The following is a 68,982-nucleotide window of genomic DNA, read 5'->3' on the forward strand; positions in this document are numbered from 1 at the left end:
GATGACATTCATATGACATTCAGAACAACCTTTACTGTTAGAGGTCAGGGGAGTGGTCACCCACCCTTGGCAGGAGGAGATGGGTGGTGGTGTCGAGGCGGGGCAGAGGAGGGGTGTGAAATGGGGGGCTTCTGAGGTGCTGTTAATATTCTCTCTTTGATGCAAATCCTGGGGGTCTTCCATTTGTGAAATTCCATTGAGCTGTACACGTGTGTGCACTTTTCATGTGCATATAATGTGTTAATAAAAACTTGTAAGAAATCAGTGCTGTTCAGGCCTCAACTCAGATGAATTCATAAGGATGTCTGGGGTAGAGGGGCGCCTGGGTGGCCCAGTTGGTTAAGAGTCTGACTCTTGATTTCAGCTCAGGTCATGATCTCAGGGTCATGAGATCGAGCCCCACGTCAGGCTCCATGCTGGGTGCAGAGTCTGCTTAAGATTCTCTCTCTCCCTCTGCCTCTGTTCCTCCCCCCTCACTCTCTCTCTCTCCTTTCTAAATAATAATAATAATAATAACAATAAAGAATCTATGGGGTAGGGACACCTGGGTGGCTCAGTCCTTAAGCATCTGCCTTCGGCTCAGGTCACGATCCTGGGGTCCTGGGATCGAGCCCCACATCGGGCTCCCTGCTCAGCAGGAAGCCTGCTTCTCCCTCTCCCACTCCCCCTGCTTGACTTCCCTCTCTCACTGTCTTCCCTGTCAAATAAACAAATAAAATCTTAAAAAAAAAAAAAAAAAGAATCTCTGGGGTAGAGTCAGCCCAGCCTGTTTGTTCTGGAGGGAGCTGCCTATGATGTCAATAGACAGGCCAACCTGTCTTTGGCCTGGGCTTTGTGGACTTAACTGCAACGTCAAGCCTCCCAACTGGGATGAGTAAGGACCAGGGGAAAAGCAAACGTTCACCAATTGACTTTCATAACCTTGTGGGGTTCCTTGTTCTGCCCCAATATTTGGATTCCCTGTTGCGTGGGGGGAGGGGGCAGGGGGGTGGTGGGCAGAGCCGTGGCTGAAAGCACTGCTTTTTATGTTAGGCAGTTGTGGTTCAGATCTAAACAATCACTTATACATCGTGGGATGATGGACAAGTTCCCCAACCCCTTGAGCCTCAGTTTCCTCATCTGTGAAGCAGGGGTGATGACAGCACCTGCCAGGAAGGTTGTATGAATACAGCAGGATGATGCCATTTATTTTTTTTAATTTTATTTTATTTACATTCAAATTGCTAACATAGAGTGTGTCATTATTGTCAGCGGTAGAGGTCAGGGATTCAGTGGTTGCACGCAATACCCAGGGCTCATTCCATCCGTGCCCTCCTTAATGCCCGTCACCCAGTTACTCCAGCCCCCCCTCCAATGATGCCATTTATTCGTGGAAATGTGTCCGGCCAGCCCCTCCCCCTGCTGGCCACCCCCAGCGCACTTTCTGTTCCCTGTGACCCTTTACCCACAATTTAGGATCTGGATTTTCAAAAGCTGAGTGAAGACATAAGGCAACAGGATTTGGAGAGTGAGTTTCTCCAGCTCACTCCACTATGAGAGGTTTGTCTGGATTGGGAGGGAGAGGTAAGGCAGAAGGCCACTTGAGAGGGGACGCGGTGCCTGCCCATGGCCCACCCCTCCCAGGGCACATCTGGGGAGGGGGTCTGGACAGTTAGAGAGCAGAAGGACCTGTGCCCCACCCCTTGCTGGGAGCCCATGGAAGCATCAAGACCCCAGGGATGCACTCCACGGGACCCACTAGAAATTCCTCCTGCGGAGGACAACCCCCAAACAGTAAAGAGAACTGGATGGCCCCTCAATGCCCTTCCCTCGTCGCCCCCCCCTCACTGTGGCATAGGGGCCTGGGAGGGGCCGGGCATGAGCTAATTTTGAGGGGCCACCAACAATAGTAGCCTGGGGGGTGGGGCAGCCCCAGCTGGGGCGATACAGGTGCCAGAGCCGAGCAGCTGGGAGACAGCCTGGGACTGACGGTGTCCTCCAGTCCCCAGCACCAGATCAGACGTCCAGAACTTCAACCAGAACCCAGGGTACCCTGCGTTCACTGAGATTTAGAATGTTCACTGAGGGGGAATGTTCTAAGAGACTGTAAAGGCATCCTGCCTTTGACTCTGTAGGAAATCATGCTAGGGGGTCGTAAATCCAGTATCCTCCAAGGGGAATGGGCCTTTGAAATTGAATTTTTTTCCATTTAGAAGAATAGACGAAGTGACATTTCCAGCCCCCTCCCTCACTCCAGCAGGTGGGGATGTAAGTGTCTGGCAGCGTGCCAGGAGCATCCTGGATACTCAGTGCATGTGGCTGAGCATGTTGTCTCTGCCACTGCATGCTGACATTTTGTGCCATTCGATCTATTCCAGAAAACAGGGTCTTCCTTCCCTGGCCGTGTGCTGGCAGAAGGGTTCCCGCTGCTTTGTGCTGCTACTAAGGCCGGTGCACGCACTAGTTTGTTTGTTTGCTTGTTTGTTCCCCTGCCTTTTGCAACCCAGCCCCACCCCATGCATGACAGCCTGCTGGATCCCTGAACCTCCAAGGCAGGCTCTGCCTCTGGAGCATGCTCAGCGGTGTTTGCCAAGCCCGCTTACCCCAAACCCAAACACCCTTCCCTCCTGCTCTCTTCTCTCTGCTCCTGTTCATCTTCTGCCTCCCTGCCTTCCCTCCATCCACCCTTCTCCCTGCCCTCTTCCCAGCCTCCCTGCCTCCCCCACCTTCCCCTCTGCTCCCCCTTCTGTCCCCGAGCCCCTGCTGCTCTCTCCCTCTTGCTTGTCTGTCTTCCACGATCCCCTTTTCATCCCTGGATTATCTCAGGGTCCCTCTCCCCTTGCTTCTCTGTTTTCCCCAATTACTTCTCCTTTCTCCTCTCCTGTATGCCTTCTCCCCTCTCCTCCTGCACGGCTTCCTTTCCTTCTTCCTCTCCATCACCTTTTTGCAATTCCTTCCCTTCTCCTGTCCCCTAGTGTCTCCCCCCCCCGCCTCCGCTCTGTCTCCTAATCTCCCAGCTCGGGCTCCCCACCCTCTTTCCCTCTCTCTCTGTCTCTCACCCTCCCTATCTCTCTCCTCTCTCACTCCCTCCTGGGGAGTTCCAGAAACATACCCATATATGGCCTCCATGTCAAGGATCACAAATGACGACGTCACGTGAGGGCCAGTGCTCTGAGATGCTCTCTGCCGCGAGGTCCGTAATTGACGCACCGTGGATGGACGGAAGGCGGCAGGGCGGCCTCCTCCGGGCGATCTTCAAATAGGACATCTGAGAGGCACAACATCTTATAGTTTGGCTGGCCATCACTGGTCATGCGGTGGGCCCAAAATAAACTCCCTGCTTCAAAGGAAAGCGTTTCAGAACTGCCTGGCAGAGCGGCCAGGAGCTCAGGGCCAGGGCAGAAGGAAAACTCAGGGAGCATGTTCTGAATTAAGACACTCTCAAGAAAACCCTTTTTAGTACCCCTGAATTGTGTGCCCCTGTTTCAGAGCCTAACAGGTAATGCATGCTTTCGACTTTCTTACACAGACTTCGAGAAAGATTGTTTGGCTGGGACTTAACCACTGTGTTGCTTGTTGGTGACTTCTTATTGTCAAGACTCCTTGCCTGCGTCTCTCTCTCCTGTCTCTTGTGTAGAAAGCATGCCGGGGACTTTCACTTTGGACCTGGGGGCCAGAGAATCGGCCATATGCATGCACTTATGCATTCTCCTGAGGACGCTCGCTCAGAATATCACACTGCTGTGCACTTCTAAACATGGAAATGGAATGGGGTTATCAGTGGTGCTATTGTGGGTGCCGTGGACCTAGGGCAGTATCTGTGGGGGACAGATGGCTTTCAGAAAGGCTTTTAGGTCAGGTGGATAGATAGCTATGTTTATGCCTGTGGCCATCAATGTCCCATGGCACTTAGGGAGTGCCTCTGTGGGCACAGTTTCGTGGGGTGATAGAAGCCAGGTGCCGGGAGCTGTACCTGCAACTGTTTGGGCTCGGGGGGTTGGGGGATGTCCATTCTGCAAACAGAGACTGTGACACAATGTAAAGAATGAGATGTTCCATGAGATTTAACAGAGCGCCATGGGATTGCAGAGATGCAAGAGTACCTCGTGTCTGTGTGTGCGTGCGTGTGTGTGTGCATGTGCGTGCGTGTGCGTGTGTGTGTGTGTGTGTGTGTGTGTGTGTGTGACCATGAGGACATATCCAGGGACGAGAGAGCTTTTAAAAAAGCTGGGTGGATGTCACCAGGCAGAGGGGCAGGGAGAGGGACCTCCAGGCGGAGAGGCAGCTCCGGCAAAGGCCGACACTTCAGGGTGGGTCGGGGGTGTCAGTGGGAAATGCAGAGTGGCTACAGCAAAGGGTCATGAAGGGGAGAGGTGGGGACAAAACTGGCGGGGAGGGGAGGGAAGCCAGAGGGAGATGCAGCTCCCACCAGGCCAGGCAAGAGGATGGAATATTTTCCAAATGTTTTTAAGCAAAGGGGGTGCAGGTGGGATCTGATTTCAGGTAGCTCCTCAGTAGCCAGGGGAATGGCCTGGAATGAGGGGGAAGAGAGACGGCGCCAAGTAGGGAGGCCAGGTAAGTGACGGAGACACGGGGCAGGCCAGAGGCCAAGCCGCCCGCACAGGAAGGACAGCAAGGCTCTCCTCAAGGAAGGAAAACTCAAGGGGCGTGAGGCAGGGGTGGGGACAGCTCTGGGGCCCAGGCAGAGGCAGCTCGGGCCAGCCTAGCAGCCACAGTCCCTGCCCTCTGCAGCGGAGGCCTGGGGCAAGGGGGGGTGGGGTGGACGGGAGCGGGGCAGAACACAGGGATGAGGCAGATGCTCCCGTCCCTTCCAAAACAGTTGGATGGGTCCCGACAGCTGGTGGCGGGCCTGTTTACAGCTCAGCCTCCTCCGGGAGCTGGCATCGGCCCCCACCTGGTGCTGTTCTCGTTTGCATCATCCATTCTTGCACAAACAGACCGGCTGTGTGTGCCCGGGATCCTCCGCCCCCCGGTGACCTTACAATGAATAACACAGTGATTGATACCCGTGGGCGTTCATGGAGCACTGACTGTGAGCCAGGCACTGGCCCAGGGCTTCAGGTGATTTCTCTTCTTGACTCTTCTCAAGGGCATCCTGACTTAGAGGTGATGGTTACTCCCATTTGCTAGATGGGAAAACTGAGTTTCTGAGAGGTTCAGGGTCTTGCCTGGAGCCAGACAGCTAAGACGTGTTGGAGTCGGGGATCCCATCCCGGCCTGTTGGCCTCTGGTGTCCGCATTCGACGCCACGGCCTCCCTGGGGCCCAGCACAGCAGTAAACAGCCCCGTCCCTGGCACAGTCGGAGTGTAACAAAGTTCCCGTACATTGTGGACAGGCTAGATCCAAGAGTGTTTTCCCGAAGGAGGCACAAAAATATCTCTGGACCCGCCCAGTGTCCTCCCACTTCTGAGCCGCAGAGGGTCAGGCTGCCCAGAGGAGATGGTTGTCCCAGGACTGGTTTGTATCATTTTTATCCTTAGCACCATCTCTTGGACTAATGAATACCCAGGAATATCAAGGAAGCCTTAAGAGCTTTGCAGCGGAGGGAGAGGTTTCCGGGGGGGGCGGGGGGTGACGTCAAAGTGAACTGAGTCCCAGTTTGCTCGATTTTTTAAAGAAAGGGACACAAAGCAGAGGGGTAGACAAAGAGTGAGGAAACGCAGGCAAGCCGAGAGGAGGAGAAGATTGAAATAAAGGCAGGAGAGGAGGGAAAAAACAGAAGGGAAAAAGATTTTGGTGGGATCCCAATTTAAAGATGTCCAGCCAGCCCTGCAGCCGGGCCCAGGTGAGCGGAGCAGGGCTGGGAGGGCCCTCTTGTCCTCACGGCACCTTGCCACTGTGTGGCCTGGAGTTAGAACCTCCAGAACCTCCTGCTCCCCGGGGGCCGCGCTCTCCCGGCGCCCAGGACAGGGCTGGGCAAGGCTGCGCTTGGGCTGCAGAGGCTCAGAGCGGCACCAGAAGCCCTGCCCCTCTCACCCCTACCCCAGGCTTCCCGCACCGGTGCAGAGCCCCGCATTCATTGAGCCTTGGGCGGAAACTGGGTTGGGGTCTGGAATCCGGCACCTAGACCTATAGGTGGCCGAGCGCCGCTGAAGGGCCTGGCTGCCGCAGGAGAAGCACAGGGAGTTGGGCCAGGAGGGGTGTGGAGGGCCGGGCTGGGCAGGAGGTGAGAGAAGAGCCTTCCATTTGGGAGGCTGAGGCAAAGGCTTGCTGCCAGGGTCCCGGGACCGCTGGGAGCGCCTCACGCAGATTCAGGGCGGCAAGGAGCACTCGCCTCCCCTCAGATGGAGCCTCAGTCTCCCCTGACCCATCATCCACTGGGCAGAGTCCCACCTGGGTGACCGTGGCCACTCCCGGACCCTCTCCCGGGGGGCCTCAGCTTTCCCTCCATACAATGGGGAGAGTGCCTGTGTTGGGGGGTGGTTTGGCTTAAGTGTGCTGCCGGGAGCAGTTCCCCTCCGTAACTTCCAGCAATCCTGGCCCAACCTTGGAAGCTGAACGCGGGCCTGAGGAAAGCCAGGAGCTTGAAACCAGCAGCAAGGGCTCTGGGATTAGCAGAGTTGGGCGGGCCTTCTTAGAATCTTTAGAGTCTGAACAAAAGGCCCGAACTCCCAGCAGCTGTGAGGCCTGTCAGCACGGCCCCACAGCAAATACCCACCCTGGGGCTTTGACCTGAGCCCCTCCGGGGGGTGGGGAGGGGGCAAGCAAGGTGGCCTGGATTCCATCCCGCATCTCCCCAAGGCTGCTCACCTCTTATCCAGAGCAGAAACTTCCAGAGTGAGTGACCCCTGGCCACTGCCCTAAATACTCATTGTCAGAGGGTCCAAAGAAAAGAAGGGCAGGCAGGCCCGTTCTCAACCCATGTGCCAGTTACAACTCAGTCTTCCCGTCCGCACAATGGGAAGAGTCCTACCCCACCCACACCAGGTACTGAGAGGGTCAAAGGGTGCAGTGCATGAAAAAGACCAAGAGCACCAGCTGTTTTTATGATTGGGATTTTATTTATTTTTAAATTTTATTTACTTATTTGAGAGAGAGAGCACGAGTGGGGGGGAGGCAGAGGCAGAGGGAGAAGCAGACTCCCCGCTGAGCAGGGAGCCCGATGCGGGGCTCCATCCCAGGACCCTGGGATCATGACCTGAGCCGAAGGCAGATGCTCAACCAAGCCACCCAGGCGCCCCATGATGGGGATTTTAAAGCAGTAAGACCCAGGAAGGGGAGAGAACATTTTAATTGTTCACAGCCACGAGCCCTCAAGCTGGAAGAGTTTCCATAGATTTTCTGGGACCCCTCTGCAGCCTGGGGGAACGACAGATCAGAGAGAGAAGTTTTGACAGAAGGTATTGAGCACTGCAAGGAGTAGGGTCAAGGACCCTGGGGGCCGAGTCCCCACTTGCAGCTGGCTGTCAGGATCGCGTGGGGCCGAGGAGAGAGGGGAACTGTTTGAAGTTGGCAGATGGACGGAGTGCGTATTACATATATGCATATGTAAGGTAGATGTGCCTGTATCCCCAAATGCCCATATACACCAAGTCCTTCTGAATACACACCGTCTGTCTCCAGTGGGACTCCAGGCCTTTCCTCAAACCCACAGAACCACAGGCCTCTGCTGTTGTTTACACGGGGTGAAGATAAGGGTCAAGTCAGATGCGGCAGCTTCTAGTCTCTTTCTTGTCAGTTTTTCCCTGGTGTGCCTCGGTTTCTTCATCTGTAGAGTGGGACTAATAATACCACAGACTTATCTCGTGGCTCAAACTAACAACGCATGTGAGACCATAAATGAACCACAAGGGAAGGCAGTATGGTGTTCGGCAAATACCCGCTGTGATCTGTGGTGACAGATGGGTCTGACTACGGTGTGTCGTGTAAGAGCTAAACTGAAAAGTCCACGCTCCCCTCTCGCCCCTGAGAGTCACATGTGACCCTAACCGGAATACTTACGTGGCACCTACCACATGGCCGGCCCTCGTAAATGAACTAAGTGCTCACTAAATACCCACAACGGTCACTTGTAGGCGGCCCCCTCATTCATAAACTTGAGCCCGGGACTGAGAGGAGAGTGGAGGGGTTGTAACTCCTTCCACAGCCCGGAGGACAGCAGGTGGTGTGAGCAGGAAGGGAGGAGGCGGCAGGAGGGGCCCTGGGGAGCGGACGATGTGGAATTAGTGGGCAGAATCCATCCTGCACCCCGGCTGCTTTGGGGAATGCCTGGAGACCTCCCTCCCTCCCCGGCGCTGACCCCATTACTGGCCCCTGCACCCACTCAGCAGGGCTCTGCAGGGGTCCCAGGGGGCCCCCCAAGACAGCCCGGGGTGGGAGTAACCGGCTCCCCGTCGCCCAGCCAGTAGGGGGCAGAGCCAGGGTCGAACCCAGGCGGTGGGACACCGGCGGCTGCCCCACCTGCCAGGCACAGTAATCTTCTCGATAATAGCTGTGCTATTCATTCATTCATTCAGCCAACATTTCATACATACCTACTGTGTATCTGGCCTTGGGTTATGTCCTGGGGTCATGACACGAATGTGACACACACAGTCCTGCAATTTAGAAGTTTCTAGATTCAGTGGGAGGATAGGTCCAGAGCAGGCCGTTAGAGCAATGGGACGCAGCTCCGGATGCCTCCGACATCAGATCAGGGGGCTTCCTGGTGGAGGAGATGCTTGAACTGCATCTGGAAGAATGACTAGCCAGGCGACAGGCAAGAGGGACAGGAAGGTGGATGAGCAGGGCTCCATCTACAAACAGCCTGAGGACGGGAAGGAGACTGTCCAGGCTCACACTCCTCTCCCAGGTCCCCAGCTGAAGGGGAGCCTGGTGTGCCGGAGGATGGCTGTCGGTCCCCCTCCTTGTCCCTTGCCTTCCTGGCCATGCCCCTACCATCAGTTTTCCAGTAAGACATTCCAGGAGCCACTCTTCCCACTGTAACCCCCCAAACAGCCCCAGAGACCCCACCCCACGCACAGGAGCCCAGACCCCACTGCCATTTCCCAGACAGACCCTGGCTGTCAGCCAGCCGGGACTTGTGGGGAGGGAAAGAACTGGTGGTGGGGGGTGGGGAAGAAGCCACTCTTCCAATGCTAATCCTCAGCACAGCCCTGAAAGGGCCATGTTTCTATGCCCATTTCACAGATGTAGAAACGGAGGCCCAGCTTAGAGGAGCATTGACTACGGATGGACTGGGTACTGCTCTGAGTGCTTTGCATGTGCTAACTCAAGGAACGGTCACAGTCACTGTTGTCCCATTTTACAGATGCCTCCTGGGGGGAGGGTTCCCCTGGAGGCAATGTTTGGGGCACTGCAAAGGGGGTAAGGGAGGAGCCCCTGGAGGCCCCAGGGGTTCCAAGCAGGCCTTGGACTGGGGCTGTCCAGAAGACGTTCTGGAAGAGGAGGCACTTGCTCTGGGTCTTGAGGAGCGAGGAGGGATTCTGAGAGTTTAGAAAGGGAGGAGACGGGTCAGCACAGGACGAGCAAGAGCCCTGGGGTGGGAGCCGCAGGTGGGTTGGGGGAAAAGTGTGTCTTTGCCTTACCTGGAAGATCAGGTGTGCGGAGGTAGAGGCTGAAGGGAGAGTGAGAACTAGATTCGACGGGCCGGGAGGCCCGGGCCATGGGTGCAGGTAGAGGAAGGACTTGGTGAGGCCTGCGGTGTGGGACACGGAGGGGACGATGGGTGGGTGGGGCTGGGACACCACATGAAGGCCACCGCTGGGGTGGGCAGGAGGAAGTCCGCGCCTGAGCCCGCCAGAATGGGTGCAGAGAAGCAGACAGAGGGCAATGATTGATAACCAGGCAGACTGCGGCAGGGCACAGAATCTTCTGTCCCGGATGCCGTCGTGTTGCTAATCCACTGTCTTCACACCCACAGTCTCCTCTCGCTGTGCTTGGAAAGCCCAGATCTGCTTAATAATAACCTTGCCGCTGTTTTATAGAGCAAGACTTGCTGCTCTTAGGGCTGTTACCAGAGTTAGAAGAGTATCTATCAAGGGCTTAGCCTGGTGTCAGGTCGCGCCCCTTGCCCCACCCCCACACAACAGGAGTCCCATCTCTACTCCTGCTTTATGATTGATCCTTCTCCAAAGTGGTGGTTCCTGGGCACCCGAGGAGCTTTTCAAAGAGGGGTAATAGCTGGGCCACACTCCCAGAGATTCTGACTTAATTGGTCTGAGGCGGGGTCCAAGCACCAATACCCTTTAGAACCTATTTTATATACTTTTTAATTATTATTTTTCTTTTTAAAATTCTTCTTCTTCTTTTTATGTAGGCACCACACCCAATGTGGGGCTTGAACTCACAACCCGGAGATCAAGAGTCACTTGCTCTTCTGACAGAGTCAGCCAGGTGTCCCTACCTTTTAAGTAGATGTGTTATTGCAGGATAATGGGCTCACAGAGGAGTGTACAAATCATACTTGAACAGGTTCCTTACAAAGGGAGCCAACCAATCATGGAGCCACTTAGATCAGGTAATACAGCGTGACTGGCTTCCCAGAAGTCTCCCTCATGTCTCCTCCCAGTTAGTAACCACCAAAGGTCCACCATAGTTTAGTCTGCCTGAAACTTTACATAAATGGAATTATGTACATATATTCTTCATTATCTGACTTCTTTTGCTCACTACGGTTGTGTGAGCTTCATCCTGCGATGAGCAGTGGTACTTTATCTGTTTCACTGGTACACACTCTCGTGGTAGTATACCAAAACGCAGTAATCCATTCAAATGCTGGTAGACATTTGGGTAGTTTCCACTTGGTTTTATTATGAGTAGCGCTGCAATGAATATTTTTGAACTTGTCTTATGGTGAACACATGTACATGGTTCTCTTGGCCAGGGAGCTAGGAGTGGAATTTTGGGGTCACAGGTTGTGTTGGTTCAGCTTTAGCAAACACCGTCAATTTTCCAAAGTGGTTTTACCACCTGACACTCCTACCAGTGGTGGTGAGCGTTCCCGATGCCCCACATCCTCCCCAACACTTCTTAGTGCTCATCTTTTCCACTTGAGCCATTCTTTTTTTTTTTTTAGAGAGAGAGAGTGTGTGCAAGTGGGGCGGGGGAGGGGCAGAGGGAGAGGGTGAGAGAGAATCTCAGGCAGGGGCCACGCCCAGCCAGGAGCCCAATGTGGGGCTCAATTTCATGATCCCGAGATCATGAGTTGAGCCAAAATCAAGAGTCAGACACTTAACTGACTGAGCCACCCAGGTGCCCCCTCCACTTGAGCCATGCTGTTGGGTAGACAGTAGTACTGTATTAGGATCTTAATTTGAGTGTTCTCCCAAACGCTTAGAAAGTCAAGCATCCTTATGTTTGGTTATTGGCCACTTGGATATCCTCTTTGTGAAGTGCCTGGCCTAGCCTTTTGGGGGTCAATTAACTAGAGCCACAAGAATGCTGGGTAGCAGAGCACCCCAAATAAGCACTGATTCTCATGATCTGAGGCTGCAGGTCACCACAGAGGGGCTGACGTAGGCTTCAGGGTGCTGGGTCTGCTGGGTGGGGCTCCCCTGTGCAGGTTGGGCTCAGGCTGCCCCAGGTCGGTTCACTCTGGGGCCCAGCTAACGGGCGGTGCCTCCAGTGGGGAGCTCTTCTGGCGATGCAGAGGGGCAAGCCCCACACCCAAGCACCTGTTAAGGGGCTGCTTTATCGTGCCCCCAACATTCATTGGCCAGAGCAAGTCACATGGCCAAGCCCACTCTCAGTGGGAAAGGGAGGGGAGATACCCTGCCGCCAAGGAGAGGGGAGTGAATATTTGCCAAACAAACCAAATTATAGCACTGGTATTTTGGGTATTTTTTAAATGGCCTCATGTGGTTCTCATGTCCTGCTAGGGCTATGAACCATTGACCTACAGTCACACTGCATGTCAGCCAGTCAAAACAAAAAGCAGGCTTAGTTGAGGTTACTTCATTTCCTAAAATCAGTTGATTCAACCAAAGTTCATTTCTCCCTGAGGCACTTTTTTGTAAGGAAGGGAGTCCTTGGAATTCACATGGCAAGTTACTGTCATGATTGATTTTAACTAGATCATGCATACTGAAGCGGCAGGCCCATGTCTGATTTATCTCCAACATTCTCAGCCCTAGCACAGCACAGAGATGAGGCGAGATGCTAGCATAGGATGTTGTCGGATAACTGGAAGGAAGGAGTGTAAGCACTGTTGTGTAAGCCCCCTGAAGTCAGGGATATTTGTCCCTTGGTATCATTGTTGTGTCCCCAGTGCTTAGAGGAGTGCAGGACACAAAGTGGGCGCTCACTAAGTAATCTCTCGGTTAATGAAGCATGCATGCATGTGTAGACAAGCTGTCTGGAATGGAAAAATGAATGGTGGATGAGTGGATGGTAGGTTGGGTAGGTAGAGGTATGAATGGATGGATGGATGGATGAATGGGGGGGTGGATGGATAAATGGACAGGTAGGTGGGCAGATAGATCAGGAGATGGATAATGGTTGGATGGATGGATGATCAGGTCATTGGGTAAATGGACAGATGTGGATGGGTAAATGGGTGGATAGTAGACAAGTGGACACATGGGAGAATGAATAAATGGAGAGGAGGGTGAATGATTGGCTGGATAGTGAGAGAGTTGGGTAGATTGGTGAGTAGATGAGTGGATGGATAGATGTGTAGATGAATGGGTGGCTGGGTGGTTCAAATGACAACATGAGTGGATAAAAACTGATTGTGAGCTTGCCAGAGGAAAGCACAGCATTCCCTGTTGCTAAACATAACTCTCTTGCAAAACTGTTAGTGACCAGGATGGTTTTGGTCTCCTCACAGGGCTTTCTGATTTGCCACTTCCTCCTCCTCATGGAGTGTCTCTTCTCAGGGCCAAGGTGAGAGGCGAGAGAGGATGACCACGGAGATCAGTGCTCGGGGCAGACAGCGTGCCATTGGGCATGAGGAATACAGTCTGTATAGCAGCCTGAGTGAGGATGAGCTGGTCCAGATGGCCATCGAGCAGAGCCTGGCTGACAAGACTCGGGGCCCAACCACTGCTGAGGCCACTGCGTCCACACGTGTCAACCGCCAACCCGCCCATTTCTACCCATGGACCAGGTGAGCGAGGAGAGGCCAACTGGGGCCCCTGTAAGGTGCAGCTCGCAAACACTGTTAACCCAAGACCAAAGTCTCCTGGTCTGTAAGGTACATTTTTACACCTTAATGACTTACATTTCTTATCTAAACCCTTCCGAGCTTTGGTGGTGCCAAGCACCGCGGTAGGTGCTCTACCCACTTGACCTCGTTTAACTCTCTTGAGGACCTTCCAGGAGGCTCTGTGCTATATTCCCATTTTATAGACGAGGAAACTGAAGCTCAGGGGTAGTAACTAGTCAGCAGCTGCACAGCTGGTAGATGGTGTTGCAGAGACTGGAACGATCTGGTTGCCAAGGGCATGGCTTGGCTTTGTACCACTGGCTTTATGTTTGAATGCTGTGGAGCTGATGTTCCGAGTCCAAGCAGAGCTCCCAATCCTATCTATGCAGCCTCCCTGGGAAAACATGTCTGAGAAGCAAGTGACATCTGCCTGGCAAAGCCACCCTATCTCCTCGCTCTGGCTCCCCCATCTCAGCGTGACCTCATCATTCCGGTGGCAGGACCACCTAGGGCAGCCCCGTGTTGTGCCCATAGAAATAGGACGCGAGCCACACCTGCAGTAACATATGCAATTTTGAATATCCTAATAGCCATGCTAAAAAGTAAAGGCAAACAGGTGAAATTAATTTAGGTCTCAAATATTATCATTTCCACATGTCATAAACATCAAGTCTTTGGAATCCAGTGTGTATTCTGCACTCTCAGAACATCTCAATTCAGACTAGACGCATCTCAACAGCTCACTAGCCACATGTGGCCAGTGGCTACCGTCCTGGACAGTGCAGATCCAGAGGGTACCTTCTTTGTAGGAGGTGGGAGCCCAGAGAGGTAATTAAGCATTGGATCTTAAAATGCTTTTAGAAAGGAAATAGATACCTTTAAAAACGCTTTTGTTCATCACTGAGTCCAAGTCAAGTATGTATTTGGGGGTGGGTGGCTGAGGGAAGGGAGTTGCTGGATGATTGTGTTCTGTGGCCTTGGGACCTGGGCCTCAAATCTCATCATCTCCAGCCACCAGCTGACTTGCTATGTGGCCTTGGGCAAGTCCCTTAAGCTCTCTCAGCAACACACAGACCATCTCTAATGTCCAGTCCCAGCTGACAGTGATGCAGGTGGGTGGCTGTGCATCCCAGCCCTGTCCCCTGATGGTACCCACCGGGAGTTCCCCAAGTGACTTTAGCCCTTGCTGAGGCTGGACCTCCTCTGCCAGGCAGATGGGGCAAAAGCCTGGGATGCCCCACACCGAGCAGCCCCTCCTAAAGGGGAAGGCAGGTAGCCTCCTTGGGCGGCTGGAGGAAGTAGGAAGGCTCCAGGTTACTGAGTTGCCCCTGAGGGGGTCCCATTCTGGAACCCAGCCTGAGAAACAGAAGCGAGGATGCAGAGCCAAGGACTCTTCATGGCCAGTGCTCTGGGAGGCCCTGGTTCCTCTTCTGGCTGCCTCAGCCTCAGTCAGACCACAAGTTCCTCTTTCTCAGGAGGGGATCAGATAGAGAGGAAGAGCATCCCCCTCACCCTGGGGCATCTGCAGCCTTCTCCCCAGTGTGGGAGCCTCCCGGGGAATCCTGGGGACACTTACATTAGCACTGAGTTGAACTCATGAGGTCCGGGTCCTGACCTCTTCCTTCCTCTGATGGGTGAGGAAGCAGAGACCCAACATGGGACGCAAACTCTTACCAGCCTCCTGAGAAAAAAGCTCTCACAGAGAAGGAAAATGACTTACCCAGGGTCGTGCAGCCCTCACCTAAATTCCAGGCGCAAGTAATGTAGGGTACAGGGTTCAACGTGCATCTTCTCACTCTGGATGTGCGCTGAAACCTCCCCGATTCAGTTCTGCCCTTCCATCTCTGGAAGAAGATGGGTCCTGCTGAGGGAGCCGATCCCTCCTCCCCCAGATGCACACCGAGGGCTTCCCATATGCCCAGCACACAGCCACTCAGTTAATCCTTAAGCCATGCAGCGAGGCCATTTCTGTGCCCGTTTTATGCACGTGCACTCCACGGGGCCAGAAACAGAAGCAACGTCTGCCCCCAGCTCTGAAGTTCAGACACATAACCGGCTCTGCCCATACTGCAAAGGCCTCTTTCTGTTCCTCTTCCCTCTCCACGTGGAAGTGGGTTTGGGTCTCATTTCAGCCACCTCGTAGCCACAGAGATTCAGGGTCTCCAGCAACAAGAGACACCCTGGCTCGTGCTCACGTTCCCAGATGCGGCATTTCAGAAAGTACAGGACCCGATAGAGTTCTTTGTCCCTTTTACCCCCACATATCACAGTTTCCATCCAAAGGCCCCGGAGCAGGTTTAGGAACAGGACATCATACACATCCCAGGGGCTGTCTCGGATTTCATGTCACCTCCTCGGCAAATCCTGCCTGACCACCATCCCAGGTCAGGCAGGTCGCCCCCTTTCTCGCTCTCTTGGCGGGGCGGTTTCCTTCATCACCCCAACTTACAGTTTCTATGTCTTTGTTTTGGCGCCGAGAGCAGAGGCCTTACCCATCTTCCTTCCTGTGAAGGCTCCTGCCTACCAGACAGCGCCTGGCCCGCAGCAAACACCAAATAGCTCTCAGTGAGGGAATAATGCATGAATAAAGGAATGTGAATGAAGAGGCAGCAGAGAGGCAGAGGATAGAGGACTTGGAGGTTGGAGGCCTTCCTCTGTCACTTACTGCTGTGTGACCTCAGGCACGTTATTTAAACTTTCTGAGCCCTAACAGGCTTTTCCTTAAAATGGCAACAACAAAACCTTGCCTAGCCCAACCTGCAGGGTTCTTAGGCAAAGCAAGTAGAATGTGGGTGCCTCCCTCACACCCCACAGCTTCAATCGACCTCCCTCTACCTCCTCCCCGAGCACCCCGAGTGCCCACACCATGACTGCCTCTGTTTCGTGGACAAGCTTTCGTGTCACTCTAGGAAGGCATTATTTGGCCTCTTGAGAGTGTCCCCAATTATACTATATGACTTCTCTGGGGACAGGAAGCAGATATTTCTCACTTTTTTATCCCTAGTGCCTGGCAAAGAGCCTGGATCACTGTAGGTGCCCAAGAAATGTTTTTTAGGCAAATAAATGCATTTTGAAACCAATAAAATGCTCTACAAATATAATTTATTGTTATCTTATGACCAAAATGGTGGCTGTAGACATAAAGGTCAACTGAGCCTTGGGGGTCCTAGACATGAAAGCCAGATCAGCATCCCAGAGGAAATATAATGTGCCCTTCTAAAGCCATTATTTCCAACTTGCTTCTCTCCCACCACAATGTAAGAGATGAAGTCAGAAACATGCGTAGGGATCATCTGCCAAGCCTTGGCGCACTAAGAGAGAGCTGCCTGAAAGGCAGACCCAATTTTCCATCCCAGAGAGAAGGAGGGTTCATGCAGTCAGGAAATAGGGAGCCCAAGGTTACACTGATGGACCAGCCAGAGTGGGCCCAGGAAGCTGGGTCTTCCCAGTCTTTAAACTTCTGAATTTTTTTAAGGTTACATTTCTAAGAAGACAAAGGAGGAAAGCATGAAGTAAGGACTTGTTTGGGTTGATGTGTGCACAGCTGCAAATAATTCAAGTTGAGCCGCCCACACCTACCATGTTCTTGTGATGAGCAAGTTGCCTTCCTGGCACCTGGATGTGAATCAGGCCTCACCCCTACCCTCCCCAAGTTTGCTGTCTAATGAGGGTCCCAGATGTACATAATGACCCAACAGGAAGGCCTCAGCAAAGAGGCTTGCCTCAGTTTCAGAGGGACACAGAGCAGGTCGATTCACTTAGTTGAGCAGGTGGGCTTTGCAGGGTGAACAGGATTTCGCTAAGCAGGTTAGAAGAAGCAAACCTCTGAGCCTCAGTTTCCTCTTCTGCAAAAGGGAGCCAATTATGTCTCCTTCACAGAGTGGACCAGAGGATGAAAGGAAATGCTTTGTGCCATGTACCTCTGTCACTAGGCTGGGCACATGGCAAGCACCCAACAAATCCCAGCTATGGACAGGGAGCAGAAGTTGCTGCAGTCTGGAATTCACATTCTCCTCTACATGGGACTCCTCTCTGGCTGGCCCAGAAAGAGTGGTTTGGCCAGCAGGTAGGAGGCCGATTCCAGAGACCCGCGGGAATGGGGGTGGAGGCGGCTGGACCACGTGCGGCTCTTCCTCTCTTCACCTGGGAGGGCCGGGTGCTCCTTCTCCGGGCATCTGAGGTCCTGCCACGGCGCCACACAAAACCGAGTTTACCATTTGGGCTATTACCCCTTGGAAGGCTTTGTTTGTTTTGTTTCATTTGTTTAAATGTATCAAGTGCCTGTTGTGTGCCAGGTGCTGTACTTGAGTCCTGTATTGTTGTAGGCTTAGCATGAGGACCGGAGGAGGGGACAAATAGAGGGTGGCAGGCGAGGGGCAGACTCTTGTATTCCTTAGCTGTCTCCCCCTTTAAGAGGCCTGCTTGCCTCCGGTGTTCAGCCAGGTCCAGCCCAATTCTATGCCCTTCCTGAGGCTGGCGGCTCACTGAGAAGTTAGGGGGCTTTGTCTTCATAGCCCCTCTCCCCACTGGCACCGAGCTTGACCCGTGTCTGGAGTAGGGGCCAGCTGAACTCCAGGACAGGGCTGTTGGGAGCTGGGTGACAGCGATGCTCTCTCAACAGCCCCCACCCCGGACCTGCCCGCCCACATGAAGGACCGGGGCCCTACCTGGGCCTCTTCTAGGGCATGACCCGCGCCCACATCCTGCCAGGTTCCTCTCACCTCTGATGACTCAGCCGCGGTGGTTTTCTCTGCTGGGAATGCCCCTGCTCAGGGCCGAGGTGGAGTGGGGCCTTGCAGCCTGGACGGGATTAGGACTCGCTCCCCCTCCAGCATGAGGCTCCGCACTCGGGGCTCTAGGCACCTGCCCTACCTGCCCCTAAAGCCAAGTTAACACCCACTGCAGGGCTCCCAGGGGAGCTCTTGCTCTCTCCCCACCGCCTATCCTGCGGCCTATGGCTGTCTGTGTCCTTGTTTCCCACGCCATTGGCCTCTGGACATCTGAGATTTGCATCTCAGGCGCTAGCACAAGTCTTGGGACACCCCCGCTGCCCCCAGCAGGGACTGGGGAGTTCTCGTTGCACGGAACTCGGTCTGTCTGCTTCCTTCTCTGCAAAGCGAGAACAACACAGCCTCTGCCTGCCTCCAGCTGGTGGGGAGGCTGGAAGTGAGGCCGTGCCCTGCACGGTGGGGAGGGACGTGACCATCACCGCTGCTGTCACCCCCCCCACCCTTGCCGGCACCGTCTTGTTGTTGTTATTTGGTCATTAGAGACAGACCTGGTTTTAGGGTGGTGTGATGCGTTTTTATGGGAGCTTATCACCATGCTAGAAACATCCTAACAACAGTAAGTGACAGGAGGCCACACACGGGCCATGGCGCAGTGGCCAGGACCCCGGGATCCTGTGCGGCCTGAGAGCCAGGGCTTCGTCAAGACCACGGGGTGAGGGACTGTGAGCTGGGCCTGGCCCCAGGCTGCCTTCCACCACCTCCAGCACGCTCTCCGTTCCGGGGGGGGGGATGGAGAGGGGCCTTGGCGGGGCCAGGCTTTGCGCCCCCCTTCCCAGGATGTGGTCTCTTAGATCTGCCTGACACACAGTTCCCACGTGAGCTCATTTCGACAAAGGCTTCACAACTACCACAGCGGTGAGGAAAACCCCGTTCTGGTCCCCCCTGCGCCCCTTGCAAATGGGGAAACCAAGGCACAACATGGGGCAGGGGCTTGTTCTAAGTCGCAGGGCCTGTCAGAATGGAGGCCTTAAAGCGGGAGGGAGGATGAAGAGGCAGCAAGACCCCAGGCCTGTGGGGCAGGGGTGGCGTCAGGAGCTCTGCGGACGGACACGTAGGCCTCTGCTCGGCTCACTTCCCAGCTGCGGCTTCGTGTGAGCCCGGGGCCGTGACCCACCTCTCGGGGCCTCAGTTTCCCCATCTCTAAAGGGCGGGGATGTTGGCACCCACTCTAGAGGACTAATGAGTAAGCGCACGCAGGTGTCGTGCTCAGGCTAGTGATGCTCAGGAGGAGGTGGCTGGTCGCGAGGGGACGGAGAGGGGCACAGAGGAAGGCAAAGACAAGATGAAGGCGGTGAAGGGGGCCGGCCTGCGGCCCCCCCGCCCCCAGGTGGCTGAGGCAAAGGAGAGCGTGTTCTTTCCTTCTCTGCTCACTCACCCCTTCCCCCATGCCCTGGCCCTTGCCGAGGGTATCCACAAAATCGGTAAGTTCTGCTCCGTCTTGGAAGAGCATGGGGTCCTTGTCAGGGTCACAGTTCTGGCACCTCCAAACACCACCGGTAGCAGTGTCCTGCTCAATCCCATGGGGCACCCCTGCAGGGTGCAGGACACCAGGCCAGGCCTGCTGCGGTGTCCGTGGCACCAGGGCCTGAGCTGCCACGAGTGTGGTCGGCACGGGCCACATGCCCCATCCTCACAGTCACCCCCATCAGTCAGATATGTGGAGTGGCCACCACACCTCCTTTCACCCCTCCCATCCTCACCAGAGCCCAAGGGGGTGGGAAACTGAGGCTCAGAGAAGCAAAATAATGAGACAATTAACGGTGGACGCGTGCCGAGCAGCCCTGTGCCCGGACGCCAGCTGAGCTCACCGGCTCCAGCCTCCTCGGTCTTCCCACACCGGGCTCTACAGGGAAGGAACTAAAGCCTAGAAAAGTTCAACCTGTCTGATGTAACCACGGCCAGGATATGCCAGAGCCTGGATTTGAACCCGTGTCCGTCTGACTCCTGCCCTGGCCGTGACGGCCGTTTGCTCTAACTTCCCTACCGTTAGTTCCTGCCCCTGGGACGGCAGGACCCTCCAACGGGGACCTGGCCAGGAGGAGGTGCGAGTACAGACCTGGTCTGGCTTCCCCAGTTATGCTCCCCTGTCCCCCGCACCTCCAAGAACCTCTTGCCCATCCCCGTTGGGACCCAGCCTGGCCGGCCCAAGACTGAGCCCCTTTCATCCTGGGACCTGCTGCTGACCCCTTCTCACATCCTCCCGGGTGAAGAATGTCACCTTGCTTCCTATCTGCCTCCCGCGTAGCTGGCTGGGGAGGGGGCCTAGGGGTGGGGATGAGGTTAACCTCATTGTTGTCTTATATGGTCATTTAAATCTCCCAGGGCTTCCTCCAAGGGCCAAAAATAATCCAGAGACACAGCAGCTGTGTCCAGCACACAAGAGACGACCGGCCATCTGCTTTGGTTCATAGCCCTGTGTCTGTCCGTCAGTCTCTCCCCTCGCCAGCCCTCCATCCCTGATCCTGCCTCCGACCATGACCCGCTTCTCATATGCAGAGTATTTTTCCCTCTTTCACGCCTGCCCTGCACCCTCCAGGTCGACTGTGCCTCCAGAGAACCCGCCCGCCTCGGCCCCTAAGGGCCTGTTCCAAGGGGTCATGCAGAAATACAAGAACTCCCAGCTGGCGTAAGTGACCCCCGGCCCGGGCCCCGAGACTGCCCAAGTTCACCCTTCCAACTAGGGTTAGTGGGGAGTGGGGAGTGGGAAGCAGGCCCGCAAGCCCCAAGAAGGGGAGCATTCTGGAGGGACCTCCCAGGCACGCCCCTCCCAGGTGTGTCCCCCTGAGCCCCAGCTGCTCCTGCTGAGCTGGGCTTTGCGCTCACAGACTCATCTCCTCAAGGAACTGTCAGCCAGGCCTGTGCCTGTGATTTACACCTCCATGCCCCCAGAGTGGGCCCCGGGGGATGGCGCAGCCCCCTGGGAGAAGGCCCCAGGACCCCAGAGGCCCAGAGGAGCTCAGAGCTGAAGCTGATGAGTCGGCCACGCATTCTATTTACCTCAGTTTCCCCCATGCGTCACCGTGGGGATATCGGAGCATATCCACAACGCTCACACCCATGGGTTTTGTTTTGCCTCATTGCCTTTATTTGCTCCGTGCCAGGTGGTAAAATCCAGAATTAATCCGAGCTGCAGGAGGGGTTCTGTTTGCTTGGCCCCAGGGTGCCGGGCTAGCTGCATCCCCCTTCTCTGCTCCCCTGTATTAACCCCAGAAGCAGCCAAAAGCAAAAGAGGGGCCCCATCGCAGGAACCCCTATTTCCTCGCTCCAGTTATGTTGCAGAGAGGGGAGGAGGCAATTAGCCAGTGTTCTGCGTCTCTTCCCAGCCCTTTCAAACCCTGTCACCCCCACTTCCTTGGTGCTGTGGGTGGAATTCTGACAGTCTGGAAAAGGGGGACCCAGGCTCTGCTCTCAGCGCTGCTGCCCCTTCCTGTGTGGCTGCCTGGGAGTCGCTGTCCCTCTCTGAATCTCCCTTCTCTGTGAGACAAGGTTGGAGAGGACAGAGTGGCCTCTCGGGTCCCGTCCAGCTCCTTAGTCTCGGACGGTGTGACACCCCCAGCAGCTTCCCCCACCCTCGGGGCGGGGCTTGGGCTGAACTCACAGAGCTTCAGGGTCTGTTCACCAGAGCTGGACGAGACCCAAGGTGAGCGGCAGGTCCCAGGAGCGTTCTCACGCACTGGACACCCCCCCAGGCCACAAAAGCAGCCAGCCCTCCGCTCTTCCTCTTCAGCCAGGGCCCCACAGGAGACCTTCCGGGGGAGACGGGATACATACCCACTGGGGCTTCTCCTGACACCAGCAGGGGCTGCTCTGGCCGCTTGTAAGAAGACCCCCATCAAGGTGGTAGGGATGGTGTTGATGGGGACTTCAGGGATTATCTGGTCAGTTACCCATCATGCTCGCGGGTCTGTAACTTAACCAGCATCTGTGCTCTGAAGCTATTAATAACCAGAGAGGCTGAGAGTCAGGAGGAAGTGCCGCTCACCACGGAGGAAGCAGCTGGGAGGGTAAAGGGGCTGGCCCATAGACCCTCGGGGCCTAGCCCGGCCCCTGACGTGGGTGAGGGCCCTGGGAACAAGACCTGCCTCCAGTCTCACCTCCATCTGGAAAATGGGACCACTTATGCAGAACATTCCCCAGGAGTAGATCTAGGAATCACAGAGGTCCTGGTCCTCACTGATTCCAGGATGGAGGGAAGGGAGCTCAGTGCACGCATGCATGAATGAATGAATGAACAAAGTAGCAAAGAAGTTTTCATTTGCATTAGCCCTGAAATCTTTTTGATATTCAGAAGCTTTAAATTGTGAAGGCTTCAAATTTATTAATCCTTCAAGTATATAAGTCTTTCAGCAGCTAAACGTTCTGGGGGTGAAGATAAAGGGTGAGGAGCAAAGGAGGGGGGCGGTTTGGGAAGACCCCAGAGAGATGCTTGCTGGAAAGAGCGCCCCTCTGAGGGACTCTGGTCTCCGAGCTGCTTGAAGGGCATCCCTTTGGAGGTTGGCACTGCATGCCTGCGTCCTCGTCATAGACATGGTCTTGGTGTAACCTTAGATGCAGCCCTGCAAGCCGCAGGGACAGAGGGGTTCCCTAATTCTCTTTTGGCCACCAAGGAGCTCTGTCTAAAAGAGACCCCCGGTTTCCATCTGTGGAAGTGAACAAGCTTGCCATGTTTCAGCCCGTTTCTTATAGACTTTCCCTGCAGGGTACCCACTTGGAGCTAAGGGCATGGAAGTGCCCCAGATCTAGGAATGCTCACGGGGGGACCAAACCCTGGCAAGGCTTGATCAGAGCCCCCACAGTGACTTTTATAGGCCAGTATGTCCTCCAAATGCTCAAAGGAGGCAAACGCAAAGAATGTTTTGAGCAAGATATTTTATTTCATTTTTTAAAAGATTTTATTTATTTATTTGAGAGAGAGAAAGAGATTATGAGCAGGGGGAGGGGTAGAGGGAGAAGCAGGCTTCCCACGGAGCAGGGAGCCCAATGCGGGGCTCGATCCCAGGACCCTGAGATCATGACCTGAGCTGAAGGCAGGCACTTAAAGGACTGAGCCACCAGGTGCCCCTGAGCAAGATTTTTTTTTAAATTTTTTTAAAGATTTCATTTATTTATTTATTTGAGACAGAGAGAATGAGAGAGAGAGAGAGCACATGAGAGGGGGTAGGGTCAGAGGGAGAAGCAGACTCTCTGCCGAGCAGGGAGCCCGCTGCGGGACTCGATCCAGGGACTCCAGGATCATGACCTGAGCCGAAGGCAGTCGCTTAACCAACTGAGCCACCCAGGCGCCCCTGAGCAAGATATTTTAAAAATTCCCAAAGAAACAAGCAAAAAGCTCACAGGGGAGAGGCCATCATTTTGGGAATAGAAGGAAATAAAAGAAATGAAGGAGTGAAGTAATTGTTGGGGTTCCTAGGTTCTGAATTTTTCCGTCCCTCCCATTCCCCTTCCCTCCTTCCTTCCTCCCTCCGTCTCTCCCTTTTCCACTTTCTCTTTCTTTCCACAAATATTTATTGAGCACTTCTTATGGACCAGACACCGAGCTGGGCCTTGAGCGTGGAATCATGAGAGAAGAAAGAAAGAAAGACACTGTTCCTGTCTTCTTGGAATTCAGTCCAGCGGGGGACAGACAGGAGTCAAACAACCATTCAGAGACTTGTAAAGGCCAGCAGTCACATGAGGGCTTCTGACGAGAGCCAGGGAGAGGCCGACCTGGGCCCCCAGGCTGAGGTTGACAGGCCTGAGGAAGCTGTGATGGATAGATGATGGACGGATAAGCTGGAGGGGCCAAGGTCAGGGCCAAGGTCGGGGCCGAGTTCCAGGGCACACCCATATGGGTTAGGAAGGATTACTGTCCTTACTGAGGAGGCGGCTGGCTGCAGGGGGCCTGAGCACCTGTTCCAGACCAGCAGGGGCAAGAAGGACCGAGGGGTCCTACGGCTAGCCCTGCCCCCAGCCGCCGGTCGTCCTGCGTCTCTGGGAGACTGGCTGCCTGGCCCCACCTCTGCCCTGCTCTGGTCCTGAGGAGTGACCCGCCCCTTGCTGTCGCAGGCCTGTGGACCCCGTGCTGAAGGCCATCAAGGAAGGGGACGAAGAGGCCTTGAAGGCTATGATCAAGGCGGGGAAGAATCTCGCAGAGCCCAACAAGGAGGGCTGGCTGCCACTGCACGAGGCGGCCTATTACGGCCAGCTGAGCTGCCTGAAGGCGCTGCAGCAAGGTGAGGCGGCAGCTCTGGGAGCAGCCAGAAGCGGGAACCGGACCCAGGGCAGAGGCTCCTTCCTCCTGGAGCTTCGTGTTCTTTGCCCCACAAATCTTGGTGGGGGTGGTGGAGCACGGCAAGGTTATCACCCCCACGGCAGAGTTAAAATCACCAAGCTGGGAGAAGAAAGTGACTTGTCCCCACCCACCCGGCTGCCACCTCTCTAGGCCTCTCGGGGACAGGAGAGCCTAATTCCTAGAAAAGGAATGAGGGAGGGCTGACTTTTTGGGAGAGCCACTGCCAGCTTGCTCCAGAATGTTCCAGGGACTGATGTGGTGTGGAAAATACCACAGCTGCGCCTATGCCCTGCCAAGGCCATCCCCCACAGCTGTGGGAACCTGGGCAAACCCTCTCTGAGCCTCGGCTTCCCCCCAAGACAGATGTATATGGATAACACCTGCAGACAGGAGTGAGCTCTGCCCTGAGGCAGCATGAACCCCAGACAGCCCACCACCATGTGCTGGGGCAGAAACAGCTGTATGAGACAGAGCTTTTGGCTGTGGCTGGTGGGAATGTAAGGGAAGGACAGGGTCATTCAGAGAGGGAGGGGCTCAACCAAGGGAAGGTTTCCCGGAGGAGGCAGAATCTGAGCTGAGTTAATAAGACTGGGAAGCTGAAACAGCCCTGTGAAAGCAACTGAGACCAGGGCTGAGAGGATGGGTGGTAAATTTAGGTGGATGCCACACATGTCTGTCGTTGGAATTGGGTGGAAATTGGGGTTACCTTTGTGTTGGGGAGGAGGGGGTATCTTCCCCCTTCATGAACTTCCCGTCTGTTCTTCCCAGCATACCCAGGAGTCATCGACCAGCGCACCTTGCAGGAGGAAACGGCCCTTTACCTGGCGACGTGCAGGGGACACCTGGACTGCCTCCGATCTCTGCTCCAGGCTGGGGCTGAGCCTGACATCTCCAACAAGTCCCGAGAGACACCGCTCTACAAAGGTGAGCCCCCCAGGGTGGGCTTCTCTGGGGAAGGCTCCAGAGAGTAGGTGGGCAATTGGGAGCATTGACCCCAGCCAGGGGTCTCCTTTGAAGGGGCAGCCTCGTGCAGGTGTATAACTTGTATAATTGAGTCGTTCATTCATGCACCTACTCGGGCCATACATCCGAAGTCCTCCCATGGGCCAGGCACCCTGAGGAGCGCTGAGGGCCTTAGAAACAAAAAGATATGACCTGTGCCCATGCACTCTCCCGGCCCAGTGAGCATTGACACACAGACAACATAACAACCAGCTAATAGCAGCAGAGAGCTCAGCATGATGCACGTGGGAGCATGGGGGAGGACTCTAATGCTGGGGGTGAGCCCCCACAAAAGGGGGTGCTTGAGCTGAGCTGGAACAGGAGGGAGTTAGCAGCTGAACAAGCAGAGGGAACAGCAGAGGCAGAGGCAAAGAGGTATGAAAGAAAATGTGTACCTCTGGGATGTTTCAAAAACCTGGAAACTCCTAGCTCATTCAATACATCATCCAAGGACATTGGCATCTCTAGCAAGTGCCCAGAGTCAAAATCTGAATGATCATAATAGCTGGCATTTACTGAGTGTTTACTATGTGCCAGGCACTGTTCTTTAACTTAACCCTAATATCCATCTATGTATGAGACAGGCACTACACGGGAGGTATCCCCATTTTACGGATGAGGACCCAAGGCATAGAGACATGGAACGAGGCACCCAGGATTCCACATATTCCAACAAGGGGCAGACCTGGGCTTTAAACTCAGGGAGCTCTTTGTCAGCAACACACGCTGAACTATGACATTATGAAGCATTCAGATCATGCATACACGCTTAAGCAATCAGCCTTGGGACTTCCAAATATGATAGGACCTTTGCACCTTGAAACACTACAGAAATCCCTGATTTACCCATGTGCCTGGTATCCAGTACCTGGAACATTCCAGGGGAAGCAGGAACTGCGTATCTGGTAACTGGGTCCACTGCACACCCGAAGTGGAAGTGTCTCTCAGAAGCCACATCTACCTGGACACCAGAGCCATCACCTGGAGACGCAGTTGTCCCGGAGAGAGCTTCCGAACACTGGGCAATTCTCAGCCACAGCTTAGGCCCTTGGTGCTGCGTGCAATCCTCCCATGTGCCAAGCACTGTGCTAGAGCGTTCCACACACCGCCTCACCCGGTACTCCCACAGGGTCCTCTCAGGAAGGTTTCGTGATCTCTGGTTTACAAGGCTTTGAGGGTAGGGAGCTTTGCCTGGGGTCCCTTCTCGCACTCACCCCTGACCGACTCAAAGAAGTGGTTAATTTGGACGAGAGCCCAGCCCCCCTGGTGATAACCCCGGCCCAGGGCCAACAGTGCATTTAGGTTCTAGGAAGCAATGAGGCTTAACAGGCAGGTTTGAGGAGCTTGAGAAGACTTGATGAGCTGTACTCAGAAGACATATGTTACTTCAATTTAAGTGAGTCGCCTTCGAGGAAGGGTTTCGAGCGGGAGTATGACAGCACTCTTCCCCGTCTTCTGACCCTGTCAATGTGCAGGACTCCAGTAGGTAGCATTGAAGAGGGAAACGAGTTAGGGACACCCTGGAACCCCCCAAGGGAAGAGACCCTGGACCTGACTGCCTGAGCTTGAATCCCTGTTCTGTCACTATCTGTGTGACCTTGGGCAAGTCGCTTAACTTCTCTGTGCCTCATCTTCTTCCTCTGTGAAAAGGAATAATAACACGATATCCTTCGAGGGTGATTGGGAGAATTCTATTAGCTGGTTGTGTAAGGTGCTTGGAACAGAGCGCCTGGCCCATAATCAGTGCTATATACGTCAGCAAATCTTATTGCTATTAGGATTGCTATTATTTTAGGTGTATTTCCTGGGTAAAACACAGGGACTGGACCTCAGTACAGACCCAGTGGGTATTTGTCAAATGAACGGCTGATGGGAATGAATGGGTGAATGGACAAATAAGTGAGTGAAGTCTCGGCCGGCCAGGTCCTGCCCGGGCCCTGCTGACCCTCTGGCTTCTCCCTGGGCACAGCCTGTGAGCGCAAGAACGTGGAGGCAGTGCGGATCCTGGTGCAGCACAACGCGGACACCAACCACCGCTGTAACCGAGGCTGGACAGCACTGCATGAGTCTGTTTCTCGCAACGACCTGGAGGTCATGGAGATCCTGGTGAGCAGAGGCGCCAAGGTGGAATCCAAGAATGCCTACGGCATCACCCCCTTGTTCGTGGCGGCCCAGAGTGGGCAGCTGGAGGCCCTGAGGTTCCTGGCCAAGTACGGTGAGTGCTAAGGGCCCCTGGGTCACGCAGCACAGCTGGAAGGGGCACAGCTGGGTAGGACCTCAGACGTCCAAGGGGAGGCAAGTTTAGGTGTCACCTTGTAAATACGCTCCGATCGAGTGATAATACCTTCTCGGAGCACTGTGTTGAGAAGGATTCAGAGGCTGTCTCTGGGCTCCGTGGGAGACGTGTAGTGATCCACCAGTGATGCCTGCAATTAGACACAAACCTGGGGTGGGGGTGGGGAATGGCCCACGTGCCACCTGTTTGTCATCTCTAATCTAGCTCAACATCCTCATTTTACAAATGAGGAATCTGAAGCCCAGAAAGGGGAAGTGACTCACTGACAGTCACGTAGCGAATTAGTGGTGGAACGAGCCAGGCTCTTGGTCTCCTGACACCTCAACCACTTCTCTCTCTACCATGTCATACTTCAAGGCCACAAGGAACCTCAGACAACATTTAGGTCACCTTCTCGTGTTACAGGTGACGAAACCAGGGACCGGGATGGGAAAGTGATTTGTCCCAGTTCACACCACAAAGTAGTGGAAGAGGTGGGATTTGAACCCGGGTCTTGGCACTCTTTGCCTGGGGAAAAATCTTAGTCACTCAACAGGAGAAAATAAAATACCATTGCCTGCATTATGAACAGAATACACCCCGAGATATTTTTTTTGACTAAAGAGCATCGTTATTCTGTTCTTCCCCGAGAACACCTTTGATTTCTTTTCTCTCTCTCCATGGGGAGTGAGCCTCCCTCTCTAGCCACAGAGGGACCAGGAGTAAAGCCCGACAGACCCCCGGGCTGAGCTGAAGTGATTTGTTGAGGACTTGCTGTGTGCTAGACACTGTTGAACAGGAACACGGATCCAATGGGGTTTTCCCACAGCCGTATGAGGTGGGCAGCGTCCTCATCCCATTCAGCAGATGAGGAGACTGAGGCTCAGAGAGGTTAGATGATTGGTCACAATCAGAGCCTGGATTCCGGCCACATGCCCCTGACGCCAAACGCCTCTTGCGCTCCGCCACGCCACTGCGGGCCTCGAAAATTACCAGCGTGGGACTCTGCTTGGATAAACACCCGCTTCCCCAGCACATGCCTAAGCAGTTGGGAAAACAAATCCAGGGCATGTCCTTGCAGCTGGGGACAACTCTGGACTGACCAGCTTGAGAACAAAGGGGCCCAGGCAGTGTCCTGGGAGCCCAGGCAAGGAGGCTGGGCAGAGGGCAGGGTGCTCAGCTGGCAAGGGGAACAAGCCAACTCCAAACATCTGTCCAGCTCTCCTGCCGACGGTCTGAGTCAGGGTCTGCTCCCTTTGTGGGCTGAGTCCACTTTCAAGTCCAAATATTTTTCTGGTGAGAGCGGGCGGCTTTGCTCGCGGGGTCCAGGCTTCCAGGGAGCCTGACTTCAAGAGCCTGGACCTATTGGCCAACTTTCCCGCAGGGTGGAGAGTGAAGCCAGCCTCTGTGCCCAGGTCCCTCCATCCTGGAGGACTGGCCTTTGAGGAGCACCTTGTCTGTGCCAGGCACTGTGCTGGGAGATTGTCTTAGTCCGTCCGGGCTGCTATAAGAGAACACTGTGGACTGGGGGGCTTCCAGAACACAGATAGTTATTTCTCACAGTTCCAGAGGCTGGGAAGTCTAAGATCAAGGTGCCGGCAGATCTGTTGTCTGGTGAGAGCCTGTCTCTAGATCATAGACAGCCTGGGTCTCCTACTGGGTCTTCACATGGTGAAAGGGGCCACGCAGCTCCTGGGGATCCCTTTGGAAAGGGCACTAATCCCATTCAGGAGCATAACTGCACCCTCATAACCTTCGCACCGCCCAAAGGCCCCACCTCCTAACACCATCTCACGGGGGATTTGGTTTCAACATATGAATTTTGAGAGGACACAAACAACCAGCCCATAGCAGCCCATAGATATTTTATCTTATTTATGCCTCAAAGTAACCCTGATTAGTAGGTACTATTATTCCCAGTCAACAGATGGGAAAACTGAGGCCCCGAAGGCTGCCTTTGCAAGCCACAAAACAGAAATTTCCGCTGGTGCTTGTTGCTCACAAAAGCCTGTGCTCTTTCCACTAGACCAGAAGTCAGTTATCACAATTGAAAATTACCAGAAAGCCCGAGATAAGCAGAATGCCCAGGCAGAGCGCAGCTGTGGTTAACAGATGCTTGTGATTTCAGCCCCTACTGACACTGCACTGCTGTCTCAGCTCTATCTCCTTCCAGAATAAGGAGAGACTGGTGAAGAGACTGTACCTCTTTTTGCAGAGAAACCCATGGGTCTCTCCCTCACCAGCAAGAGATGAAGAAGATGTAGGGGATGAGGCTGATGAAGCCTGTCGCTGGCTCGATTCTTCTCCTCCCAGCATGCTCTCGTGCCCTCTGCAGAGGGGATCAGAAGCAATCCCTCCCTTACTCCTTGCCATGGAAGGCAGAGAAGAACAAATCCCAATTATTAAAGTTCTTGGGGCCTTTCCTTATTAGGGGGCTCTGCACGCTCCTCGAGCCAGGGGGCTTCCTCAGGACAGGGCCTGGGTCACTTTCACATGGAGCAAGGGTGAAGAGCATGGCCTCTGCCATCAGATCATCTGTCGGGGCTTCCACTGTCAGACCATCTGGGTTCAAGTTTGGGTCTGCACTTATGAGCCAGGTGGTCTGGGCCACGTGGTATAGGTGCTCTGTGCCTTGGTGTCCTTGTCTGCCACATGCCGGTGAGAGCTGTGACCGATGGCACAAGCTATGTTGTGGATTCAAAGAGAGGGCACCCGTCATGCAGGGTGCTTGGCACATAGTAAGTGCTCAGTAAACACCAGCATCATCGAGGCAGGCTTTTGCCTCTAAGAGGCCCCCTGGGTCTCACTGTTGCAGACAGGAGTTGCTGGTGAATGACCCCGTGTGTCACGGTGGCTGGCGCAGCGCATGACAGTGACCGCCCGCTCACTCCTCGATCTGTCTCTCCTTGGCCAGGTGCCGACATCAACACGCAGGCCAGTGACAACGCATCCGCCCTCTACGAGGCTTGCAAGAATGAGCACGAGGATGTGGTAGAGTTTCTGCTCTCGCAAGGTGCCGACGCCAACAAGGCCAACAAGGATGGCATGCTCCCGCTGCACATCGCCTCCAAGAAGGGCAACTACAGGTCAGCCCGGGCCCTGCCACCCGTGCTCCATGGCTCCCCGCTGCTGGAACGGGGCCTGCAAGTGTCCCGCCCGCGGGACTCGGGAGGCCCAGGAGGGGTCGGGGTGGAGGGCACCTTCCAGGTAGAGAGGAGGAGACTCTCCAGCAGTTGGCAAGCTAGAGCACGTTTCATTATCAACTTACTTCACCCTCCTGACTACTGTTAACAAGCCTTTTACCAAATCTCTGGAGGTAGATCCTATTATCTACATTTCTTCAAATGAGGAAGCTAAGACACAGAGTGGTTGAGTGACTTGCCCAACGTCACACATCTCGTAGATGGCAAGAGCTCAGCGGCTACAAATGTCCCATCTACAGGCACTGCACTCGGGGGGCCAGATATGAGTCTGGCCTCCTGCCTATTTCTGTTGGGGATGCAAAGATAACCTCTCAGGCAATTAGGAAGCAGGCAGAGGATGCATAGAGTAATACAAATAGTACCAACGATACAATAACATAAAGAGGGCCAAGGCTCATAGCTAGCCTTTCCTGAGCACTTACTATGTGCTGGGCACTTTGAGCAAAACAGGAGAAGCTTAAGTTCTCAGGGAGCGATCTGGTGGGCAGGACACACACACACATGCACACACACACACACGCACACACACACACATGATCGCATAACGTAATGAAAGAGCATGAAGGCTGAGCTCCATGGCAGTCCTGGAGGAGAGACACTAGCAGGGGCTGGAAGCTTAGGTGTGCTAGAGTTGGCTTGTACCAGCTCGCGGGAGCCAACTATTCACAAGGGCGGCCTGAAATTGGCCACAGTGAGAGTATTTACACCACGGAAATTGGTGAATGCATTTCAGGGCTCCCTTTGCCCCCCCGAGGAGCCAGCGGTTAAACATGCATCAGCACTACCGCTAGCTGGTGGGCTCAGGGAAGGCTCCCCCAGGAGGGCAGAATCCCGAACCCCAGCTGCTCTCGAAGGATGACAGGGCTCCGTGAAATCCACTCAACCCACGTTTTCCAAACTTTGACCGTTCACAGACCTCCTTCCTGATGGTAGGCATCTATAACTCTCACTGTGGAGTATATTTTCTTTTGAAGACATGTTTATTTAAAATGAACTTGTTTTCAAAAGGAAACATTCATCACACTATCTCGCTGAAATTGCCAATTTACAATTAATAAAGAAAACATTTCACATAAAATTCCATCAAGTGTACCCCAGATGACACACTTTGGGCAACACGGCCTGCCATCAGGCAGAGAGAAGAGAGAAGAACACAGATTGTGCACGTTGGGGGTGTTGGCTGTGTTTGCGAAGGCAGAGGGAAATGGGGATGAGAGTGACATCCCGGGGAGTGGAATGGAGACAAAGAGACAGACCCCCGAAGCCCCAGGCTCCGCACATATGGCCAACCAAAGATGCCCCCCACTCCCCACGGATATATGCACGGAGGAGACCCCTCCTTCCCTGAACCCCAGAGCAGGCTGCAAGGCACACGGACCTGGGTTTGCATTCCTGCTGAAGCCATTGGTCACGTTGCTTAACCCTTTTGAGCCTCAGTTTCCTTTTCTGTAAAATGGGGGACAGTTACACCTGCTTTACGGGGTTGTTGTTAGGACTAGTGAGGTGGATATACATGGCTACGGAATGGAAGTAAAGCACCCCACAGAATTCCAGGCACAGGTACCCCACAGGTCGGCGCTCACGCTCTCCTAGGTAGGAAGAGCACGTTCCATCATTTTTCAGTTCTGCCGGTAGAGGGAAGAAAGCACCAAGTCAGGCAGTGGTGAAGGGCAAGATGGATGCTTTATCTTTGGCCCCAGAAAGACCCAGCATCAGTCAACAAACATGGTTTATCTCAGGCGTGACCCTGAGGGAGAGATCCAAAGAATGAAGGAGACAGCCCTTGGAAGTCTCCAGGCCCACTGGATCCCCACACTTGCCTGTGCACAGCACCATCTCTCTGGGCTATTTGCTAAATGACACATCCCAGAACCACTACACCAGAACCTCCAGGAGGGAGGGGGCCTAAGCCTCTACCTTTGAAAAGCTCCCCGAGCCAACCAACCAGATACAGCCCATCCACACCCTTAGGGGAATCACTGATCTAATACAAGCCCTGATTTTGCAGAGGAAGCGGCTTGCCACAGAGTGGCATCCTTCCATCACACCCGGATGTCTCAAGTGGACCCCGACGTTGGCAGTCTGGCCCCAGCTGGAGGGGCAGCTGAAGGAGCACTGGGTGGGCCTAAGGATGACCAGGGAGCAAGGCTGGTCCCCTCTGGAACCACCTGTATGAACAGCTTGTGTTCCCCCAAATCTGCTTTGGATTCATGACTCTCAAAGCGATTTCCCTGGTCATTCCCCTTCCATTCCCAGGCCCCATTTCCCTCTGCTCCCCAAGACTGAGAGGGGCCAGGCCACTTTTGAGGGCTGCCCGACAAAGGATTGAAGCCGGGTTCCCAGCAGCTTCTGCCACCTGGCAGGGTCCACGGCCAGGCAAGCCCTGGGCCCTTCACTCCTCAGACATGTGGCATTAATGGCCCTCTCCACGCCAACCTCCCATAGGCTGCTTGGGAACTTGATGTGACATTCCATAGGCATTCCGCACTCAGCCACCTGCCAAAACACCCTGCCCGTCTATAGTGTGGAAAGTGGCACTCCGGGTTCACCAGATGGTGCCATCTCTACAGCACCTTTAACCAGAGGTTGTGACATTCGGGTATGGCTGAGAAAGGAGACCACAGGACACCGAAGTCACCTCCAAGGCACGCTTTACCTTGTACTTCATTTCCAGTTTAGCAAGGCACCTTATGAGATTAAAACTCAACACCACACATAGATTTATTGAGAAACGGTTTGTGTTGGACAAGACCAGATGCCCCACACATCCTTTAACCTGAATTTAGAGAAACACCAAGAAAGCCAAGTCTCAGCCTTGGCTACACGCTGGAAGCCCCCCAGGGCTCTAAAACCCCTGATGTCTGGGCCTCACTCATCCTCAGAGATTCTGATGTAAGCAGTCTGGGCTGGGGCTGGGGCTTCAGGGTTTCTAAAACCTGCCCAGATGATTTCACCCACAGCCCGACAGAGAACCAGGATCTTAGAGTCTATTTTGTGGCTGGCATATAACAGAGGCTGGCCTTTTGGGACCCGCTTCTGATGCCCTTGTTTTTAACTATTCTTTCTCTTTTACTTCTTATTTATATTACCTTTGCAAGCCACTTAACACTTTTTTGGGGAGGCCTCCCTGAAACAGCCTTGAGCTGGGTCTGTTCTGGTCTCGGGGCTTGGGCTGGTGGGTGTGGCCCTTCACTGGGGAAGGGAGAGAGGGGAGCAGGGAACCCGGCCTCCCAGACACCAAAGGTTCGACTGGGCAGTGGGCACCTTTGTTCTTCTTCATGAGGTACATGTTGAGCCCAGTGGGCCCAGGACCTGCCAGTGGAAGAAGTAGGGAGGCCCCAGCCCTTCTCGTGGGGTGCCCCCCTTCTCCAGCCCTGAGTCCCACAACATGGGCTGGGGGAAAGAAGTGATGATTTGTGGCAGGACGGCCAACACGGCCACTCCCTGGGGCCAGTGGGGTGGGGCAGCACGGAAAGGTCTTGCCCTGGGCCCTCTGGACACCTACATCCTGCCCTGGCTTTGTCATCCACCTCCAATCCGACCTCACTCTCTTCCCCACCCCATGCCCGGGCCTCAGTTTCACCCCCTGTAAAATGGGAGTCCTGCACGGGCTGCTCTGCAGACCCTGTCCTGCAGGGCACATTTACTTTCAGATTGGCAGAGTCTACAGAGGGGCACAAATGAGATAATTTTCCTGCGTTAGCAAGAGGATGCTTCTGGGACCATAGGCAGCGTCATCATGTTCCCATATTCCTGCCACTTTCCCCTGGTTGGGCAGGGGATCGCTGGAGGCCATCTGTGACCTGCCTGGGCTACCAGCCCCATCTGGCCAGCGGCCCCAGGACAGTCTCTGTCGCTGTTCTTTCCCGGGCTCAGGCCTGCCACGGCTGTTAGGGAGCATTTGTTGGCGATGGCTGTGGTCCAGGGTGAGGCCCCGGCCCTGCCTTTGACCAGCACCTCTACAGAGTGAGGTCAGGCCTCCTGTGCCGGCACAAATAGAAATTAGGAGGCAATTAGCCCCCCTGGGTGTGTGAATTTCCTTTTGAGGTTTTAGAGGCAGATTTTAGGCAAACAGAGCGTCACTAACAATAATAAGACTTTCCACTGAGATCCTAGCAGGAGGTCACTGGCATAAGATTTCCAGGAAGCCGCGAAGCCAGCATGCCAGAGAGGCGTGGGAACAGGCCTGGTGGCACCTGCTTGCCCCACCACAGCCACCTCCTTGGAGCCCACATGGGGGCGAGAGGTCACCTGTCAGCAAGGACTGGAAGGATTAGGGTCTGGAATCATGTCAGTGGTAGGAGCTTGTTCTTTCTTGTGGGAGGGGGCTAGGGGAAGAGAGCAAAGACAAGGGGTCAAGAGCCCCTGGAATTGAGCCCCTAGAATTGCTAAGTACCTTTGATGAGTTGCTGTCTCTCTCTGAGTCATGTCTGTTAAAAGGAAGGCCACAAAGCTGCTTTGGCTAACCCCACAGGGCTGCAGTGAAGGTAAAATGGGGCAGGCAAGTCAAAGCATCGTGATGCAAAACCCTGACTGCTACAAAGATGTAGGGCAGTGATTGAGAGTGTGGCTTGGGGAATCAGACTGCCGAGGTTCAAATCCTGGCCCCATCACTTACTGGCGGTGTGTCCTCGTGCAAGTCACATACCGTCTCTGGGCTTCATGTTTTCTCATCTGTAAACGAGGACAGTATAAGTCCTACCTCATAGGGTTACTGGGAGTTTATAATAGATCAATGTAGATTAAGTACCAAGAGCAGGGCCTGATGCAGCAAAAGCGAACAGAACCAGGGTTCCCAGGAATCTCCAGCCTCAGCAATGGCTGATCAACCCTCTCCAGGCCACAGGCAAGGCGGGGAGCCTGGGGGAGGCTCGAGTCAGCCTTCAGGGAAAGAGGCATTGAGACTCACAGGAGAGGGGAGGGGACTTCGTGGTCACCAAGGGCTGACTGGGGCCTAGAGCAGGAGTGGTTGGGACCAGATACATTCGTCCCCTCCTATCCCCCCCAGACTTGACAGCTCCACAGAGATGTAGGACGGCTCAGTCCTGGAGTAGGAGCAGGGTACATTCCTTGGTTTGCCTCTCCCAACATGTGGCCTGGACAAGTGCCTCCACCTCTCTGAGCCTTGATCTTTCTCATCTGCAAAATGGGAATGATGAGACATACTTGATGGGCTGTTGAAAAGATTAAACCAAAATGTGTTTGTAAATTCTTTAGAGGTCTCCTGGCACATAGTGAGTCCTCAGCTATGACTGTTGCTGCCCCCTGCCCACCCCTACCCCACCTAGGCAGGGCGGGTGCCAAACTTCTAGCTCCAAACATCACCATGGGCATTAGGTGCCTCCTGCATTAGGCTTGCGGGCCTTCCGGTCAATTCCCTCAGATCACTGAGCTGGGAATGGGGAACACTCCTTAGCCTGAAATGAGTCTTGAAACCACAGTTCCGACGGGCTGAGGTTTGCAAGAACTAGGACTTTGGAGGCCACGGGTTCTGAGTCTGAAGCCCCGCTCCACCCCTTACTGGCTATGTGACTTTGGAAAGGTGGTTGAAGCTCTCTGAGCCTCAGTTTTCCTGATCTGTAAAGTGGGGGAGAGCAGCGACCCATCCTCCCCAAGGCGGTCCTGGTGAGGACGGCTGGCTCCCCCGCGCCCCCTGCCGGTGGGCCCCTGCCTCCGCACACGGTAGTCCTGGGCGGCCGGGCCCGGGCCCTCAGCGCCCCCTGCCGGCGGGACCACCCCGTGACCCGCGCTTGCCCGCCCCGCCCGCAGGATCGTGCAGATGCTGCTGCCCGTGACCAGCCGCACGCGCGTGCGCCGTAGCGGCATCAGCCCGCTGCACCTGGCCGCCGAGCGCAACCACGACGGGGTGCTCGAGGCGCTGCTGGGCGCGCGCTTCGACGTGAACGCGCCGCTGGCGCCCGAGCGCGCGCGCCTCTACGAGGACCGCCGCAGCTCGGCCCTCTACTTCGCCGTGGTCAACAACAACGTGTACGCCACCGAGCTGCTGCTGCTCGCCGGCGCCGACCCCAACCGCGACCTCATCAGCCCCCTGCTCGTGGCCATCCGCCACGGCTGCCTGCGCACCATGCAGCTGCTGCTGGACCACGGCGCCGACATCGACGCCTACATCGCTACGCACCCCACCGCCTTCCCCGCCACCATCATGTTCGCCATGAAGTACCTGTCGCTGCTCAAGTTCCTCATGGACCTCGGCTGCGACGGCGAGCCCTGCTTCTCGTGCCTGTACGGCAACGGCCCGCACCCGCCCGCCCCGCCGCGCTCCAACCGGTTCAGCGACACGCCCGCCACCGACAAGGAGCCCGCGGTGGTCCAGGTAGGCGGGGGCGCGCCTGGCGGGCGGGGTGGTTCGCGCGCTCAGCGCGCGCTGGTATGGACGGATGGCTGATGCCCTCCCGCAGCCGAGGGGCACCGTAGGGGGCGCACTCTGGAGGCAGTGGAAGCCCGTGGCTTTAGAGGCAGCAGAACTGAGTGGTTCATGGGAACCGTTACATCCTTCTTTTTGGCTTCTCGGTCTTGGGGATTGCTGGGGAATGTGTAAAACTGAGGCGTCCATCACTCGCAGCAAACCTACACCTGGGATATGATGTTGCATGACCAGGATGGGGATGGACGTGAGGGCGGACTGGCCAAGGTCAGATGAGGGGCAGGGTGGCCCGGTGTTGACTTAACAAGTCAGAAGTATAATGGCTAATGGGAATCACTTATGGGCCACTTGCTGTGTGCCAAGAAGCTTACGTTCATATATTACCTTAATTCTCATTAAAACAAAACAAAACAAAAAAAGCTCCAGGTGTCAGATTCCCATTTTCTAGACCAGGAAGTGGAGGCTTAGAGAGGTGATGGCCAAGCAGCCCACCTCCAGTTTTCGGTTGGATGTTGTTGATGAGGGGGCAGTGGGTCTGTGGAGGTGGATCCTGCCAGGAGTGCGCCCAGTGTCTGTCCTCGGATCCCTCTCCTGCCCTGCCCAGCTTCGGGTTCCCGGACAGACGTGTTCGCTGAGGCGCTGCCTTTGGTCCTGGGAGCCCCAGCCCCAATGCGTGATCTCTTCCAGTTCTGCGAGATCCTGTCTGCCCCAGAGGTGAGCCGCTGGGCAGGGCCCATCATCGACATCCTCCTGGACTATGTGGGCAACGTGCAGCTCTGCTCGCGGCTGAAGGAACACATCGACAGCTTCGAGGACTGGGCTGTCATCAAGGAGAAGGCAGGTAGGGGCTGTCACTACTGCTACTGGCAGGTCACCCTGTCTGGTTCAGGCCCAGGGCTCGGGGCATGTGACTGCTACTAACATCTGATGAGCACCTACTGAGTGCAGAGCTCTGTGCGCAGGTAACATATGGTGTCTCCATGACTCTATTCTGTAAATGAGAAGACCCACCCTCCGAGAGATGATGTCGCCTGAGCCAAGGTCTCACGGCTAGTTAGTGGCAGAGTGGGGATTCAAACCTAGGTCTGACCAACCCCGGAGTCTCGCCACCAGATCTTTCTAGGATGCTTTAAACGGTTCCAGCTCACTGAGGGGTATTGGGACTTTTGGAGTACATTGCCCATGTTTGTGGGGCACTGAGAGGTAGTGTGGCGGGGTAGAGGAGAGATGGTGGTCTTAGGCATTTCAAATTGCAAAGTACATACAAAGCACCTGGGCATTTTGTTAAAAATGCAGATTCTGACTCGGCAGGCCTGGGGCAGGGCCTGAGAGTCTGCATTTCAGCACGCTCCCAGGTGATGCCCATGCTGCGGGCCCCCAGCCCACACACGGGGAGCAGTACTGGGTCTGGGCGGCAGGCCCCTGGAGCCAGGGGCTTGCTGGGTGACCATCCATGGGCCTCAGCATCCCCAACTGAACCGAGAAGGTTGGGCAGGCTCCTTGTCTAGCCCCCTCCAGCTCTGCCAGCATGAGATGTTTGCAGGTGGGTGTGCTTGGCGGTGTGGATGGGGCAGCCTGGCTAAGTCAGGCCGAGGACCCGTCTTGGGCATGATGGAGCCCACCTGGGCAGGTAGTGCCAGAAGTAGTCGAACTGTGTGCTGCCGCTGGTACTGAGAAATAGGCGTCTGCCCAGAGGAGTCCCATTTACCCCAGGGCTTTCTCACACTCTCAGGGGCACAGACCCGTCTCTGGCCAAGCGTTTGTCAATCACAGAGCAGAGAGGCTGACCCGCAGCAAGTTTCTATTATGTCCCCAGATGAGATTGCGCTGCCCTGTTGCCTGTCCACTGACTGGCCAGGTGCCCCGGGCCCCAGTGCCCCAGCTCTGACTTGCCACCTTCTTCCTTGATCCCCGAGCCCTGTGGGACCCAGATCTACTGTAGGATTTTTCATTCGCACAAATGCCTGGGAAGCATTTGAATTCGACCCTTGATAAAGGTATCAGGGCAGCGATGGGGGAGGGTGGTGGTAACTTGCCCACTCCCCGGGGCTCAGCGCGAGAGGTTCGATGAACATTCACTGTGTTTGTGAATAACTGCTTGCTATCCCTGTGACCCTTGGCCACTAGAGGACCCCAGAGCGGTCCATGCTTAGATGTGGGCCCTGCCCCTCGCTGTCCCCTTCTGCCCCCCTAGAGAAGGACAATCCCTCCGGAGACCTAGTCCGAAGGAAAAACATGCAGACCCTTCGGTGTGCTATAAACATTTACTAATGGAACAAAATAGTTCTTACCCAATACCTATGTTGCTGACTTTAAAGCCCACGCCGCATCTGCAGAACACGGTCCACAGGCTTTTTCATCTAATGCTGGGACGTGGACCTCATGACTCCGGGACAGTGGGCTCCAAGAGGTGGCAGGTCTCCCAGAACTAGCCCAGGCCACCAGCCCAGCCTCCGTGGGCCTGTGTCCTCTGCTCACCAGGGGCGTTTGGCCTTCCTCCCCACAAGTTCAGTCTTCGCTTGGCCGAGAAAAGGGGCTGAGGTTTCCAGACGGGAGGCTCTGTCCGAAGCGAGACCAAGGAGCCAGAAATGCAGCCATCTGCCATTACCTCCACATTCCCTCTGCACCCCAGTACCCCTGCATCTCCATGGCCCCCTTGGCGTGGCACTGCTGCTTCACCCCTGCCTCCCTTCTTCACCTGGCAAATCCCTACCTGCCCACCTGTCAGGACCCTGCTCAGATGGCACCATCTGGTGTGGAAGCCTTCCCCGAAGTCCTGGGCAGGCCCCTCTGCATCTCCGGCCCGAACACAGGGCCATGCCATGAAGAGGTCAGCATGTGTTTGTTGAATGAATGAAAGCCATGCTCTGATTCAACAAGCACCTTCCCCGTGCCAGGGCTGGGCCCAGGGCTGAAATAAATTGCCCTCTTACTAGACACATCAATCCCTGTTCCTACCGCATCCCCTTGCCCTCAGCTGAGAACACTTTACTGTATGAGGTATTCCAGGAGGGCTCCTTGGGGCGAGGCAGCCAAGTGGGATCTTAGGACGTGTGGGGAGGTGTCCCCCGTCCCTGCCCGCACCCTGGCCTCTCTGCACCACCAGAACTCAGGGCTGAATTCCATTCATGGGGGCACTTCACAGGTGGAACTCTCTGACCCCTCTGCTAAGGCTGTGCTGGGGGTCCGGGCTGTGTATATAGAGGAAGGAGCACAAGACGAGGGGGATGGCAGCTCTGGTTCCAGGTGCGGTCCTTGCTATGTCCTCACCTGTGAAATGGGTTTGTACCTGCCCCAGCTACTTCCTTGGGCTGCGCCTATTAATGAGGGGCGACAAGGGGGAAGCTACTTTGCCAAATCTTTTCAGTTGGCAGGGGCTGGGGTTACGGAGCTCCCCCTCTTTTTTTTTTTTTTTTTAATTGGCTACGTGCTTAGCGTGGAGCCCAATGCAGGTCTTGAACTCACGATCCTGAGATCAAGACCTGAGCCGAGATCAAGAGTCAGACACTTGAAGTGCCTGGGGGACTCAGTCAGTTAAGCGTCTGCCTCTGGCTCAGGTCATGATCCCAGGATCCTGGGATCGAGTTCCACATGGGGCTCCCTGCTCAGTGGGAAGCCTGCTTCCCCCTCTCCCTGCTGCTTCCCCCTGCTTGTGCTCTCTCTCTCAAATAAATAAATAAATAATCTTAAAAAAAAAAAGTCAGACACTTAACTCCCTGAGCCCCCCAGGCGCCCTTCAGCACCCCGCTCCTCTCTGTCTACATCGACTAGGTGTCTCCTAGCAGCCCGCGGTCACAGATGCAAACTCTTTGCTGGTTGCGAGCAACACGTCAGCGGTTCTCTTTCCTCTCCTTTCCCCAGAACTTCCCAGACCTCTGGCTCACCTGTGCCGGCTGCGCGTGAGAAAGGCCGTGGGGAAGCACCGCATCAAGCTCCTGGACGCCCTGCCGCTCCCAGGCAGGCTGATCAGGTACTTGAAGTACGAGAGCACCCAGTAACCAAGGCTGCAAGGAGGAGCGGCTCCTCAGACTGTTTCATTAAAGCCTCAGGATGGAGGCGGCGGCCCCAAGCCCCAGGGGAGGGGAGTTGGTGGTAGACGGAGGCTGTGGGCTGCCGGCCGCTCAGCTGGGGCAGCTGCTGCCAGGTCCTCGCCAGGTCTCTGGGCCCGAGCTTTGCCCAGACCAGAGAACAGAATGTGTCAAGTAGAAGAAAAACCGCGTTTGTTTTCAAACTGCTGAGTAGACCCCGGACCTTCTCTGCCATTGGGAATGGTGGAGCCTCCATCCCTGGGCCCGGGAGGGGCGTGCAGGGCAGAACTTGGGGTGACCTGGGAGAAGGTGGGAGCCAGCAGGGAAGCCCCGGCCCCAACACTGGGCTGTGGCTGGAGCGCTTTCAGGGGTGAGTCTGCCTTTCCAAGACAACCTCCCCGCGGGGCTCTCCCCGTCCCCTCCCACTTTGCTCCGCAAAACTCTCCACTTGACTTCTGAGCTTTCTTCTTGGAGGTGTGGTCTGGTGGGGGTGGCTGGGAGGCCCACCTCAAGTACAATAAATGTTGCAGAGATGACACCTTGCCCAGCGAAGTCCCTCTTCCCCCCCACCCCGGCCCCCAGGGCCTAGGGTCCTCAGCACTGCTCCTGGAGGGAGTGGGAGTGGGGCAGGTGCTGAGACAGGGCGCACAGGCCCCTAGATGTGTCCCCTTTGGTCTTCTGAAAGCCAGAGTGGAGCTGGCGGTGCAAGGAGAGGGGCAGCTTCCTGCCCTGTGAGCAGAGCGGTCTGGGTTGGTTTCTCTCTCCTGCTTCAATCACCACGGAAACGGGAGCTCCATCACAAACAGGGCTCGGTGTCTACAAGTCTCCCGACACCTGGGATTGCCTTGCACACACATGTTTCCTGGCACTCTGTCTTCACATGCTGCCCACCCCTATTTTGCTACAGAAGTTGAGATACTAGGGAGGAGAAGAAATCTAAATGCTGGCCATCTGAGCCACGGCGCTAAGGCGGTGGCTGCCGTCAACCCCTGCAAAGGCACCAAACTGGGGGCACGAGGCCCTGTTCCCTCCACTGTCTCCGTGGGTCCTTGTGTGGCTCTGTGGGGCGTGCCAGGCATTTTCCCCACCTGCCAGCCCATGTTCAGGCAGGCGTGATAATAGCACCTTCTTGGGTGCTGAGGCCAGCTTGCCCTGTTTCCACGATGCTGCAGTGGAAAGCATGATGAAAGCCACGGGAGTCCAGGCCAGTCTGCGGTGACACCTGACAGAGCAGGTGACCTTGCCTGGAGCCAGCACCCACCCTGCCCCAGAATCCGGAAGTGTGTTAAGTGCGGTCAAATGTCATTCCTGGGTTTGGCAAAATGAGCAGCTAGGCGGTAGGGGAGCACAGCTTTGAGGTCCAGCTCTGCCCTCGGCTTGCTCCTCTGGGGCCTCAAATTCCCCATCATTGTGGTTCCCGGCGTCCTTGCTGACTCCTCCATACTGGCTCTCCGTGGAACCTCAAGACCCAGTGTCTTCCTGAAGAGGAAAAGTCTGCCAAGCAGCACTTTCCAGCCACAGGTCAGAGGGGACTCAGCCACATCTGGCACACTCCTTCGTGGTCCTGATGGGAAAACAGGCCCAAAGAGGGGAGGGGACTTGCCCAGGCACACCTAGCAAATCCCTGAGGTTTTAACCCAACAGTGCCTGGCCAGGGTCCCCTGTGGCCTTGTTGCAAGAGATCCTAAAGAAATCCCCACGGAAACCGGCATCCTCTCACACTGGAGATGTTCTGCCGACGGGCCCCCGGGGGAAGTGGCCAGAGAGGGCTCAGTGCACAGTCAGGGGAAAACCCTGACCGAAAATTGCCTTTGCCCATCTGGCAGCCAGAGGGAGAGCCTTTAATCTCGGATGGGGGGTCGGCAGTCCTCCGTGATGAGCCAGAGCAGAAAGATGTTTGGGTGCATTTAGGATGGGGCTGGGCCTCTGGCAAACTATAGCGTTTCTCAGGTCCCCTGTACATCCTAAGGAGTCCTAACAGGCAGTGGCCGCGGACCCTGGGCTGGGTGGGGACTCCGGTCTGAGGGAGGTGCACCCCCGGAGGAGGGGAGGCCGGGAAGGTAGGTGGGAGGGGTGGGGCAGGAGGGTTCAGCCTGTGCAGTCAACATTGGCACCACCGACTGTAGGATGTGGGGTACCTCTGGGGTACCTGTAGGATGTGGGGTACCTGGGGCTGGGATGCATCAGCACCGCACTGCATTCTTAGAGGACTGATCTCGTCCATACTGGGCCCACAGGCACTGGTCAGGGCCCCTCCTCCCCAAGCGGCTTTCCCAACCTTGGCCTTCTCAGGTCCTGGCAGCCCCCACCTCCCCACAACCCAGAAGCTGAAGGGTTAACGCTTGGCCAGCGAGGGGGGGGGGGAGGGTGCGGCGCAGCGCTGTTCCCAAGGGTCTGTTCTGATGGGTCAGTGCTCAGGCTGGGCTGGTGGTTCCATTTCTTGACCACCACTGCTCCCCAGAGGACTTTAGAGCCAAGACCCTCTGCAGAAACCCCCTCCCCCACCCCCAAACTTTGGCCCCAGAGGTGTCTCAACAGCGTCACCAAACACTTAAAATCCTGAAAGTGGTTCCATTTCATTTCACAGGCAAGAGCACGTGCGAGCTAATGCTGGGGATCTGAGGTAGGGGGTGAGTTCCCATGTTCCCCTTTGAGCCAGCCCCACTCACGACTCACTTGTCGGTCAGGAGAGTCATCTGCTATTACGGCAGCTGCTTTTTTTTTTTTTTTTTTTTTTTTAACCACAGCTTTCCTAGATGTGTTTTTCCCCACCTTGTTTCTGCATAGGGAGTCGGTGCGGTGTGCTTCTGTCTAGCTGCTTCCTAGCAAAGGTTTCTGCTTGCAGAGGAAGCCTCCCTGCATTTGAATTCATGTATCACTAGGTGTCTCCTGCGAAAGGAGCCCAAGAGGAGCTGCAGGGTGGGGGGGTGGGGGGTGGGCAGAGCATGGTGCGCTGGCGCAGCACTCTGAGAAAACATGCCCCCCACCCCGGAGCTCGGCTCCTCCAGGGAGTACAGTCAGGTGGCCCAGATAACCAGGAGAGGCAACTTTTGATTGGCAAGGCTCTCCCTTTGGGCGTGTCATAGCACCTTCTATGCCAGGTGCCCTCTTCATCATCCCCACGACAACCTGTGAAAGTCTATTTTCAACCACATTTTTCTGATGAGGACATTTTGGCACAGAGACTTAAGTAACTTGCCCAAGGTCACACAGCTGGTAGGTGGCAAAGCCTGGATTGGAGCTTTTAACACCCTCCTGTACAGTGGGGGAGGGGCTGAGCCTCATTGGAGTTGATCTGGAAGGGTCTTCCTGAGTGCAGGGGGAGAGAAGGGGACATAGAGGGCAGACCAGAGCAGCCTGGGGTGAGGGTCCTGAGGCCCTATCCTGGGTGCTACATGATTACTCTGAACAACCCTGCTGGTGTCACATGGTTTCCGTGGCTCTCAAGTCTTGCAAGACCAGAAGCCTTAAACTACCAGAAATCCACCGGCTTCCCAGTGAGCAAGCTGCCCTCCCATGGAGATGCTCCACCCTACGGGAATCCTAGAGTAAAAACAGGCAGGAAGGAGAAGGACCCTTAATCACCAATCCTGGAGCCTTGGGTTAAGAAGGATTCTGAGGCCATATCTGGCCCCTGAAGGAGACAGTCTGTGACTAGTTGAAGAACTGGTAGGTGCAACTGTTTGCTATTGCTGGCCTAGTCCCCCACTTTACAGAGGGGGAAACCAAGGCGCAGAGGGAGATTAACTTTCCAACATTGTGCTAATTAAGGTACAGTAGCCCCCAGCCAGGGCTGGCCCTGCATCAGTCCCAGCTGTGAGAACAGGGCTTTGATGGAATGAGCAGCTCGATGCAAGTCCGTGCGCTCTCAGCCTTGGAGCCACGTCTGCACGTGGCAGGGCAAATCCCGCGCCAGGATGGAGGTGCATGCCTCTCCAATGGCTGTGCCAGTTGGACACCATGAGAGCAAAACCCAGGGCCAATCCCTGCCACCAGCACTCCCCCACCCCCATGCATTGTCACAGACAGAGGCCCTCATCGTTCCATTGATGGGGCCCCTGATGTGTGCCAGGCACTGCACCAGGCCTGGGAAGAGGGCCATCGGCAGGTCACCCAGGAATCTGACTTCACTAGAGATTTTTTTTTCCGGCTTGTCCACAAGGAGCCAAGCTCCAGTTTGTCCTGATTTTCCCTCTGACCAGGCTCGGGCAGGACTGCCTTGGCCCAGCCTCTGCTCTGAGGCCATAATCAGAGTGGAAGGCACAGCAGAGGGGGACTATTCTTGCCCTGCCCCTCGCCCTGCAGGTGGGGCAAGGAGGCCCCAGGAGGAAGGGTCCAGCACCACATCCCATTGCGGAGCCAGGACTGGTACTCCCCTGGTACTGGCTTCCTTATTCTCTAGAGCACTTCGGATCATCTGGAGATCCAGCCTCCCCCATCCTCTGCTCTTGGACACAGGCAAGCAGAGCATCCTTCCCCAGTGACTCCTCCCATCCCCCCTTCCTTTGAATTGAGCTGCTGGCCCGCAATTCTTAGCTTGGGGACCATTCAACTCCATGACATCCCAGATGTGGAAACTGCAAAAGAAACGTCTTTATTCTTTTAACCTTCTTAATATTTACAAAAAACAAAAAGAACAGAACTGAGATTGGCTTACACAGTGGGTGGCAGATGAACAGATGTGTAACTCTGGCTTCTGGAGGGGCAGGCAGGCCAGGGCAAAGCCCCACCACCCAAGACCGGCCCAAAGACAGTGGGACAATCGGTCTCGGGCTCTGGTCTGGTTGGAGAGGGGCCAACGGAGCCCAGCCCCATAGCTCCCAAGGCTGCAGGGGCTGACTTGGCAACTGCCTGAGAAGCCCCTGCCCCAAACCCGTCCTCCCCTTCCCAGACACACACAAAGGAAAGGCTCCCAAGTGGCCACACCACTGCCCAGCTCACTCTGCACAAGGAGCGCTCCCAGGGGCCCCAAACACCCCTGCAGGCCAGAGGTGGGAGCCGAGGCCCTCCCAGCCCAGCTAGAGGTAGCCAAAAACATTGAAGATGGGCGGGGGCACAGCCGGCTTGGTAGGGATGGGCTTCAGAACCACGGGTCTGTACACTTTCTGCCCCGGCCCGTCCACATCCTTGCAGAAGTGGGCCAGCTCCCCAGGGGAAGCCGGGCTTTTCCTCCACAGGCCCAGGCTGGGGACAGGGCTCTGAGGCAAGACCCCTGGATGACCAGCATAGATGGGCTGTCCATGGTACTGGAAGGGGCAGCAGCTCCAGGCATTGACGCGGCCCACCAGGGAGACCCCAGACATCTTGAGTGGCTCCTTTTCAGCCAGTGCCCTTGGAGACGCGGGCACGGGGGCCGTCTCAGGATCCAAGGGCTCCAAGCCTTTGCAATGTTTCTTACCCTCATAGGGAGGTCCCTCCCTGGGGCCCAGTCCCCCCTCCAGCCCTAGGGGGTAGCTGTGTGTGGGCCGAGGTTCTTCCCAGAAGGAAGCGGGCAGCTGTCTTTTCCTCATGGGCACCTGGCCAGGCCTGGCAGCTTCTGGATTCTGCCTCTGTAGGGTCTGCTCCCTAGAGAGACATTCCTCCCCGTAGGGGTTCCCCAGAGCCTTCTCCTTGTAGCACCCACCCCCGCTGGGACTGGAATCCTGGCCAGAATCGAGGGGCAGCCTCCCGGGCCCGTCCTCAGGTCCCCTTTTCAGGTGAGGCTCGGCCCCTCTGCCGGGGAGGCCCCGAGGAAGCCGGGAATACTTCTGGGAGAAGCGTTTGAGCTGCTTCTGCAGGTACTTGCGGTGGTCCACTGAACGGCGGCACGGCGCAGACTTGTCCAGGGCTGCCTTGATGTCGCTGGACGCCAGATTCACAAAGTTCAGGAGCATCTTCACGTCACTGTCGGATGCCATCACCAGGGGACCACTGCATGGGGCTTTCCATGAAGAGCGTGGGCTCTGCTGGTGGCCGGCAGCTCCAGGGAAGGGCACAGAGCTGACCTGGGTTGGGGGTGGGGGGACATGCAGGTCGTTGGCCGTCTCTCCAAGCACCTGCGCCCGGCCCTCCCCAAAGGCCCTAGAACCCCTCCACAGAAAACAGAGTCCCAGGTCGCCGGCCACCCGTCCAGGCCGCTGAGGGTCTCCTCCGCATCTGTGAGGGCACAGGCCAACAGGCAGTCTGCCTGAGTCTGTGGCCCTCTACTTGCAGCTGAGGCTCAGAGAGGTTGGGCCACCCGCCCAAGGTGACCCAGCTACAGGTGGCATTGCTGGGCCCAGAGCGCAAGTCTCGTTGGGCCAGCCCACCGCGTCTCCCACACACCACGCTGCCAACGTGCACAACTTGCCAGCAAGGTTTTTATTTTCTGGGCTGAGGCGACTGCCCACTTTCAAGCAAGGCCAAGCCCCCTCTCTCCCTGGCGGTGGCCTCCTCCTCCCACCCCCGCCCCCAGCCCAGCTCGCACCAGCCCCCCTCGCTGGGTCCCCACGCTCCACCCACAGCGCTCACGCAGGACGGGCAGGACCCCTGTCTGGCACTCGAGCCTCGGCCTGCCTGGCGGGCTGATCTCAGACCGCGGGCAGCGGGACGCCCCCGTAGAAGCATCTGCAGCAATTTCATGCCTCCTGGGCCACCACCCGAGGCACCTCGCCCCTCCCCCAGGCCCCAGCCGGCCCCACGCCCCCACCCGGTCGGCTGGAGCCGCCCGAGCTGCCACACTGACCGAGGGTGCAGGCCGGCCCCGGGCCCCCCGCCGCCGCCGCCGCCGACGTGGCCTGGCAGGTTCCCCGCTGCAGACCTGGGCCAGGCCCGGCGTGGCCAGCGAGATCCGTGCGTCCGGCTGGAAAACAGTAGTGCAGCCCTCGAGTGGGCTGGATGGAGGACGAGTCCCCGGAGCTGGGGGGCCCCTCAGGCCAATCAGGAGCGCCTCTCCAGATACAAAGCATCCCAATCAGGCGGCAGCGCCCCGTTCCCACATTCTTTGCCGTCACAAATTGTCACCATGGGGACCATCACAAAAAAGACAGCTCCCAAATGCAATCATTTCCCGGTAAATTTCTACCCTTCAGCCCCTCCTCCCCTTGACCTCGGTTCCCTGGTTTCTCGAGGGGGCAGTGTGTGTGTGTGTGTGTGTGTGTGTGTGTGTGTGTGTGTGTGTGTGTTTAAAAAGTCCAGGGTTGAGAAGGGGCTGGGCCCAGAAGAGATGGGCTTGCATGCCTCCCCCAAAGACTCCAGGCCTACAGCCTACAGCTGCCATGCTCCAGTGCAGAGAGACAATCAGACGGGGTAAGCCGAGGAGGGCTGCTTCCCCCTCTGTCCTTGAGGGTTGAGTGTCTCTCCCTCTCTCTCCTTCTCTCTCTGCCCCTCTCTGCTCCACTCTCCGTCTCTGTCCCTGTCCATCTGTCTCTCCCTCTTCCCAGCCCCCCGGCCCCGAGGCACCGGGCCACGGGCAGCCTGGGAGGGCCAGCAGCACGCTGATGTCGGGAAAGGTAGCGGGGAAGGGCTCTCTAACGAGGTGCTGGGATATCCATGGGAAGGGAGCTGGAGTTCTCAGGAATCTTGTCTTTATGTTTGCTTCCTCAATTGAGCTGCACAAAGCCTGAATTGCCCATTCAGCGCAGCCGGACAAAAGGCTGGCGTTGCACGGTCCCCTCGCATTTGTAGTCAAACAGTTAGGGACTTAAATCGAGTCGTCATGATGGAGAAAGAGGTGGACAAAGCCCATAGAATTGCCATCAGCAAACATTTTCCTGTGTCATATTAGCCAGTCTCCATGGCTCCCCTGGCCTGGGGACAATGGCACAAGTTTGCACACTTGGCTACTGTCACCGTGCCAACGCCGGCGGGGCCGCAAGCGGGCCGCTCGGAGCAAGCAAGGGAGCCCCGAGTCGGCCGCTGGCCCTGCCCACTGACTGGCCGCAGGGAAGGTGAGGCCGCCGGTGGAGGGAGGGAGGGAGGCTGCCTGGGGAATGCTGATGGGCGTGACCTCCGTGCCAGCCGCTGGTGGCCCACACCTCCTGCCTTTGCCCGAATGCTCAGCCTCCTCTTCCCCGCCCCCCCCGCTCCCCCCCCGCTCTCCCCCCCACCGCCAGCTTGTTCTCCTGTCCTGCGGTCAGCTGACCGGCCGGCCGCCTATACCCCAACCGCACCTCTGCACCACAATCTAAAATGCCAAGGACTCCTCTCCAAGGTCCCCTGCCCACATGGGCGCAGTAGCAGGGCAGGCCCGGGGGACTTACCCGGGAGGATGGTCCCACCCCCTCCTGCTGACCAATAGGTAGCTGCTGCCGGCACACAGCGGCCTGACTTCAAGCCACCTCCTTCTCTGGCCTGAGGGTCCCTACGGGCACAACGAAGGGTTTGGAGGAGAGGGCCCTGTGCCCACCAGCTGTAACTCAATTTAGGCATTTAGGATCCGGAGCAGGATTCTCCACTGAGGGGGCTGGGGAAGTATGGGCTGACACGGAAGTGTCCTTGGGCCGGAGCATCCTGGATCATTGGCCATCCCAGGCCCTGGAGCCTGATCCTTGTCTGCAGCAGCGGGACGGCTAAATCACTGTGGCTTTCAGCGCCTGAGATCTGGGGGCTGTCTCTGCAGCAGAACCTAGCCTAGCCTGATTGTGAGGGGCAGGAACCGTCTTTTTGCTCCAAGCCAGCCCTTACACAAGGTTGCCCCGAGGTCACCAGTTTGGGCTCCCTGCTGCCTAGTGCTTGCGGGCCAGGGCGCACAGCTTGCCATGTGTGCGAATCCCTCCATAACCCAGCACCGGCCCGCTCAGCCACCTTCTGCATCATTCTCTGCTGGGGCACTGGCCTCATGCCAGCCGGTTCCCACCTCGGCCTCCTGCGTACTCTGTGTCTGGTCGCATGCTGCAGCCCTCCTGGCCATGCTTGCTGGTAACATCATCCCCTTGCTGCTCAGACAATAGCAAACCCCCATGGTCGGTGAGCTCTGTGGGGTCCAAGTCCATGTCGTAAAAATTCATTCCATAGCTCTTAATATGGGCTGTTCTTCCTGTGTGTTCTTCCCACTTATTGAGGAAAGAGGGAGGGAGGGAAGGAAACTGGTACTTGGTGGGCACCTCATACGTGCCAAGAGCTGCAATCACTGATCACATGTGGAAGATCCCACCTGACCCCGTGACAGCTCAATGCAGGTACTATGGCTGCCATTTACACATGAGGAGTGTGAGGTTGAGCTACTTTCCCAAGGCCTCATGGCCAGTAAGTGGCGAAACCGAACTTGAAGCCGGGCCAGTCTGTATGCAAAGTCCGCGTCAGTCCCCCCATGCATTGCTTCCCCGAGCGCCTACCCAGCACCAGGCACTGATTAAGTGCTGTCGGGTTTGAAAGCGTCGGAAACCAGATTTTATATGTAAGTCCTGGGTTCATCTCTTCTGTCCATCTGTCAGAATGTTGACTCTCGACATCCGCTTTGGGAGTATGGAAGCAGCAGCTCTGGGACATCTTTCAAGGGGTGGCCGCCGTCAAGAACTGTGGCCTGAGATCCAGATCCGTGGCCCTACAGTGACCCAGCCGCACCCGGGCCCCTGGGGGACTGCCACCCAGGCTGGGGAAGGCTCCTTCGGGTTTTTCTGTCTGTAGCTCATACGGACAGGTGGAAGACATCTGTAATACCGACTCTGCCTTATTCTAGAAAGACTTCCTTTCACAGTGCTTCTCCCATATGGTCCTGCGTCTGGACAGGGAGGAACTGTTTTCCCTGTGTACATTTGGTGACACACCCAGAGACAAGCTGCTCAACTCAGGACTGACTGAGAGGACCCTGTCCTCTAGACATTCTTCAAGGCCCAGCTCAAGCATCCCCTCCTCCAGGAAGCCTTCCACCCACTCCCAGCATTACCAGTGACACCTTCTCCCCTCCCTATGTGTATAGATTCAAAATGAAGTCTAACCTCCTTGGCCTAACACAGAAAACCCTTAGTAATCTGACCTTCAAACGGGGCCTGGCACAGAGTAGTTTCTCACTAAATGTTTCATGAGTTAAACATTTTGCCCATTCCACTGAATAGAATTTATCCTGTGGACTGGAAACACTGCTTCCTGCAACTATTTGATTACTGTCTGCCCCACCCACCCCTCCACCTTCACCTGGGTGAGTTCCATGAGAGCAGGGCACAACGGCTCCTTCATCTCTGTATCTCCATGGACTAGAATGGTCTCAGCACAGAGCAGGACTCATTCAAGGACCCTTGTGATCACTGTGGTTGAACTTGACGACGAATCCTCTGCGTTCCTTCGGGACTGTGGGTGCCTTGAAAGCAGGAAGCCTCAGTTCACCATCACATCTCCCCCAAGTGTCTGCTAAAGGCAAGCAAGTGGTACTGGCTGGACCCTGAGAGTCCTTCCTGATCCTCTGCTGTCACGGGTGCCAGTCTCTGACCTTCTGGCTGTGCAAACCCCTCCTCAAGATTATTTACATGGCCCAGGGTCAGGGACTCCCAGCTTCGAGCGACTCCATTCAGCACCTACCGCGGTGCAGGGACCAGAGGGCACGCTTGTTCCTGTCCCTGATGCAACTCGCTACAGGGGAGATCAACTCTGTTGTGACAACTGAACAGCCATCTTCCGTCCCCCCATCACTGAGAGGCACACCCTAACTTCCCCTGGTTTCCCAAACAAACTGCCGGAAGCCACCGTCCAGAACAACTGGATGTCATTTGACACAACCCACTTCTAGAATTTAGCTAACACAGCTGCGGATTGTAATGGAAAGTGAGAGGGGACAGTTGACAATGACACGCACCGACCCAGAGGGGCCCCGGGACGTCATCTGGGGCAGTGGGCTTTCAAGCTGTACTTACGCAGAGAAGCCCAATACCTAGAATAGCGCCAGTGACGGGCTAGTTCAGATTTATTAGGTGCACGTGAACGCATACTTCCTGCTTATTTGGCAAACAGTGGATTCAGATGAGGAGGATGTTTTGATGACCTACAACTCTGAAATAAAGGGTTGTGGATTGCGGGTCTGCCATCCGCCATATTTTGCTTTGGTTGCAGAACCTATAGAAATCTTGACTTAGATAAGCAGCTAAAATGGTAACTTTTTCAGTCTACCTAGCAATCTCAGGATCGTCATCCGATGAAAACTGTTCACCCAAGAAGCTTCATCATCTCGTCCCCTGAGGCGTTGTTAACCAGTTAACTGCCTAGGTTAACCAGTCGCCAGTCTCGTGTGTTAGTTATCTTGTGAGCTCTAACTCATTTGAGTGCGTGTTTATTAGTACGGTTTTTAGAACGTAGTATTTTAAGTTGCCAAAAATAACTTTGAAAGGAAACTTTACCTTTCCACACCTCGGTAGAAAGTTTGGTTCCAAAAGATGGGTCATCTTCCCATTTTAGAGGCAGAGTCAACGAGGCCCAGACAGGGGAGCTGGTTCGCCCAAAGCAGGACGAAGATGGCAGCTCTGTCCTGAAGCCCGCCACCCAGTGAGAGCCCAGCCCTAACCAGCACTCACCACTCGATCAAGGTATGTAACACGTATTAAGCCATTTGTTCAATGGATGAGGAGACTGACCCAACGTCCTCTGGTCAGTAATCGAGCAGAGCAGGGACTGGGATGCGGGCAGCCAGGTCCAGACGCTTGGTGGTGACCTTTGTATGATACCGTTCCCTAATGACCCTAGGGTCTTTGCTGACCCAGAGACCCAGATGTGCCCCTCCTGATGCTGGAGAGTTAGGTCTGACCACCTCAACCCAGAAGACATACAAATGCCACCTCAGGGGCCCAATGGTGGGGCCAGCACTCCCCGGACATGTGACAGACGTCACAGGATGATTTATGTAACCCCCTTACATAAGGGGAGCCTTTCTGTCAAAGAGGCTGGAGGCAAGCTGTCAGCTGTAATCAGAACAGGCAGGTTCTCCACTGTCTCGGGACGGGAGGCATTGGGTTGAAAGAAGCCCCTTTGGCTGCCAGGCCGGGGGCTTCCTGCCCTGGCGACCTCCCCTCCCACCCCAGGCTGAGCACCAGTACGGCGGAGCCCTCAGAGCGGCCGGAGACCTCACGATGCCCCCGAAGAGGTCACAGCTCAGCTCGTCAGTCCCTGCGCCCCCGGTCGCGGCCGGGCCGCAGTGACAGTGACAAGTGTCAGAGAGACCATCTTGAAGGCTGAGCTAACCGTAGCTTGCTGGCAGAGTGGACCATGAGAATTAAGAGAGAGCGTCTGTGACAAAGACTAGTACAGCGCCTGGCTCAGAGTCGATGCCCTTCCCCCAGCTCTTCCCCTCTGGGCAGGGGCCACAGCTGCCTGGGGCAGCCCAGCCTGGGCGCATCTCACCCATAAAGAGGGGCTGGTGTGACCGGAGTGACACAGCAGTCGTGCCTTCGTGCCCCTGTCAGGCGACCCCCATGGACCACCGCCCCCCGCTGATCCCTGCTACCGTGCCATGCGTCCCTCACCTGGACTGTATCTCCGGGAGCCTCTCTGGTGTGTCTCTTCACCCCACCCAGGGCACAGCCGGAGTGAAAAGTCCGTTTAATCTCAACTGCCAACTCGGAATCGACTGGTGATGGCTGGCAGGTGCCTTGTGGAAAGATTCTGAGCACCCCCGCCCCCGCCCTGCCCCGGGCTCAGCAGTTAGAATGCCCTGATCAGCTAGCCATGTCTTCCATGGGCCTGGATGGAAATGCGCTGGGGGCCTGCCCCCAGCTCCCAACCACAGGCTGCAAAGCCGGGGCGCAAAGCTTGGTGTTCTGGTAACCCAACCCCTGGAATTTTAATCAAGGGAACAGAGTCCTAGTGAAGGACAGTGACTCCTCCAAGTCCTCAAGTGCTCCCATTTCCCGGACCAGAGCTCCCGGATTCAGTTCAACAAACCGAGACCAGAGAATGGAGAATTTTGGAGAATGGAGGCAGTGAGAAGTTTGGGACAATGGAGAGGAGAGGTCGCCGCAGGGAAGGGCCAGGTGAAGTTAGGAAGAAAGGCTGAATTTCCCATGGATGTTTGCATGCAGGAGGCACATGATACGCTTGTTGAACAGATGAATGAACCAACCACAACATGGAGCAAAATGAACTTCCCTGGGGGCTCCAGTAGCCAGTCACACAGCATCCTGGGGACAGCAGATGCTGCTTGGCCCTCCTGGCCACCACTGTCCCTCGGCTACTCTGCATACACTATAGGCTCTATCATCAGGGAGGAGAGTCTCGAGCCCTTACCTCCCCAAGCTAGGATTTCATAAGAGAAAGGTGACAGGGCAGGGCCCCTCGAATATCGTGATATGCGGAGAGATTTATATCTGCTATCTCATTTACTCATCAGTAAGAAATCAATGACTGAATAAGTAAGACTTTCTGGGGGGGGGCATCATCCTTCCCCTTGGATGGATTAGGAAACCGAGGCAAGGGGAGGTAGAAAAGCTCTCCCCTGACCACTGCAAGGTGGCAGAGGACCTGGGGCTTGGACTCAGTCTGTGCCTACACCACAGCGCCCCTCAGAGGAGGCAGGGGACACATGGTCCCTTCTGGTGTGTCCCCTCTGGCCCCACGGCCCAGTCCTCTGCCCACTCCCTGGGTCACCCGTCCCCGTTTGGTAAGATACAGGGCACTCCCTTTTGTCATCTAATTTTTATTTCCTGACCTCTGATCACAAATCTGTCTGTAGCCCAAATCCAGTCCAAAACACACATTTTAAAAATTCTCTGAATAAAGTCTTGCCAAGAGAGAGGGACATTTGTACAATCAGCAATTCCCAGGCTCCCCCACATGGTCCTGGTCAGACAAGAAGAGTTAGTTACTACAGTGAATTCGCCTCCGCCTGTGAGCAGAGAGGCTGAACTCCACAGGCCAACATTGTCAAATGTCACCCCCTTGGATGGCCTTTTGGTGCTTGGCATATGGTATGTACTCCCTGGAGCCCACATGTCCCCTGGAAGCAGAGGTAATGAATGTATCTTAAGAGACAGGCAACCGCATTCCAGTCCTGCCTCTGCTAATCTGGGCAAATAACTTCATCTCTCTGGACCTCACTTTTCTCATCCGTAAGATGGGGGCAATTCTACTTACTCTGATGGTTTGCTGGGACCATGGAGAAAGACTTGGGTCTGACTGGGCTATAAGATGTGCCAGGGGTGCTAGATGGGGAGAAAGAACCCCACATAGCACCCAAGGGCTTGGCCACATCTAGTTCCAAGTTCAAACACATCTGTGAGGGGCTGGCAATGACAGTCCCCATCAGACTCTGAATGAGGACCAGTGGTTCTGGATGATAAGGGTGATGGAAACAGGGCCCCAGCTCCACAGGCTAAAGGATGAGTGGGGGTGGGCTTTAGCTCTGCTGAGATGGAGTGGAGAAGATTCTAGTGGGGGGGGGGGAGTGTAGGTAGAGGAGGGAGGTAAAAAGCATCAGACGTGGGCTTTCGCGCAGGTCCCAGCTAATCCTGTCTGGATCGGGAAGCGAGGCAGCGGATGTGGGCTCAGCATGTGTCCAGTGAAGCCTGGAGTTGGGTCCTTGGCCACAGCTCCAGGATCAAGGGTCCCTTCTCGCCTCTTCTGCACTCACTGCCCAGAAAACCCGATGGATCGCATGAACTTCCAGTGCCAGTCATGAGCCGATTAGTTCCTATCTCAATCTCCAGCCCGGACCTCTCCCCTCAACTCCAGGGTCCTATCCGGGAGCTCCCTTGCCCTCTCCCCGGGGACCTTCAAGATTCCCCAGCTTTCTGTGTCCAAAACTGAGCTCTGGGGTTTCTCCCCAGGCCTGTTCCTCCCACAGCTTTTCCATCTCAAATAATGGCGGCTCTATCCTTCCAGGTGCTCAGGCCAGACTCAGAGTCATCCCTGAGCCCACTGTCATACTCCTCCATCAGCACACCCTCCGGGCTCTGCCTGCAAACTACCTCCAGAATCCGACCACTCCTCACCAGCTCCTCTGCTCTATCTACCCTGGGCCCAACACCCACCATCTCTCACCTCGCCTGGATGGTTTCAGGGCCTCCTAACTGGGCTCTTTGTTCCCCTTCCCACACACAGAAAAGTTTCCCAACCTTTGCCCTGGATATAACGTCAATATAAATATTAATAAACAGGGGCACCTGGATGGTTCAGTCGGTTAAGCATCCGACTCTTGGTTTCAGCTCAGGTCATGATCACAGGGTCAGGAGATCAAGCCCCGTGTCAGGCTCCACACTCAGTGCAGAGTCTGCTTGAGATTCTCTCGCCCTCTCCCTCTGCACCTCCCCCTGCTTGCACACTCTTGCTCTCTAAAATAAATAAATAAAATTTTTAAGGATAAAGAAATAAATCTTAATGAACAGCGCCCAGGAGGACCCAAGTAAAATTGAAGAGTCACTCTTCCCCCCGCCCCCCCGCTTTCAATTCTGTCAAATTATCATCTCGCTTGGAAGGAATGTCCAAAGTCTGGTCCGCAAAACAAAAAAAACAAAAAAGAGCACAAAACTTCGGTTGTGGGGCAGGCTTGTAACTCACGGAGAGCACCCTGGAGCGGGGCAGGAAAGCGTCGGCCACAGCCTCGTCCTCCCCTCCCCACTGCCCCCAGGCCCCGCCCCAGCAGCCCCTGGGAGCTCCTGCCCAAAAGCCCACATCAGGAGCTGATGCTGTCTGAGACCAGTAAGCACCGGCCAGGGCTTTATGTGCTGCAAAGAGACACACAGGGGCTTCAGCCCACTCTCCAAATCCTCCAACCGTACTGTGGGGCTCCTCTGAGTGACCCTGTTTCATAGAGGAGGAAACTGAAGCACACAACGATTTGCCCAGGATCACTCAGCCAGGAACTGGCAGACCTGAGGTCTGAACCCAGGCCCGTCTGAGTTGGGAGGCTCCTTACCTCTTCTCGTTGGTTTCTTCCTGAGGACTAGTCCTACAGAGATGCGCCAGCGCAAGGAACAAGGGACAGCATCGTATATGAACTTCTCAGACATGTCCAAATCACCCCACAAGGGCCCCATCACCTCAGCCAGACCCCTGAGAGGTAGGTGTGCCAGGTAAACTGAGGCAGCATGAGGCCCTGGATAAGAGCTGAGCTCTGGGGTCAGCCTTCTGCTCCTGCTTAGACAGTTCGCCCAGAGAACACTGTTTTGATGCCACATTGAGTGGTGGTCTAATTGTTTCCCCTGCAAAGACCACATCTTGTATATGGGGTCACTCTCGGCCTGTATGCCGGTCAGCTGACTGCTTCCGTCCAGTCTTGGCTGTCTGCAAGGATCTTAATGGCTCCTGTGAATCTCTTCTCTCCATCAGGCCCCCTGAACCACAGGAGAGGTGGCAGGGATCTTGGAAACCCTGAGAAACAGCAGGAAGTTGGAGGAGGGGACACACTTTGGGGTCACAGACCTGGCTTCAGGTCCCAGTGCTGACACTTACCAGCTGAGTGACCAAGGACAGGTCACTTAACCTCCCTGAGCTCCCATTTCCCCCCATATCAGGCAGGACCCACCTGCCAAATCCTTAGAGGAGGCCGAGGTAGCCCACGAGACTTCTCCCCACCAACCCACCCCTCACCTATGGTCAGCATTTCCCTTTGTGAGCGCCGTTCATTCCATTGATTCCCTTATTACCAAATGAAGAAACTGAGGTTGCCCAAGCAACCTGGTGAATTAGTGGTACGGTCGGGGAAAAAAGTCCTGACTCCAAGGCCAGGGCTCCCACCCTCTCTTCCCATACGCGCCCTTGACTCAGAGGAAAAAGCAGAATTCTCTGAGCCCTCAGCCTTGGCCTCAAGTGGCCACCAGAGGGCGCCCTGGGAGTTGCTCAGGGTCTCCTCTGTTTCCCAGGGAAGGAGGCCTTCAGTCTTTCTCAACCTTCCTGGCCTCCCGGCCTGCAGCCCATGCTCCTGCCCCTTAAGAACGCTGACCGGAGCCCCCCTCCCCACCCCGGCACCTGGAAGGTATTCCAGAACCCCTGCTTTTTCTCCTCCCTGTCTCTGCCATCCAAGCCCCATCTCAGGATTATCTGTCCTCCCTTTCCTGAGTAGATGTGGGATTCTTGGAAATGCCATGTTGTTTTTGTCAAGCAGGTGGTTCACCCTGGGCTTCAGGATCTACCCACACTGGCATCCATCTATCCACAAACATCTTCTCAGCACCTGCCAGGTGGGGGGAAGGCAGAGGGGACCATCAGAGAACCCCTGACTCGTGGAGGGCACGGTCTAGTAGGGAGACGGTGTTAGTTATGTTAGTATGTTAGCTGGGAACCAAGGAGAAGGGGCTAGGCGTAGGACCCCAGGGCTGGCTGCTGGAGGGTGTCGACCCTGACTCGGGTCCTCAGGGAAGCAAAGGAGTTGACCAAAGAAAGCCTACAGTTCCAAAGAAGGGACCTGCCCCAGTGCTGGACACAGTCTCCGCATCTATAAAATGGGAATAACCCCTGCTCTTTCATTGCCTCGTAGAATGAAAGAAGAGACAAGTGAGTACAAATGGAAACAGGTGGGAAACTGGGACACCACGTGGGCACAAGGCTTTCTCGTCTTATCCAGGCCTTGCTTGGCCCTGGGCTCCATCCAGTGAGCTTGCAGCTCATATTCTCCAGCACGGATGCTCCCTCACCTGACCCGCTTGCGGGCGCATCTGCAAGACCCCTCAGGCACCTGGGTTGCTAATGAGAGTCCCCAGAGGGCTCCCGCTGCTCACCCTGCCAGGGCCACCCTCCCCTTGTCCTTACCTTGGTTTGCCTTCATTTTAAGGTCCTGGTATAAGGCTCGTAGAGTCAAAGCCAGAGGGAAGGCAAGCCAGGCAGCCCTGGAGGCCATCTCGGACAGAGCTCCTAGAAGATGAAGGTCTATGGAAGTGACCCCAGGTGGCCATGGCTCCCAGAGGGTGCTGGCCAGGAAGATCTCTGAGTCTGGGGTGAAATGGATGTTGGCACTGCCAGGTCGCTCCTTCTCCATCTTTTTAGACAACATAAGTGACAAGCTCTTTCCAAGTTTCATTCTCCGATCAGGGTCCTTCTGGTCTGGGGTGAGGGTGGAATGCGAGGCAGGTCCCCCGTGTGCTCCAGCAGCCCCCCTCCACAGCCCCAGTGGATGGCTCTAAACATCGCAGACAGCACACTGATGTTCCAAAACCTGTGGTTCCTGTAGGACATACACTCTGTTGTATAGTCCGTGCTCGCCTCGCTGTGCAGAGCCAGATTTGTCACTCTGGTTCTCCCAAACACACTCTTCCTCCAGAGAGCGTTCTCCCAGAGCAGGACAGAGCTGAAGCTGCTTCCTAAACACAAATCAGCTTCTGAAGCCTCTCTGGGGGGCTCTGGTTGGCCCAGGAGCCCCCCTGTCCCCATGCCTGGGCTGTGGGTCCAAGATCAAGGGCTCAGAGGGTTTGGCCCGGGGTGAGTGGAACTTTCCCTCCTCAGAAAAGGAGAAGGAGTGGTGCAGCCAGCTACAGCTATGAGGCTGGAGGCTCATGCGCCTACCAAGCTCCATTTCCAGACCCCTTCCTCTGCGAGGCTGCCCTAAAGACGCATTTTAGCCCGATTCCAGCTGGATTTGAAGGTTGAGATGATCAGGCATGTCAGAATTGTCTAATAACACCCAGGGCTGTCACAGATGTGGAGAGATACACTTAAGCACTGTTGGTAGGAGTGTACATTGGTATCAACTTTTTGGAGAGTGTTTTGGCAAAGATCTATTATAACATGAAACAGGTCTGCCTTAGACTCAGCCCACCCACTTCCAAGAGTCAATTCTACAGGAATTTGGCCACACAGGCGCAAAGCGTTGTGCCTGAGGATGTTTGCAGACCTGTTGTTTGCAACGGCAACAGACAAACAAAAAGACAAAGACCTGAAATGCACACAGTGTGGTAGATAGTACAGAATGTTCTGTAGCCACTAGAAAGACTGTCATGAGCCTGTGGGTGCTGATTTAGCAGGACCTCAAGACGGAGAAAAATAAAGTTCAGATTTAGGTGTATAGTCAGACCCCATTTATGTTAAAAAAAAAAGAAGAAGAAGAAGAAGAAGAAGAAGAAGAAGAAGAAGAAGAGGAGGAGGAGGAGGAGGAGGAGGAGGAGGAGGAGGAGGAAGAAGAAGACGGAGAAAGAAAAGGTAAAACAAAGTAAAAGGGAATGCTTGGGGAAAGCCTGGGAGGAAGGCACCCCAAGCAACTAACAGTAGTGATTTAGGAAAGGTTGTAGGGTTGGCCAGTGTTGAAAGGGATTTCATTTTTTCGTTTATAAAAATTACACTTTTTGGAATATTTTCTCCATGAACATATATGTATGTATAATGTTTTTGTCTCAAATACATATACTTGGTTTTGCTCCAGGGTACCCACCTCAGAATAGTCCCGCTCAGAACCTCTGAAGTAGGTTGACAGTAAAAGCATTCGATCCACAAATATTTCCCACGCAAGCCTCTGCTCCACAGAGCTCTGAGCTGGGTCCCCGGGGCAGGACAAGGACCCCCCAGCACGACAGAAGCTGGGACGGGGTTTTCACAGGGACAGCAGGGACAGGAAGCAGGTGTGATCTGTCTCCCTGGGTGAAATCAAGGAAGGCTTCTTGGAGGAAGCGGTGCCTCGTAGTCTTAGAGATGATTGGGGTGTAGTGGATGCGTCAGTGGGAAGAGAGTGGGGGAGTCTTGTTGGGAAAAGCATTCCTGGAGGGGAGATGTGCATATCTAGCGCATTTGAGGGTCACAGTAGGAAGATGATGAGAAGAGAAGGGGTAGGACAAGGGCAGAGGAGGTGGGGCTGACCTCTCGGCGGTTTGTGGCTCTGATGTGCGGGGGCTCAGCCAGATGCCAGCAGGGGGCGCTCAAATCTCTTCAAACCACGGAATGTAGAGCCGATTGGAGTTGGTCCCAGGGCTTCCTGTGACCTGGGGTGGAGGACGCTGGGGTCTCAGGGCCCCAGGCTGGAGGCTGAAGGCAGGCGGGTGGACAGGAGACCCCACCGGAGACGGAGGAGGAGGGGTGGGAGGGCGCCTGCTGGGCCCCCATGGGGCCGCTGGCGGTGTCCTACAGGGACTGTAGCAGCCCACCGCGGTGATTTCAGGGATGATGTTGCTTTCCTTTCCAAATGTACGTGTTTGGGTTTAAAAAGAAAGTCCGCTTCCAGAAGAGTGTGAGTACACGGTGGCCCGTGGCCCGGGATGCTGTGGCCTCAGGCAATGAGTGACTGGAGTCAAGGACAGCAGAGACGGGCGCCTGGAGGGCTGGTGCGTCCGTCGTGCAGGTGAGCGCCGTCTGCGTGTCCGGACAGGACACCTCCCTGTCCCCTGTTCTCTCTCTCTCTCTCTCTCTCTCTCTCTCTCTCTCTCTGCTCTTTGCTCTGCTCCTCCCAAGCCCGCCCTCCTGGAGCCCGGGCTCCCAGTCCTGAGCACCCCGAGGTCTTTCCCCTGACCTCCCGCAGACCTCCCCGGAGCACTGCTCTGCGCCCGGTCTTCTCAGGGGCGCGGGGCCGCCGCAGGAGCCCAGGACCACTGTGTGGGAGAGACAGACGCTGAGCACAGCAGAGTTTCAGGCAGCGATGGCCCCCCTCGGGAAGTAAAACAGGGCCACGGGCAGGTCGGCAAAGGCCTTCCTGGGGAGGGGGCCTGACCTGAGACCTGAATGTCCAGGGAAGCCGGACGTGAGAGTAGGAATGTCCCAGAGAGAGCCCCTGAGGCGGGAATGGGTGTGGGGCTTTGGTGGCGGAAGAGGTGGGTTTGTAGGACACGCAGGGTTAGACGTGCCGGTGGAGTGTCCTGCGGGCAGTTGGAAATAGGAGTTTGGTTCTCAGGGAGAGCTCACATGAGGGGGACCGTGGTGGGCGGGTTCGCAAGGCCTGGAACTAGGTGAGGTTGCTGCCTGGTCTGGGTATATAAAGGTGGCCGAGTGGCAACCCACCGGTGCCACTGAAGGAAAGTGTGAGCGTTGCTCCCTAGAAGCGGGAGGCCCCTTGTGCCATGCAGGGCCACAGCGGGCACCAGGCTGGGGAGGAGGTGGCGAGAAGCCAGGGGCCGGCTGGGCCACAGTCTTTATTGGTGTCTCCTCAGGAAAGGCAAGGTGAGCCGGGGAGCAGGTCAGGATCGGAGACTGAATACTTGGGGCAGGCTGGGGACGCAGGGTGGTCGCCAGCTGTCAGGTACCTGGCGCTGGTTGCTGAAGGCAGGCGGATTATCAGCGTGCTGCGGGGGAATGGTTGGGGTGTGGACCCTGGAGCGGTCGGGGGGGTTGTGCTGTGATGTCCTCGCACCCAGGAAGGCTGGACCGCAGAGAGTCATAAACAACCTTGCTGTTCGTTTGGCCCTGTGATTGATGGATGTCAGGCAGATACAGAATCTAAGAGAACGGGGACAGTTGCCCAGAAGACAAGGGATGAGAGGGGCTGACAACGTGAGGGAGAGGCGGAGGAAGGGAAGGAGAATGGAGAGCCCCCCATGGTGCCTTGGAGTCCAGGTGAGGAAGGTGTTCAGTTCAGAGGCGTGACCCCCAAAGATGCAAAAGAACAAATAGTAAGAAGTGACTCTCACCCCCTCCCGCTCCCCCGTTCCAGCCTCCGGGGTCCCTCCCTGGAGGCACCTGTCATTTCCAGTTCCTGGCGGCTCCTTCCAGAGATGGTGCAGACAACTAACTTCAGGCTGCTGGGTGTAAACACAGTCTCCAGCTCCCTCCACCGTGTGTACATTTGTACACAGATGGTAGCACGCTCCATCTGACCACAGGACCACGGGGATCAGTCCACGCCAGAGTGTAAATGAGCTCCTCATTCTCTTTATCACTTGCGTAAAGGCAGGCCCTTAACTGGTATCCCCGATTCTGGTCTCCCCCACCTGGAGCCAGACTGGTGTTTCCAGAGCAGTTGCTCGGTCATAGTCTTTAAATGCCCCCGCGAAACTCTACTCCCTGGGAGGTGTGTCATCAGTTAATTGTAGCTACCAGTACTTAAAGCACCAGAGTTTGTGAATGGTTTCATTCCTTTTCTGAAGGAATGACAGCAGTTGTAATGCTGTTGTTCTAATAATACCAAAGTAGGTTAGGAATCTTTTGGTTGCATGGAATAGAAATGGTGCCAATCTGTCTTAAATAAAAGGGGAAATTTATTGGCTCTGGGAAGCTGAGAAGTGGAGAGTAGTGTCAGCTGCAGGTATGGCTGGCTCCAGAATTCAGACAATGTCATCAGGACCAGGTTGGTCTCTAATTCTTCACCTCATCCCCTGTCCAGGCTTAAGCCCTAGGATTCACTTGTAATGGGACAGGCACCAGTTCGGTCCCCCTCCTTTCTGGTCTAGGAGGTAAGAATAAGAATCTCTTTCCCAGAAGTCTAAGTGAAAGTCTCACGTTATCTCTGTAATAGTTAGACAAGGCTAAGCTGTGACCAGTAGACCCCCAAATTATGTTCTGTTATGTCCTGTTATATATATTGTTATTATATCATGTTACATATGTTATGTAATATAATTTTGTTATATAAACTATAAAACCATATTTCACTCTTGTGTAATTTCCATGGTGGACACTCCTGGTCTTTTCTCCCTCAGGTTTTCAAGGATTCTGACCCTTTCCATCCTGGGGTTCCACCATCCTCTTTAGGGCAGGAGTCTGTAACTTTTTCTGTAAAGGGCCAGATGGTAAATATTTTAGGCTTTGAGGGTCTCTATCACACAGACATTGTCTTCTTCTCCTTCTCCTCCTTCTTCTTTACACCCCTTTAAAAATATAAAAATCAGGGGCACCTGGCTGGCTCAGTCAGAGGCATATGTGACTCTTGATCTCAGGGTCCTGAGTTCAAGCCCCACGTTGGGTGTAGATATTATGTAAATAAACAAATATTTTTTAAAAACCTATAAAACCCATTCTTAGCTTTTGGGTCAGGCAAAAACCATCCCACAGACCACACGTGGCCCACAGGCCTTCACTGGCTGCCCTCCCCCCTGAGCCTTGACCTCTGCACCTCGTCAGCAGAAGGGAAAAGGAAAACCAGTAGACAACACTCCCACTTCTAAGCCTCGTGTGGGCAGCTGCACGCATCTCTTCACCTGCTCCATTATGTAGCCCCAGGCACACGGCCATGCCAAGCTCAGAGTCTGCATGGGAAGAACAGGAGCCGGGTTCCTGGTCTTGTTGGTACAGCCTCACTGGCCCCCGTAAGGTCAAATCCCTTAATGAATCTGTGAGCGTATCAGTCAGTTTTTGCTGCGTAACAACCTGTCTCGGTCTCCCTAGGGCACTGTCACAAGGAACCACCTACTGGGTGGTTCAAAACCACAGAAATATATCCTCTCACCATTCTGGAGGCCACAAGTCTGACACCAAGGCACCAGCAGGAACTTGCTCCCTCCAAAAGCTTGGGAGGACACTCCATCTTCACCATCTCCTAGCTTCTGGGGGCCACCTACGGTGCTGGGTGTTCTTTAACTTGCGGCCACATCACTCTGCCTCTGTCTTCACGTGGCCTTTCTCCCTGTGCCTCCTCCTTGTGTCTGTATCCAGAGCTCCCTCTCCTTTCTCATGAGGACATCCGTCCCTGGACTTGAAGCCCCCCCCTCATCTGGTATGACCTCATCTGAGCTTGATCACATCCGCAAAGACCCTGTTTCCGAATAGGGTCGCATTCATAGGTGCCAAGGGTGAGAACTTCAACATAGCTTCTTGAGAGACACAATTCAACCCACTACACACACCACTGAGTCTTCTCACTCCAGAGTTGCACCCTGTCCACCGTCCCACAGTGTGGGCACCAGGCTGGCAGATCCCTGACCGCTGCAGGGAGCCACGTGGGTCTCAATGCCAGGGTCCACGGGTTGTACCTGATCCTAGAGAGTGAGCATTCTGTCCTGGGAAGTGTGAAAGCCAAACTGGGTTTGAAAGTGACTCAACTGAAGGAACTTAATTCACATCCAGTAACACACTGAGCACTCCTGGGCTGGGTGCCAGGAACAGAGGTGATCGCAGCCCACAGGGGAGATAAATGAAAAAACAGTTGCCTCAAAATATGGTGAGTGCAATCCTAGAAGGGGCTAAGCACAAAAGGCTAACACAAAGCCAGAGGTGGGAGAGAGTAGGGGGGTTGGAGAAGGCATTCTGGGTGGGTAGGTAGAGTGAGTGCATCAGATGGGGGAGCGGAGAGGCGGATCTGAGCAGTACGGACACAGATGGACACATTCATCACTCGGGGGCAGTAACAAAAGCCCAGGGAGTGGACAGGCCCTGAGGGAAGTGGGGGGAGATTGAGAGAGAGAGAGAGAGGCAGGAAAGATGGAAGGGGAGGAGATGGACGGGAGGGGGAAGGAAGGCAAAGGGAGGGAGGGGCAGAACGAGCTAAAGGAACAGAGTTCCAGACAGAACAAAGCAAGCTGAGAAGGACAGTACAGTATGATAGAAATAAAGCACAAATGATACCATGTGTTTCCAATGAATTCAGAATTATATGTAAATACATTTCATATGTACTCAGAGAACCCAGGACAAGCTGCCAACAGAAGGCGGGGGGAGGGGAGGTCCCAGGAGTAAAGAGGGGCGGTGGACAAGGGGGATTCTAACTGGAACTGCAACGTGACAGGCCTCTGATTTTTTAAAGGAGAATATATGTATACATTGTTTCGCTTCTTTGACATAACACAGAGCAAAAGGACTGAGAGCCAAATGCCAAAATGGCAGCAAGCGGCCAGTTCTGGGTTTCCATCTGGTGGTTGTTTAATCTTTATTCTTTAAATGAGCATGTATCATTTTTAATTAAAAAAAAAAGAGGGGCGCCTGGGTGGCTCAGTCGTCAAGCGTCTGCCTTCGGCTCAGGTCATGATCCCAGGGTCCTGGGATCGAGCCCCGCATCGGGCTCCCTGCTCCGCGGGAAGCTGGCTTCTCCCTCTTCCACTCCCCCTGCTTGTGGTCCCTCTCTCGCTGTGTCTCTCTCTGTCAAAATAAATAAATAAATAATCTTAAAAAAAAAAAGAGTAGTTTTTCTTAAAAAAAAAAAACTGAAAGCAAAAATGCCAAAATGTCACATATTAACGGTGGTTCATTCAGAGTCGTGGGGCATGAGATGTTGTCATTTTCCTGAGTCCAATTTCCCCAAATTAAAATGAGGCACAGGACAGGGGCCAGAGCCCGAGGACCCCAGCATTTGGGATAAGGCCGAGCCCCCAGCAGTCCTACCACCCCGGCTTGGGAGCCCCTCAGGCAGAGTCTTGCTGAAGACACACCAACCCTTCTTCCCAGGTCCCACAGTGGTGCAGCTTTTTCCCTCTCGAGGCTTTTAGAAGAAAGAAGAAAAAGTCCATCTTCTTCCGTATGTTTATCTCACTCCGGGGAATTCTCTGGAATGGAGAAAAGAACCCAAGTGGCATTTGTTTGCAGTGAAAAACAGAAGAAGAAAAGCCCTGTCAGCTGGAAAGTGTCCTCAACCAGGGGAAGGGCCCTCTCCCGCGCAGCCTGTTATTAATACGGATGTAATGACATTAGGCTGCCTGATTAAGTCAGCAGCCCTGGGCCCCGCCACCCCGTATCCTGCAGTTACAGCCTCATTTTTCAATTATGCTTTAATTTGAACATCTTCCAAAAATGCCTGGTGAACACAAGAGTCCAAGAGGAGAACCAAGCACGTTTCAGCCTGTCTTGTTTCTTTCCCCGTGAAGCCGATGAAGCATGTTGCCAGCTCAAGGAGTCTGGGATCGCTCTCCAAATCCTGACGCTCCGTCTCAAAAAAGAATTATGGGAGCCCTATCAACATGTCACTGGTTGTCCCTAGTAATAACACAGAAGACATTTAGAGCTGAGAGGATTCTCCAGAGATCTAGTCCCAGCCTCTTTACTGATGACTGGGGAAACTGAGGCCCAAAGGAGCCCTAAATTACTTGGAGCCCAGCCAGACCCAACTCAGAGATTCTGGATTTCTAAACCTGAATCAAAAGGAGCAAAGACCTTAAATGGATGTTGGTGCCTCTGTGGCGCCATCCTGTCACCATAATAAATGGAGGGGCCTTTGCCACTCAAGAGGCTGTACAGATGCGGGGGAGGAGGGGCCCCCCAACCCGGGTACCTGCTTGCAGTTCCCAGAGCCACCACCAGGTGGCCCCTGGCATCGCCAACCACAGTTTCCGTGTTCCAACAGTCTGGCTCCACAGGAGCAGTAACAGTGCAGAAAGCTCAGTGTTCCCCACCCTCCCCCCTCACTGTAAATCTGACCAGCTGAAAAGTCAGGTCTTCAAGTTTGGGGAGGCGCGGGAGCACAGGGGCTGGACGGAGAGGTCTACATGTGTCCTGAGCATCCCGTCTCCTATTTGTGAGCCTTGCCTTACTCACCTGTGAACAGGTGTGTTACTAGCCACCTTCTCCACAGAGTTATGATGATGATAATGGGTGTGAAGCCCCGCGGGAGTGGCTGTCCGGAAGTTTCCAAAGGCCAGACTGCAAAGCAGATCCCCTGGGAGCTTGTTAATAAGCATCACCCGGGCCAACCCCTACCGAGTCAGATGGAGAAGGTTCAGAGCAGGCAAGTCCATAGTGAGGCCCCTCGCCCCTCACAGGCAGGTGGAAGTGCGACTGTGTCTGCCATCTCCACACAGGATACTGGTGAGGGGAGCAGGTGTCCTGAGCCTCCGCCCGGGGCCCAGAGCTCCCCCCACTGCACCACAGCTGTCCCTCCACCATGACACCTGCCACACCAGGGAGCGCTGTCTGGCAGGAGGTGGACGTGGAAATGGTTACAGCCCCGCCTGGAAAGGGGTGACCTCGCAGTGGGATGTGGTGCATGCTGGGATGCAGTCCCCCTTGGTGAGGGGCGCAGCAAGGCACCTATGACCAGCCATGGCCCAGAAAGCCTGGCACTTGTCAGTGACAGACTCTACAAATGAAAGAGGGCTTCAAGTTATTCCTGTACAAATATCAGTCTCATCTAGGATTTCTAGAATGTCCTGGGGTACAGTTTGCACATCCATGCAGAGATCTGGGTCCGACCCATGCACTTGTGTCCTGCTGAGGCTGCCCTGGGACAGTGGAAAAGATGGATTCTTTGTGCTTTGTAGGGGCAAAGGGAATGGCGTTTGGAGAAGAGGGATTTGAGCTGGGTCTTTGAGGAGGTGAGAGGATGCTCCAGGAAGTGAGGGTGTGCAGGAAAAAGGGCAGAGGCCTGCAAAAGGCTGATATTTGGACAGGTCTGGAGAGAGGACAGTGGGCAATGGGTAATGGGGTGGGACCAGAGCTCGAGGACAGCCCCTCCGGAAGGTGAGCCTGGAGCAGCAGGCCAGGGAGAGGCCTGGGAGAGGAGCCAGACAAATGGGAGGTGTCTGCTCTCTGGGACAGTTCCCTCCCTGGCAGGCAGGGTGGACGGGAGAGGAGCGGGTGAGGAGGTGGCACAGGCCCATGAGTGCAGGGAACACAGGTGGCTCTGAAGTGAAACCAAGGGCAGGTTCCCTGAAACTCCAGGACCAGAGGGCTCAGCAGAGCAGGCAGCGAAGCGTAATTCGGACCAACTCACTGTGTGATTGTGGACAAGCCTTGTCTCTCTCAGCCTTCGTTTCCTTATTTATGTAGTAAAAAAAAAAAAAAAAAGTGGGTGAGGTGGCCCTTCCAATACGGACCTTCCAGAGTTGTCTAAAGGGCATATCCTCATTCCTTAAGGAAAATACCAGCTATCAAGAATGATGGAGACATCTATACCACATATAGGTCACTTCTGGACATGCCCTTGACCCTGTCTGAAGAGTCTATTTCATGTGAGTTCCAGCAAGGACTGCTGCATATGGTTGCACAGGCTGCACACTGCACAACTCCAGGCACTGCTATTTCTTTAGACCAGAATATGATGGAGCCATGCTGTTTGCTGAGAGCATACCGGCTGTTCCTGGAATGCCTACTCCCAGGATCCTGGATTCTAGGCTGACCTGCTCTGTCACATGGCAAAACCATCCCCTCTCTGGGCCTCTGTCCCTTTCTCCATAAAGTAACTGGGATGAGCGGCCTCTGAGGCCTTGTCCAGCAGCTATGTTCACAATGCCAGAACTACTCACCTCTGAGGAATGCGCAGCAGCTCCCCCATGGCTGATACAGAGGTCATGACCAC

At 55.2% G+C, this 68,982-nt stretch overlaps 2 protein-coding genes and 1 long non-coding RNA gene across 7 annotated transcripts; 1 reads left to right on the forward strand and 2 right to left on the reverse strand.

Moving 5' to 3' along the window:
- Positions 1-6,999: 6,999 nt before the first annotated feature.
- On the reverse strand, positions 7,000-21,829 carry LOC114205333 (uncharacterized). 2 transcript variants are annotated; one of them, XR_003608374.2, is made up of 3 exons: positions 21,650-21,829; positions 14,809-14,932; positions 7,000-8,538 (listed from the first exon to the last, which is right to left on the reverse strand). It is a non-coding gene; the product is annotated as an uncharacterized LOC114205333 (long non-coding RNA). The 2 variants fall into 2 exon arrangements; XR_015768469.1 differs by having other exon boundaries at positions 7,000-8,141; positions 8,476-14,932.
- Positions 12,818-41,578, forward strand: ASB2 (ankyrin repeat and SOCS box containing 2). Of its 2 annotated transcripts, XM_028098718.2 has the most exons (9): positions 12,818-13,049; positions 20,415-20,504; positions 23,924-24,090; positions 24,918-25,073; positions 27,121-27,366; positions 30,341-30,512; positions 36,399-36,963; positions 37,702-37,855; positions 40,876-41,578. In XM_028098718.2, exons 1-9 carry the CDS (start codon positions 12,844-12,846, stop codon positions 41,010-41,012), a joined length of 1,893 nt encoding a protein of 630 aa, XP_027954519.1. In that variant the 5' UTR covers positions 12,818-12,843; the 3' UTR covers positions 41,013-41,578. The 2 variants fall into 2 exon arrangements, with proteins under 2 accessions (XP_027954519.1, XP_087880600.1); XM_088024474.1 differs by lacking the exon at positions 12,818-13,049 and having other exon boundaries at positions 20,221-20,504.
- A 4,482-nt stretch (positions 41,579-46,060) lies between these two features.
- On the reverse strand, positions 46,061-52,372 carry FAM181A (family with sequence similarity 181 member A). Of its 3 annotated transcripts, none has more exons than XM_088025010.1 (2): positions 52,328-52,372; positions 46,061-47,026 (listed from the first exon to the last, which is right to left on the reverse strand). In XM_088025010.1, the coding sequence occupies exons 1-2, from the start codon at positions 52,370-52,372 to the stop codon at positions 46,061-46,063; spliced, it is 1,011 nt and encodes a 336-aa protein (XP_087881136.1). The 3 variants fall into 3 exon arrangements, with proteins under 3 accessions (XP_087881136.1, XP_087881137.1, XP_027959262.2); XM_088025011.1 differs by lacking the exon at positions 52,328-52,372 and adding an exon at positions 47,821-48,001; XM_028103461.2 differs by lacking the exon at positions 52,328-52,372 and adding an exon at positions 47,742-48,000 and having other exon boundaries at positions 46,061-47,021.
- Positions 52,373-68,982: the final 16,610 nt, after the last annotated feature.

Source organism: Eumetopias jubatus, unplaced genomic scaffold (genome assembly GCF_037043125.1).
Source record: "Eumetopias jubatus isolate StellerSeaLion01/CBP00866 unplaced genomic scaffold, mEumJub1_p1.0 scaffold_7, whole genome shotgun sequence".
In the NCBI taxonomy this organism is placed as follows: Eukaryota; Metazoa; Chordata; class Mammalia; order Carnivora; family Otariidae; genus Eumetopias; species Eumetopias jubatus.

Coding starts and splice junctions, on each gene's coding strand:
- ASB2 (XM_028098718.2), top strand. CDS start 12,844: ATGACCACGGAGATCAGTGCTCGGGGCAGACAGCGTGCCATTGGGCAT. Junction 20,505..23,923: donor TACAAGAACTCCCAGCTGGC/GTAAGTGACCCC, acceptor TTGCTGTCGCAG/GCCTGTGGACCCCGTGCTGA. Junction 37,856..40,875: donor TGTCATCAAGGAGAAGGCAG/GTAGGGGCTGTC, acceptor TCCTTTCCCCAG/AACTTCCCAGACCTCTGGCT.
- FAM181A (XM_028103461.2), bottom strand. CDS start 47,968: ATGCTTTGTATCTGGAGAGGCGCTCCTGATTGGCCTGAGGGGCCCCCC. Junction 47,022..47,741: donor CCGGCCTGCACCCTCGGTCA/GTGTGGCAGCTC, acceptor AACCCAGGTCAG/CTCTGTGCCCTTCCCTGGAG.